General features: G+C 36.8%; 3 protein-coding genes across 3 annotated transcripts; 2 read left to right on the top strand and 1 right to left on the bottom strand.

Annotated features, from left to right (window-relative positions):
• Positions 1 to 3,346: 3,346 nt before the first annotated feature.
• Positions 3,347 to 5,160, top strand: LOC307260840 (beta-1,3-galactosyl-O-glycosyl-glycoprotein beta-1,6-N-acetylglucosaminyltransferase-like; the record flags this gene model as incomplete). Its single annotated transcript, XM_080041186.1, has 4 exons — positions 3,347 to 3,749; positions 3,889 to 3,982; positions 4,136 to 4,537; positions 4,675 to 5,160. The coding sequence occupies exons 1-4, from the start codon at positions 3,448 to 3,450 to the stop codon at positions 5,158 to 5,160; spliced, it is 1,284 nt and encodes a 427-aa protein (XP_079897312.1). The 5' UTR covers positions 3,347 to 3,447.
• A 27,576-nt stretch (positions 5,161 to 32,736) lies between these two features.
• Positions 32,737 to 40,296, bottom strand: LOC307257897 (beta-1,3-galactosyl-O-glycosyl-glycoprotein beta-1,6-N-acetylglucosaminyltransferase-like; the record flags this gene model as incomplete). Its single annotated transcript, XM_080037259.1, has 4 exons — positions 39,813 to 40,296; positions 37,429 to 37,522; positions 36,871 to 37,275; positions 32,737 to 33,219 (listed from the first exon to the last, which is right to left on the bottom strand). The coding sequence occupies exons 1-4, from the start codon at positions 40,112 to 40,114 to the stop codon at positions 32,737 to 32,739; spliced, it is 1,284 nt and encodes a 427-aa protein (XP_079893385.1). The 5' UTR covers positions 40,115 to 40,296.
• A 22,876-nt stretch (positions 40,297 to 63,172) lies between these two features.
• On the top strand, positions 63,173 to 64,843 carry LOC307257193 (natterin-3-like; the record flags this gene model as incomplete). Its single annotated transcript, XM_080036345.1, has 3 exons — positions 63,173 to 63,239; positions 63,534 to 63,623; positions 63,759 to 64,843. The coding sequence occupies 3 exons, from the start codon at positions 63,173 to 63,175 to the stop codon at positions 64,841 to 64,843; spliced, it is 1,242 nt and encodes a 413-aa protein (XP_079892471.1).
• Between the last annotated feature and the right edge of the window lie 7,246 nt (positions 64,844 to 72,089).

Raw genomic sequence — 72,089 nt, 5'->3', positions numbered from 1 at the left:
ATTAATCACAACCACAAAGTGTCACACCATATAACATTTTATGCAGTTTAAAACGTATATATTTTGAACACATGCTTTATAAATTATAAGGGTCTTCATGCTGCAAAAGCAAGACTAATAAATGTCATGTACCTATACAAATGTTTAATGTATTTTATATTTATGAATTACAGTTATTACATCAAAGCACGATAAGTAAACATGTAAAGTAAGAGCTTACCAATAAATCACAAATGTATACAGCTTTTTAAAATATATGTTTGGTTTAACGTATATATGGTCAAAATGGAAGATTAACCAATTTAAAATGAGAATGCACTCATAATAGCATACCTCCCAGTATAGCTGTTTAATCCTCATATTTTATTAAGAGAAAATGTTAAATTTTGTATCTGGCTCTAGATAAAACTACCCCCAATCCTCAGGTGTTTCCAGAACAAGACTTTATTACAAAACACAAAACTAAACAAGTAACCGTATCCTTGGTCTGTGGCTCAATTCTTTACCAAATTTAGTCAAAATCTATCTTAGCTTTTTGAGATGTCTAACAAACAAACATGACTGAGTACGTCACCTATTTGACTGTAATCAACAAGATTATGAATTGAGTACTGATCTGACTTTGTCTAGACTTATAATAATCACTATCTGAAAACGGGAAACCAAATTGTGTGCTTGAGTTGTGTGAAGCTGTGACTGCCAGGCGAGTCCCAGGCTGCTCCATCTTCAGAGATCTTCTCACAGGTTCTGGAAAGGCAGCAGGTGCACGGTGCAGTGAAGAACCAGCTCTGCTCTCTCCTAGAGTCTTTAGTTATGTGGAGTCTGTCCCTCTCAGAGAGTCCCCCAGGGCCAAGGTGCTAGGGGACGGACATTATGTAAGAATCCGTTTAGTGATATTATAGTATAAACATGATGGATAATATTTAGGGACTGACTGAAGCTGCTCACTGTAGCTGCGATGGCTTGACAGGGTGGCATTGTCACATTATAGCTTCCTCTCATCTGCCATAATGTTTGAAATGCAGGACAGCCAAGTTGAGTCTGTGGAAAAGCAAATTGTGTAGATCAGAAGTTGAACATATAAGTTATCCCAGACAAGTACATACAGCATGTAAACATTTTAAACCCTAATTTACTGTGTGAAGTGCTGAGACAACGCTGCCATAATGTGGAAGAAAATTAACATTAGCTAATAAAATGCCAGAGTATGAACATACAATACATGTAGGTTTGGGTTGATTCAGATCACAAAGTTAAACACGAATGCAGTATTATAACAGCCATGTATTTAATTCTCTTCATGGGGGTTATCCTCTTGTTAGTCATTTGAAAACGCTTTGTAGATGTTTTTTCGGGCTCAACGAGCAGATATAAATGATTATTAGGCCTACATGATGGAGCTGCTGCACAATTTAACACATGTTTATAACATAGTTTTCTCATCTGCATCATGGGCAGCTTATCTACGGGTCTGTCTTCAGAAACATGTCAACATGTATGTTGCGTGCAGGGGGAATACGTGCTCACATTTATTTATTTGGATCTTGATTAGCCACTATAAAGGCAGCAAATGCTCTATAGGGTCAACACATGCTAACATTACATCCTGATGTAAAACTAGTATGATATGAAGGTGCTAATGTCCCAGCAAAGTAGACATACAGCCACAGCGTGTCTGATTTTTATTTTAGCATCACGAGTAGCCTATATCAATATATTTTGCTGACTCAATGTCCCCGGCTAGCGCCAGTATTGTTTAAACTGATTAACGGAAGGAGTCATTGGTCAGCCTTCGTATTTGAGGTTAACAGTTAATTATAATCATGTAAAATATTGCATTATGCCTTATAAAATGGCCCATCTTACAAAAAAGGATGCCAACCAACATTAGCCGTTTTGACCTGTTAGCTAGTGGGTTAGCTAGTATGCTGCCTAACAATAAATGACCACACGTTGCTTTTCATCATTGAAATTATTATGCCGACTACATGGGAGTTTAAAAACATTCGCTAACAAGACTTACAGTTCATAGTTTCCGTGGGTTTAAATATTTGACGGCCCCGTGTCCTAGTAGGTCCGTGTCCGTGTCCGTGACCATCGGTCCAGCGTCGGCCGCAGCTCCGGACGATGAAGCAGCTCAGCTGTTTATTAAACCACCGCAGGCCCTGGTGTTGTTATCCTGAACTTTACCGTGTCACCCACACATAAGCCTCCTGTCTAAAATGATCGGGAAACCACCGTGTGTTTCGTGAGGGAGGCGGCGGCGCCAGAGATGTAGTTCCGTCTCTTCACGTGTAAACATACCAAGGCTCAAAGCTAGCTAGCTAGCACCGCTTATTTTCTGTCACAGAAACCGTGGACTACATTTATTCTAAGGCTGGAGTACACTATACTTCTCCTTTACTGTAATGTAAAATACAATGCAATGTAAAACTACAGAAAAAATACGAGCACACTAAGTGACACATCTTCAATTCACTACGACCTACTACTGCCTGCACGTAGATGCATTCCCGTTAGGTCAGCGTCCCCTTGCTACGTAATATGACGCGTTTGACGTAGGGGGTTAAAAAAAAGAACTTTGTAGGAGCTTAGCTCAAAACAGCCACTTTGATCTCGGAATCAACATTCTTATGTTTTGAAAAACAAAAAAAATCCTGCATATTATTTTTCAATGGGGATATCCATAATAGATTATGTATACATCTAGGAATATTTTTAACTTCCAATACGCACTTTAATGTTATTATTAGTCTACTTGCTTGATTTCTTTTACAATAGCCTACAGAGACACTTGGAGACACATGTGGACATTTATTTACTGCAAATTGCGGCTTTTCGCGCGGATATGACCATACACAAGCACACATCGTGCTTGCTAGCTCAACGATAATTCTGTTTAAGCTATAAGGTATCTTTAGTCTCTCTTCACTTCACTGCATTGCTTGAGATCAGACCCTGGTCTTCTTGAAGTGTGAAAGTGGGCAATCGCCTATTTTTAGTAGTTGGACCCGGGATGTCATATTTGTGACTATACCATCTTCATCACTTTTTGAACTGAAGGTCACCATTGAATTGTATATCTGGGAATTGTATGTTTCTTTTAACAATTGCAGTGCCCATTATCACTTCTCTTATCTTGTTTTCAGGGGCAATGATCAGTGGAGTGACGTATCTAACTGGATCCATGATAAGAAGAATTGATCTAAACATCAAACAATTGCCGCTCATTTATTGCCATGCCTGTATGCAGTGAAACCAAATGTTGAAGTTACTGGGCCATCAGACGTCATCAGAACTAATTAATAAACAGCTCAGTAGTGTATACCAAGTTGGCTATATCTATTTCTGACACTTAATGTTTCCTAGAGAGAAACAATAATTGAGTGACTCTTTGAAAGAACTCCCACTGTAAGAGCATTTTAGTTGAGGTGCTCCTATCAAATCATGAGGCCAAGAAGCCCACTGCTCCTGGCACTGAAGCTCAGTGTGGTACTTGGATCACTATGGACACTTTTCCTGCTAAGTGGGCCCACAATAGACTTCAATCCCACATACATTCTCAGGTACAGGTGGTTGGAGTATACAGGTGATGATGGTAGCCCGGAGTCAGTGTGCAACTGCACAGCAATCCAGCAGGGAGACGAGGAGACACTGGAGCAGACCAAAATACTGACTATCACTAAAGACTTCCGAAAAAGTATTCAGATCCCAGACGAATATTATATTAATGCAACCCAAGACTGCAGGTGTGTTGCTTTAAACTATAGTAATTGTACAACTATAAGCCATTGTTTTTAAATGAACCTAATTGAATCATTCTGAGGAAAACAAAAATTAAGCAGCATACATTCCCTGTGGTATTTTCTAAATGTTGTGTATTTACAGGAACTTCAAGTTAAGCAGGAAGTACTTAACTTTCCCGTTAAGCCAAGAAGAAGAGGACTTCCCTCTTGCATACTCTATAGTTGTGCATCAAAAGGTATGAAAATTAGAATTAATTAAATTACCTTTTAAAAAACATACTAGGTCTAAACAATTAACTTAATATTTCCTATATGCAGTATCAATATTCTGGTATGATATAAATATCTTATACAAACGGTATTACATTTTTTCTTTTCATATTTTATAGGTGCAGAACTTTGAACGACTGCTACGAGCCATCTATGCACCCCAAAATATTTATTGCATCCATGTGGACAATAAATCAGAGGGCTCAGTCATCTCTGCCATTGAAGCCATTACTTCCTGTTTCCCAAATGTCTTCTTAGTCAGCAAACGTGTGACAGTGGTCTATGCTGCCTGGTCACGTGTTCAGGCTGACCTTAACTGTATGGCTGATCTCTACAATGCCAGCACAAAATGGAAATACTTCATCAACCTTTGTGGCCAGGATTTTCCTCTTAAAACCAACTTGGAGATTGTAAGGGCGTTGCGTTACCTGAGGGGCGGCAACAGCATGGAGTCTAAAAGAATGCCTGAACATAATTATAGGTTTACAAATTCTTTCGAGGTGGTTAATGGGAATCTTAAGGTAAGGTTAAGAGATAGGTATTATGTATTAAATGGTGATATTTATTATTTGTACAGTTAGTTTGACATGGCAAAACCTTCTATTCAGATTGACCGTGGTCAACATTAATCACTAATTCCATATCTCAACTGTCTTAGGTAACGGGAAAACAAAAGACGCCACCTCCTTTTAACCTGCCGATTTTGTCAGGAGGTGCCTACATTGTGGTTAACCGAGGCTACGTCCGCAGCGTTTTGGAGGACCACAGAATACTGACACTGATCGAATGGTCCAAAGACACCTATAGTCCTGATGAGTTTCTCTGGGCAACCATTCAACGGCTCCCTGGTGTTCCTGGCTCAAATTGGCTCGGCGCCAAGCACGACATGTCAGACATTAATGCAATTGCACGGCTGGTGAAGTGGCATTGGCATGAGGGGTCACGGGGTTCACTGGAGGCGGTGTACCCAAAATGCGAAGGCAACCATGTCAGGGCAATATGTGTGTATGGGGTTGGAGACTTGCAGTGGATGCTTGCACAGCATCACCTCTTTGCAAATAAGTTTGACATATACACAGATCCCGTCGCTATCTACTGCTTGGAGAAGTACCTGAGACAAAAGGCACTGGCTGATTTGCATTAGATTTTTCATAGAATTTAGGTTGTTCTTAGTTTTGACTCCAGTACATTTCCAGGGAGCTTGTGAGTACTTGTTACTTTCAGGCTAAGGCTTACTGTCACCTGGTGATTTTTTTTATTTTGTTAAATGCAATTGGCCACACCCGTAGGAGTACCAATACCCGCACTCAGCTGGTTATCAAGTGAATAGCGATATATCATATTACGCTATTCACTGAAATTAATGAATGAAAGATCATTCTTTGTTGACATATTACAAATACACCCATGGTCATATCTCTAGTTAATGTTCCATAGGTCGGAAATGTGAAATTACAGTTTACGTTTCAAATGCATAGACTAGGTTGCTATGTTGAACGCGAACAAACGACATCTCTGCTTTCAAGAACTCTCAGTCCAACCTGAGAATGCACATTGATGTGTATAAACGTTATTTCCTCTCCAGATATATATATTTTTTTAAAGTTGTCATGACATTCATGAAAGGTTATTAAGATGGCATTTTATAACATTATAATACAAGCTCAAAAGTGGCCGCCCTATTCTACTACCTTTGTCATTGGGAGGCAGGATTAATACAATCAAAATGAATGTGCTACCCAAATTTTTGTATGCATTTCAGTGTATTCCTATATTTATATCTAAATCATATTTTTTGTCAATTGACAAATTGATATCTGCATTTATTTGGAACAAGAAAAACCCTCGAATAAGGAAAAGCATGTTACAACGGCATCGTCAGCAAGGGGGATTATCTCTTCCTAATTTTCAGTTTTATTATTGGGCTGCCAACATTAGGACATTGTTATATTGGAAGCTATCCCCATCTAATGATAATGCCCCTGCGTGGTTACAATTGGAGAACTTATCTTGTTCAACTTCCTTGTACTCCCTGCTCTGTTCAAGACTCCCCCTACCAGATCCTATATCCAGATTTTCCTCAAACCCAATTGTGAAACACTCTTTAAAGATCTGGAAACAGTTTAGGAGATTCTTTTCTCTCAAACACTTCTCGATTTGTGCCCCTATTGCGAGAAATCACCTTTTTGTGCCATCAGTTATAGACGGAGCTTTCCATGAATGGGAGAGAAGAGGAGTAAATACAATAGAGGATCTTTTTGTAGATAATACTTTCATATCCTTTGGTCAGTTAATGCTAAAATATAATATTCCCCGCTCACATTTTTTTAGATTTTTACAGCTCCGTAGCTTCATATCGGCATCATACTCTCTTTTTCCATCACAACCACCCAACTCTCTTTTAGAATCCATTCTGAAACTTGACCCATGTTCCAAAGGGACCATTGGGACAGTTTACTCTTTATTAAACTCACAAAATCTGGAACCCTTGACATCAGTAAGGAATCGGTGGGAGGGAGATTTGGGGACAGTGCTTTCTGATGAAGTTTGGAAGAAGGCCATAGATAGGATACATTCTTCTTCTATTTGTTTACGTCACACAGTCATCCAGTTCAAGGTCTTACATCGCCTTCACTGGTCAAAAGTAAAGCTGGCAAAGTTCACACCTATCGATCCCATATGTGACCGATGCAAGCAAGTGCCGGCTACGCTTTCACACATGTTCTGGTCCTGTCCGAAACTTAATAATTTTTGGCAATTGATATTTAAAACCCTCTCAGATGTTTTAGAAGTACATATAGAACCCTCTGCTATCATCGCAGTATTTGGAGTTACTCCACAGGATATACATCTTACGTCCCAAGCAAGAAAAGTTATAGCTTTTGCATCTCTCTTGGCCAGACGACTTATACTCCTCAAGTGGAAAGAGAAGTTCTCCCCAACCTTTAAAATGTGGATTAAAGATATGATGCATCACTTAGTGTTAGAGAAGATTCGTTACTCCACTAGAGGGTGTGCTCAGAAATTTTATGCTATATGGAAACCTTTTTTGACCTATGTGGAGAGGATAGATTATGCTAGTATGGGAGTTTAGTGCTGCTGACCACATTTCCTTCTCTATTGTAGCTGATTTACTGAGGTGTGATTTTAATTTCAATCTGTATTTATTTTTTGTATTTTCCCCTTAGACTGTTATTTAACCGTTTGCATATTTCTGGTTTTGTTTTGATTTTGTCTTTTTACTTATGTGCATTTCAAATGTGATCCCTGAATGCTATTGTTATAGAATGGTACAGTGTTACTGTTAAAGGGGTGGGGCTCTGTTGGAGCAAGTTGGGGTGGGGGTGGGGGGGGAGGGTTATAATTGTATGAATCTAATTGTATCTGCATTGCATTCTGTAAAACGTCAAAAATACCAATAAATAAACCTTGAGAAAAAAAAAAAAAAAAAAAAAAAAAAAAAAAGTGGCCGCCCTACTTGCCATATGTTTCACTGGCTTTATGACACATGGACTGTTGCCAGACTCTATGTTGGCCGTAACTCTTGTGCCTGTCATTAAGAACAAAGTAGGCAATATTGGGAGCATGGACAATTATAGGCCCATTGCACTGGCAAGTGTGATTTCCAAAGTTCTGGAGAGTATTCTTTTCGATTGGGTGATTATATTAATACCAGAGAGAGACAATCAGTTTGGTTTAAAACCGAAGCATGGCACTTATTTTTTTTGTATTTATATAAAAAGAAATAGCAGAAATGTGTAGAGGCATTTGATAGAGTCAATCACCAGAAGCTATTTACAAAATTAAGTTATAGTGCAGTACGCTACCAGTCATACCTTTGGAGACATTCGTATAGGTGCCTTTTATAAGTGGTCGGAATGTTTTTATTCTAAATGATGTGTGTTGTCTATTTTTTGTATTGTATGTCTTTTAAACCTGCAGTGTGTAGAATTTTGGGTTTTATTTCCTGGCAGATTTTGTAGAAAGTAATTATAATATCCATAAGTACATTTAATTTAGTGCATAATAGCTGAAAAAAAAAATTTGAATTTTTTTTCCCCCTTAGAAAGGGTCTCATATATGTCCATATTTCTGCATATTTTGGACCAAGACCTAGTGCCGCCATCTTGAAAGTGTCATAGTTGGAATGTCATCAGGAGCATTGTTTAAAATTTAGAATTGTTCTTGTCCTTGAAGGCCACTGTAGCTTCTGTTATTATTCTAAAGGGTTGGGGTTACCCAGGGAGCGTTGCATTCTAGAACTTTGTAGAACTTTCTTGATGATGTCATATTACACACTGCACCTTTAAATGGACCTTGAGTCTAATAATAAAACTTGATGATGATGATGATCCCCTTATCTTGTGGAACCCTATGTTAATCATTTTCTTATATCTAGAAAAAAATTACACTTTGCACTTTTGAATACTTAAGTTTTTTTCAAAAGAAAATACTGGTTCTTTGACCCTGACCAAAATTTTGATTGGGCCTTCTAGTTGAGTAATATTTGACCAGGATTATCTAAACTTTGAGTTAAGAACAGGGTTTGAATACTCTGTCCACCACTGCCTTTCATACAAGAAATGCAGCTCAAAGCTTCACATGTAAATAGACATAAAATGAATATAGACATGACAATAACAGTAAAAATAAAACAAAATGGGGGAGAAATAGGAAGTGCTTAGCGCTGCAAAGAACACAAGGCATTTTTTAAGATACCAACTAAATAGAAAAGCATATGTGGATTCATACAGGTACCTGGGCTTTCACATTAGTAATACAATTGACTCTAGTGGGATGATTAGCGCTTTATATAAAAAAAAGGCCAGAGCAGACTTTATCTGCTTAATAGACTCAGGTCTTGAGGACTTTTTATGACTCTGTTGTAGCATCGGCCATATTCTTTGGTGTAGTGTGCTGGAGTAGCAGCATCTCGGCAATTAAAAAATATACTTTGCTTAAAAACAAGCTTATTAAAAAAGCCAGCGCTGTCCTGGGGGAGACAGGGGGGCCATAGCCAAGCAACCTCCATGTTGGACAGCACATCCCAACCCCTTCATGAGTTAGTTTCATCACTGAGTATGACCTTCAGTGACAGACTGACACATCCGCGGTGTGAGAAAAAGACATACCGCAGATCTTTTCTTCCTGCAGCAGTCAGACTGGACAATCAAAAATGTTTAACTGTCTGTCTACTAAGTGTCTTACTGTCACTTGCTTTTTAAATGTTAACTTGGTTATTATTATATTTTGCATCCATGCTGATGCTTTTGATATTATTATTTGCACTATTCGGTTGCTGCTGCAGTCAATAAAAGAAAGATCCATAAAATAATAAATCAGTGAAAAAAATAGTCATTTAAAAACAGCATTTCTGACTGCATGTTCAGCATGCACATTTGACATGGTGCTGCTGTGAAAGGCACGGTTTTCAAGTGGCGTTTAAAAATGCAAACAGAGCCTGCCTCTCTTACAGTATATCTTTGGGAAGACTGTGTTGTTTTATCCTCATTTACTTTAAGAAAGTTGTTATTCATTCAATTATTCATTGCAGAAAGGCAGGCGATGAGGGAGCTCAAAGTATCTACAACATTCAGCTCAATATGTACGCAACAGACTGTCCTGTACATACAGGATTCATTGGTATTAAATTTGACATTATTAGGTGACCATGAGTGAGTTTTTATTTTTTATAAACTTATCTGGGTCAAAACAACTGTGTTGGCGTTGTTCTTTTGATTACAAGTATCCCATGTGAAACATGTGCGTTGTGGTGTATGAAATAGCATACTTTTTGAAAATATTGTTGAGGAGGAACATATCTTTAATGAAGTAAAACTTTTATTTAACAGCAAATGAAAACATTGCAAGCCACAAACAGATGTATACAAATATAAGAAAAAGCAAATAAAAGTGGATATTCCCCAACATGAACAGTAGGCCTGCTCCATACAGTACCTTCCTAACCATTACTCAACATACATAATTTCTTCCTCACTCCCCAATAATATGTCACACACACACACACACACACACACACACACACACACACACACACACAGATCAGAGCAATCTCAAACTGTATCAACTAAAGGCATGCAGGACTTCTTGCAGCTTCTTGGCTGCCTTACTATGATATGATGTTACACATATGTTCACAGTGATGTGCTGTGTTTATAGAACAGCCCACTTCCAGCTTTTTTTACAATGAGGTGTTGAGTGAGATGTGACTTATAGTGTATAAACTCGCTATTACAAGCCAAACAAGCTTGTGCAGTATGATGCTGCTTTGCATGTGGAGGCCAGGGAACACAGATTTGTGAACAGACAGGATATAATACAGTCTTTGTTTGAATTTATTTGGTTATTAGATGAAAGAGTCATGAGCCTTCAGAGAATCCACACTCATTATCATTGGTTAAAAAAGGTAGACATGGCAACTGACAGCATATTAATACATTGATACATGATACAGCAAGATAGTAATTCTTCCAAAGTGAAGTCAAAGAAAACAAAATCCAATAGGGAACACAATCAAGTGCTGTTTAATGTACAGTAGTTCAGGATCAAACATCTTCCCTTCAGCACAATGAAAGTCTCTGCACTGTAAATACAGTATTACAATCAGCGCCCTCAAGTTGGTACTTTCCGCAATGAACAAACTGCCTGATATGAAGTACCACACCTTCCTCTTTGCCAACCCACTGCTAGTTGTTGGTGTAACAACTAAGCGCCGCACACATTATGCTTCAGGCTGGCCTATACTCCGGAATGCTGCTGCATAGTGCAAGGAGAAGCAGTCAGGCATCTTGTAATTGTCTCAAACTATAAGAAGAAAATGGATGAAATGAAGATGGACTACGAAGAGGAGGCCAGAGAAAAAGCCGAAGAATTCAATGACTTCGCAAATACATACAACAAGGACTTCGAAGCGTTGATAGAGAAGCACATGGAGGAAATACATAACTTACAAAGTCTCTCCGAGCAAAATGAAAAAAAAATTTAAAGAAGAAATTGAGAAGATGAAGAAGAAGCACGAACAAGATACAAAGGAACTGGCGGAACTGGAGCACTCGAGGGAAAAGGACAAACAACACACAAAGGAGCTGAAAAAAAAGCATGAAGAACATGTAATGGAATTACAAAAGCTATACAAAGAGAAATGCATCATCCTCTAAATTTCGATCATAATGATGTTAGCAGATGGAACATGATTGGTCTGCTTTGCCTATAATTATATCGCTAGACCATGGAGGTGATGCAGTCAGGAGACTCGATGTTAGTCTCTGACAACTGATATACGATTAAACTGTACATGAGCATGTTCAACAGTGTCTATTGACACCATTAAGAACCATTTAAGATATCTGATCAAATGAATGTCAAAGTCCTTGCCTCACTATATGTCAAGAACAATTTGGAAATTAAGTTAGAAGCTACTTTAAAAACAAACATACTTTCCAATGTTTTAATTTCACTATACAGTATGTATTAATTTATCATACACATTAAGGTTTCATTGTTTGCAATGTGTCAATCGAAACAGGTTACCTCTTTGAGCTGTTTTTATTGATTTAAAGGCCTACTTCACCGGTTTGAATATGAAGGTGTATTGAATTCTGAGATCCTATGTAGTATAAATGTGCGAAAAAAATTTAAATCGGTCCATCCCAGCCTGAGAAAAGGCAGAAAGAGTGTTTATTTTAACCCTACATTTCTCTTTCTCGTGACATCACAGAAAGAGAAATATAGGGTTAAAAAAAACTTACTTTGTAAATATTACTGTGATGTCATAGGATCTCAGAATTCAATACACCTTCATATTCAAACCGGTGAAGTAGGCCTTTAAGGTTCATGTAAAATGACGTAATGATGTATCTTTGTTACCTGATGTGTGTTCATTTAGTAAATTCCAGCTAATCCAGATACTGTTATTGTGTCCATTTCTCTGATAAATTCATGTGTTATTTGTTGTTGGAATTGCCAATTAGAAACTGTCCTGTGTTGAATAACAGATATATTCTTAGAATTACAATATTCAACCACTTTCATAACAGGGCCAGAATGTTGTGTCATTCAGTTGTGTAAAGTGCATAGAGACTTACCCAAGGAGAGACCAAGGTGAAATGTTTCCATAAAGCTTCTACAAAGTTTCTAAATGAGGGTATTAATATGTAAATAAGACTTTTCTGTATATCTTCATTTTTAGAATTTAGCAAATGTTTTTGAAAAATAAATCTATTCTATTCTATTGCTTATTGAAAGTTGATTTATAGGCAAACAAGGCAATTGTATCCATCTTAAATAAGTATGAGTACAACACAATCAAGTGTACAAAAAGTGAAGGGGCCTTCACAGTTGATCTTGGTGTATTTCTTCCTACATGGGAATCCTAATGAAATGCCAGTTATGATAATTGTTTTTTAATAGCACCAGAATTTTGTGTCATCATATTAGATTCCTATTTCTCTAATCATAATTTGTAATTTTTTTTTACTATTATGAGTTAGTATATTGATCAGTGTTTTGAGATTAGTGATTTTCTTTTATTTGTTAGTTATATTAGTGCCCTGCATATTAAAGCTCATGCAGAGATTTTGTACAATATTGTTAATATGCAATGAAACATTTGTTTAACTGTCCACACTCATACACTTCACCTAGAAATACCAAAATACTGGATTGTAAAACTGTGTAACATGTCTATCACCTACAACTTTCGTGAATAAATATTTTGAATATTATACATCAAATATTTGTGCTGACTGACAGCTAACATAACCACACACGGGCACATAGCTGAGATTAATTCATGACCTTGAAAACCTGAGTTGAAAATAATAATAAAAAAAAATGAAGCAAATAAATATTGAAAGGAGCCTTGCCTTCGTAATAAGATAGACCTACAGTCCCCTCCATAAGTATCGGAACAGTGAGGCCAATTCCCTTATTTTTGCTGTAGACTGGAAACATTTGGGTTTGACACCAAAAGATGAATATGAGACAATAGCTCAACATTTCAGCTTTCATTTCCAGGTATCCACATCTGGATCCGATACACAACTGAGAAGATATAATTATTTGTAAAGGAACACCACATTTTTAGGCGAGCAGAAATATTGGAACAGATAGACTTTAAATAAATTAAAGTGAATAAAACTTACTATTTTGTCGCAAAACCTTTGCTTGCAATAACCGCATCAAGCCTGTGACCCATTGACATCACCAAACTTTTGCATTCTTCTTTTGTGATGCTTTTACAGGCTTTCACCGCAGCCTCATTCAGTTGCTGTTTGTGTTAGGGGGTTACTCTCTTAAGTCTCCTCTTTAGCAGGTAAAATGCATGCTCTATAGCGTTTAAGTCTGGAGATTGACTTGGCCAGTCTAAAACCTTCCACTTCTTGCCCCTGATTTGATTTGATTTGATTCAATTTATTTCAGACATATCAAACATACAAAACAAAATGAAAAGCATGGAAATACAATAAACAAATTATGTTTTCACAAAGAAAAAGAAAACAAATTATCTGTATTGCTGAGATATGCCTGAAAAGGAGCAGGAAGAAGTATACACTTATTTAATCCTACCCCTTTTCCATAGTAAAAAAAATTAAAAATAAAATAAAAATATTTATTAAATATTTTTTTTTTAAATATAAAATATTCATTATATTCGCTTCTCTTAATCCATATATTCTCTGTACAATTGGCGATACTATATTATATTTGTCATTTACTAACTATACATACATACATACTACTTAATATACTATGAATGTTTTATATCTTATATATTTATTCATATCATGCATCTATATTTATAAACAATATATCCATATCTATATACATATCAATACAATCAGTAAATATATCCATATAATTATAATTTCCTTCTTACTTCACACCCTCATCCCTGTACCTTTTGAAAATCATTGCTTTGAATCTTATTTTGAACTGGATCATGTTTGGACATTGCTTTAGCTCCATGCTCATCCCATTCCACAGTTTCACACCCCCAATTGAGATGCAATGACATTTTAAAGTCATGCGTACAGCCAGTGTCTTAAAGTTTAACTGTTGCCTCAAATTGTAACCCCCCTCTCGATCAAAAAAAAGTTTTTGTATGTAACCTGGTAGCAGTTTATTTCTAGCTTTGAACATGATTTGTGCAACTTGATATTCAACCAGGTCATTGAACTTTATGATACGGGAATGTAAAAAGAGGAGGTTGGTGTGATCATAATATCCAGCTTCATTGATTAATCTTATGGCTCGTTTTTGTATTGTGACTAAAGGTAGCAGTGAGCTTTTGTAAGTGGTCCCCCAGACCTCCACACAGTAATTTAAATAAGGTAAGATCATTGAGCAGTAACGAATATGCAATGATTTTTGATCCAATATATGCTTTGCTTTACACAGGACTAAGATGCTTCGTGACAATTTAGATTTAACATGTTTAATGTGAGGTTTCCAGCTGAGCTTATGATCTATTGTCACACCAAGGAATTTAGTAACATACACTCTTTCAATATTAACACCGTCAATCTTAACATTTACGTCATTATTTAAATTACAATTTCCAAACCACATGATTTTTGTTTTACTTAGATTCAATGACAATTTATTATTGTCAAACCACTTTTTTAATTTGCTCATTTCAGTTGTAATTAACTCCACAAGCTGCTGCAAGTCCTTTCCCGTACAAAAAATATTGTGTCATCTGCAAATAACACAAATTGTAAAATATTTGATGTTTTACATATGTCATTTATGTAGAGAATAAAAAGAATTGGCCCTAACACTGACCCCTGGGGGACCCCACAAGCAATGTCCAAACAAGCTGACACGTATTCACCCATCTTCACAAACTGTTGCCTGTTCTGTAGATAGCTCCTCAGCCAGTTTAATACAACCCCCCTGATACCATACCGTTCTAATTTATTAATTAGTATATCATGATTTATGGTATCAAATGCTTTTTTGAGATCAATAAAGACACCAGCTGCATATTTCTTTTGGTCCAGGGAATTTGTTATCTTTTTAATTAGCTCAATGACTGCTAATGAAGTGGATCGGTTGGGTCTGAAGCCGTATTGGCTATCAGTTAGTATATTGTGTTTATTGATGAATTTGTTAAGTCTAGCAGCAAATACTTTTTCTAAGATTTTTGAGAATTGAGGAAGCAGTGAAATAGGCCTGTAGTTTGTGAAGTGGTGTTTGTCTCCAGTTTTGTACAGCGGTATGACTTTTGCAATTTTCATTTTTCTTGGGAACTTACCAGTTTTAAATGATAAATTACAGGTGTGCGTTAATGGTTTTGAAATTCCGTGAATTACTTCTTTGACTATTCTCATATCAATGTCACTATAGTCAGTAGAAGTTTTATTTTTGCATTTATGGACAATCTCTATAATTTCACTCTCTTCCACTGCTGTTAGAAACATTGATTTTGGATTAATGTCTATGAAATCATTAATCCTGTCATCAGTGATATCTATGAGAAATTAATGGCTCCATGTTTGACCTCTTATAAACAAACACTTATGACAAATACTCACAGTCTCTATTCAGTTCAGACAGAGGGCACCGCATTAACAATACTGTAAATTTCCCGAAACACAAGAAAGTTTTTAAAGAGATGCTAAATCACACATAAAAAAAAATAGTAAGTAATCAACTGGCAAAGTTTCACGAGTAAAAAATTCACCTTAAATGTTATTTATTATATGTTATTTAGTTTTTATTTATTTAATGTCACTAATCAAGTGGCAAAGTTCCATGATGATATCTATGAGAAATGAATAGCTCTATGTTTGATCTCTTATAAATAAACACTTCTGATAAACACGGAGGTCTCTATTCAGTTCAGACAACAATACAGTCAATGTCAATATTCAGGTGCAAGACTCCAGACGTACTTGAAACTGTTCAATTGTTTACACAATGTCCCATGTTTGAGTTATGACGAAAGGCCTGATTGTCTAATGTAACTGGTATTTATCTGGTGAGGGTGTTTGCCCAACTGAGCTTAATAATACACACTGTTACAAGCTGTTAAACACACTTACAAAGTGCTGAACAAATAAAAGCAAACAGCATAAAACACATGTAATGTACGGACAATAATGAGCCATATGAAAACAAAACAAACAGTATGCTAGTTTAGGCCAAGAAGATTTATTTTCTGAATTTTCAATGCTGCTTTATTTTTATGTTTTAAATTGGGAAATACATTTTCCAAAACGACCAATAACCTCTGTATTTAAAAAGAAATCAAGCAAATAGGCTCAAAATAACCATTAATGAATTATAGGCTATCGCATCACAGTAGGCCTATTGTCCACAATAATCGCACAACAGCCCCCCATCCAAAAAGGAACTTTAAAAAGTTGAATTTGCACTTTGATGTGCATACACATGTTGAGTGTATGGTCCATTATATGTATTTATTGTGTCTGCATGGTATTGCACCAAAACAGTAGAAGTTTTCTTTAATTGTGCTTTGTACTGTCTGCATGTTTGCACAAAATTTGTACCTGCACATAGCAAACAAAATTGCACAACTGTAAGGTCAGTGTCTGTTGTATTTTTGTATTCAAATAAGCAGTTGTTTATTTCTTTACTGTGCATTGGCATCTTTGAGCAAAATACCGCCCAAATTTTCGTCTGCGCGCCTCCCATGACCCTGGGCAGTGACCACCTTGACTAAGACATTTTCTGGGGGAAACACTGCCCTGATTACAAATTGTACCAAGTCAAGTCGAGTGCTGTACAGTACAAAGGGTAAAACTATAGACACAAAGAAGCTGGATTGTCTCTAATGCATTGGGCCTGAAAAAAATCCCATTTGGGTTTCAGAGAGCAAAGTTAATGTGTTATGACACAAGTACTTTTAACCCAATCTTATTCTGCAGTGAGAATGAACTGTTCATTGTTGAGGAGGATTGGAACCAAACACAGCCACACGAGGCAGCAGAGGGGTGCACTAAGAAATAAGATTACAGGGCATTGAAAGTCAAGACCATAGCTGTGTCTCAATTAAGGGGCCGCAGCCTCCGAAGGCTGCATTTGAAGACAGATTGCGTCATAGCGGCGCGTCAAGGCTTGTCCCATTTCGAAGGCTCCTTCATATGCGGCCGAGAAATGCAGCCTTCGTTTCACGGTGTTGAAGGGTCCAACAGATGGATCCTTCGCGGCCCAGCATATCCCAAGATTCATTGCGTTTTTTTCAGAGATGGCATAAAATAAAATAAAAATAACAAAACAGCAACGTGTTGCTCCATCTTCTTAAGTTTTATCTTCCTTGCTTCCTTTCTTGTCTTTTCTTTTGTTTTTCTTGTGCTTCTTTCTTCTTGCACTTTTTTTCCTTTCTTTTTTTCCTCCGTTGATGAGGCTGTCTCCGTTGGCTGCAATCAGGGTTGCTAGGCAGCACAGGAGCGGCGAGTCGTCACGCAAGGTAACGGCTTGTTACGTAAACCGGAAATGCTCGTATACGGAGACCTGCGGAGACCGTCTCATTTAACAACGCTCGGTCGGCCTTCGGTTCAGCCTTAACGGGCTATGGCCTTCATAGACCGCGTCGACCGCGTCCTTAGAAGGATGCAGCCCCTTAATTAAGACACAGCTATTGTCTTTCTGCATTTAAAACAAGGTCGATGAAAGTTACAGCTTCAGGCTATAAATCCAGCTATAGTTCCAGGGGTAACGGACCCACGACAAAGGCATTAAGAAAAACTATTATAAAAATAGCATTATTGGAAGTGATGGTCTCGTTTGCTGTTACATGTCATTTATGATCATCAGAGGAATAATTAGACCGTTTCAGAATGATGTGTTTGTATCGGGCTGCTGTCCGATAAGCCTTGGACAAAGTTGATTGGATCAGGGTGTTGTTGTGCAAACACCATCACTAGATAAATACCTAAGAATTATGTCTATAGAATTAGAATTATGCTAGCTCACTGTGGGTCTGACGTAGTTACACTATCAATGAGAATCTCCCGTCCCCCCGCCACATGTCGAAGTGTCCCTGATCAAGACACTGAACCCTAAATTGCTCCCGATAGTTAGCCTGCTGCTATCGGTGTATGAATGTGTGTGTGAATGGTAACGTGGGAATGGGAACAGGTCTCCCTTGAAAAAGAGTCTCCCGACTCAATGGGATGTACCTGTATAAATAAAAAGGTTACCCCATTGGCTCTGCTGATTAACCTGTTTATTGACTCATGATCAAAAACCTCAATATTTACTTTGAATTTTGTTCAGTATGAGCTTCTCCAACTATCATAATAAACCCAGTTCTTTTTGTCCTTGGTGTGGCAACAGCTGCTCAGTGTGTCCACAGAGAAGGATTCAATCATTCATATGCAATAAAACCTATTAAAAATTTACTTTAATGATTAAAAATAGCTTTTTTCATCAGAAGCAATACTATATAATCTCTCATATCAATACAAACTGCTTTTCTACAATATATACATGTTTTATAAGGTTTCTAACTGGTGGGACACTTTGTGTCACCACCGTCAGACAATCCATTAAAATGTAATAAAAACAGGTAAATAAGGGGCAGCTGTCACTATGAAGTCACATTCTACCTCTGCAAAGTACATTAGAGTCAGACAGGCTCTGATAAGTGTTGTAGTTTTAGAATATTTTACATTCCAAATCTTGAAAGTCCTGCGTCACAACCATGATATGTCAACACGACTTACAATTTCTGGATAAGTTATTTGAAATGGTTCGATTATTTTATTTTCCTGAAGCAGTTCGTACTAGCACCTAACATCAACAGAAAGACCAAATGTAAAGGCAAGCTAAAAAGCCCATTTTGATAAGGAATGGCAAGCTAAAAAGCCCATTTTGATAAGGAATGGCAAGGTAAAAAGCCCATCTTGCTAAAAAGGACAAAAGCTGGGAGCTTGTGTCAAAGCATAGCTCAGTAGCTTAGTATATGTTGGATACATACATGTAATTTAATCTGCCAAACATAGGGTTTGTATTTTTTCAACATTGCACCCTGTGTTGTCCCACTTCTCAAGAATCACGGATGTATGTATTGTCAGTAGGATGTGTGTGTTTGTGCTTTGTCAGTGTGTGCGTGGCATCAGTTCCTGCTCCTGTTAAACTATATAAGAGCTGATCTTTGTCTCCACACACATTCTGAAGCTTTTTGGCTTCATAGGACAGAGAGAAGATCCTTCGGCTGCAGGTTTGCTACTCTTTGATCATCCTCTTTTTAAGACACTGCAGGGGAATAGGGGAATATATTTATAGATATGATATCATCATGCAACCTCGCATTATATTTTGTATTACAATTTGTTCAGACCTTTTTTAATCAATTTTGGCAATATCTAACTAATTATGCGTACAATTGAATCTCTTTATAAACCAAAAATGTAGAGTTAAAATCTTTGTTTAATTCTTTCAACATATTAGTGTCCAAAGTTTTGTATTACAAAAAATTAAGTTTAGTTTATGTCCAATAACGATGGTTGTATAGGAAGAATATAAACAGATACAAACAAACAAGGTTTATAATTGTGATATTCTTAAAATTGACCAGTACTTGGAAAAAAACAGAGTTTTGCTGTATGGACTGAATTATTGCCTAATAAAAAAATGTATGAAAATAAATAATTAAAAAGAACTTAACACTTCTGTCTCTCCTAGTGAAAGGTTTTCAGCATCTCCAACATGAAGATACTGGCTGTGTCTCTCTTTGTGGTCGCCATGGCGGCTCTGACCACAGCTGATGATGGGGGTGAGTATTTATTTGCTATACGTCTAAACTAATGCTCCCCATAACACATTTGAGTGTTAACCACTTCATTTCCTGCATTCTGTTGAGGTTTTATGCACCAATTTGTGTCTTTTCTGTATTAATTTATGGTGGAAATGTCTTTATGTAAAAGTAAGACAACATTATTACCCCTCTTAATTATTCACATTTTTGTGCTGTTTATTCATGTTGTGTCTGATGTGCAAAGGCCTTTAGAGCAGAAGTTAACATCCAGCTGACACCAACTCATTGCTTCTGTGCTTTTCTTTTGTTCAGACTCCATGGAGGACCCAGCTCCAGAGGACATGGTTCCTGAAATCCCCTTGAATGAGACGACCGAACGAGATGGATTCCCTCAGTCTAATGGTGAGAAGGAAGACATGACTCATAGCCTCTTCTGTGCTTGTATTTGTGTTGTGTCTTATGTGCAGAGTCTTTTAGAGCAGAAGTTAACATCCAGCTGCCACCAACTCAATTCTTCTGTTCTTTTCTTTTGTTCAGTGTCCATACTGAACCCAGCTCTAGAGGACAGGGTCCCTGAAATCCCCTTGAATGAGACGACCGAACCAGATGGATTCCTTCAGTCTCCTGTGAGACAGAAGAGACAGACCCAAGACGACACCAACCTGAAATGGGTGACATGGGGGGGCAGTCTCCCTGGTGGAGCTGTGGCGATTTACAACAGTGATGTTAAACGCTACGACTACGTCTGCAAATATGGCTGTCACGCTGGTTTTTACACCCCCGGTAAGGGTTCCTACTGCCACATCCCCTATGGAGACAAAGAGCTCAAACGTAACCAGTTTGAGATCCTAGTTAATGAAGGCAACTTAGAGAACCTAGTGTGGAAAGATGGATCACATGGTTCAGTGCCCCAAAACTCAGTCAGAACCTGTTCCGGGTCTGATATATATGTTGGGAAGAACAAGTATGGTCTTGGAAAGGTACATGTTAGGCATAAGGCCTTCTTCCTTCTCAAGGACGGTAAAGAGTATACTTACAAGTCATACCAGGTCTTGACCTACGACACAGTTATATCCAGCGAGCAAATCTCAAATGTCAGGTACAACACTAAGCAGGCGAAAACCTTAGAATATCCTCCTGAGACCTTGAGCAACTCCTCCACCACCAACCTTGCGTGCAAAACAGTTACGAAAACAGTTATGTTCAAAAGAATGCAGCAAGTGGTGAAAACGTGGGACACCAGCATTGCCACCACGCTTGGTGTCAAAACAACCATGACCGCCAAAATCCCAGTAATCGGCAAGTCGGGTGTTGAGTACGGTTTTGAGATAAATTCCAAAATTAATCTAGATTAATCTAGATTAAAAAAAATTAGAGGTGGGCATAGATTAATTTTTTTAATCTAGATTAATCTAGATTAATTTTGGAATTAATCTAGATTAATCTAGATTAAAATGGCTCATTTGAATTCATTCATAACATGTGTGTGCTCCTAAATAATGACTCAAAGTAAGTCTTTGAGAACGTGTTTCTCAAGCCAGGTGGCGCATCAGACCAGGGGCTCATCTCCTGTTTCCAACATGCATCACAAACTGCTTGAGGAAGCTGTTCTACTATGATAATTGGTGATGAAAATAAATAATGTTCAACAAGATGTTACATAGTAACGCGTTACCGGCATCGGACCTCTTTTTTCAGTAACGAGTAATCTAACGCGTTACTATCTCCAAACCAGTAATCAGATTGAAGTTACTCATCAAAGTCACTGTGCGTTACTTTTTCTGTCATTTTCCTTAGTGAAACATTTTACATAACTGCACAAGTGACTGCGATTGCGATTTTATGTAAATAAATGTGCGCGCATGTGTCTCTAAACTCTCCAACTGCTCCAACCGCTCCTCTCGTCTTTTTGGTAGCGCCCCTCGTCTCTGCCATGCAGCGTGTGTGTGTGCCTGTGTCTGTGTCTGTGTGTGTGTGTGCAGCAGCATTACGGCCGAGTCGAACTGTGGCGCAAAACAAAGTTTTCCCACCGATGAAATATAGCGTCTGCTATGGGGATATTTAGGATTCGGGTACGGTGACGTTGACGTTGAAGAGATAGAAGTGTTTAAAACTTGGAAACTTATAGTCACGTGGCGACCGGTGGCCACACACACCCACCCTGCGTTCCAATACCCGATTGTGTGGGCAAGTGATGGAGAGAGAGAGAGCGGCGGGTGTGTGAGAGAAGCTTCGCCCCTCGTCTCTGACATGCAGCGTGTGTGTCTGTGTGTGTGTGTGTGTGAGTGTGTGTGTGTGTGCGTGTGTGTGTGCGTGTGTGTGTGTGTGTGTGCGTGTGCAGCAGCATTACGGCCGAGTCTAAGCTGAACTGTACAAATGACTGGCTCCCTGAGCCGAACAGGAGGTGGAATAAGAGATTAACGGCGATATTTTTTTTATCGCCGATAAGAGTCTTGCGTTAACGCAGCACGTTAACGCCGATAACGGCCCACCACTAGAAATAAGTTAATATCTAACGAACACAAACACACAATCATAATTTAATTTAAAAGTTGAGGTCCTCAGTGTCATTCACCACGTCATACATGTTATTGACATTTATTATTATATGTTAAAGCTATATTTGTCCTTGACTAACTCGATCACTAATGACATTTTTCTAATGTTTACAGCTGAAACTTAAAGCACAGAACAGGTCTAAAGTTACTGTTGAAACACCTATCGCTGATTAAAGTCATAATGATAAAATCACATTATTAAACTCTGCTGAGTTTTATTTACTGTTTTTATCAATATCTATATATGTTCGCAACGTTTCAAAAAGCATAAACAGGAACTGTAAATAACAGTTCATGAAGAGAGCAACAGACTGGAACAGACTAGTTCAGTAGTTAATGTTAGAGCATCACCTGCTGGACAAAAGCCAGAACACACAAAAGGCTCAAAGTGGATCTCTCCTACAGCAAACCATCCATTATGGTGACTGTGATTATACAGGGGATGGACACAATAACAGTTGTTTGCAACATGATGGAGCTTCTGATGCTCATAATGTTATTATTGAGTGATGCTGCAGGGCTTGTTGATGTGGCTTAATGGTCTTGTTGGAGGCTCCAGTGTGTTGCTTGTTTCACAGTCTAACATATGTTACCAGAAATATAAAAGGACAAGTACACTGTAAAAGTGAGAACAACTTAGGTGTGCCTCAAGGGTCAATATTAGGGCCACTGTTATTTAGTATTTATATAAATGATATGCCAAACATCTGTCCATCTAATGTGCAATGCCAACTGTATGCTGATGACGCAGTTATCCATGTTCATGCAAAAAATACAGAGCAAGCCACTCACAAACTGACAGCTGCAATGGACAGTGTTTCAGAATATCTAGAGCGCTCCCAACTGGTTCTTAACCTAACTAAAACAGTCTGCATGTTTTTCTCAAAGAAGGCCTGTGACAAAAATACAGATTCCATGGTATCAATACAGGGCCAAAAACTTACAGTGGTCCAGGAATTCAAGTATTTAGGTGTTGTTATCGATTCACAATTAAATTTTAAGCAACAAGTAAAAAAAACAGTAAACAGAATGACATTTAATTTATCCAACTTCAGATACATTAGAGAAAATATGCCATTTGATTCAGCAAAACTATATTTTAATTCAATGATTATACCTCATATGACATACTGCATGACAAGCTGGGCATTGGCATGCAAGACCACGTTAACATCTGTGGAAACAGTATACAAACAAGCCATTAAGATTTTAGATTAAAAAAAAAAAAACCTATCACCACTGCAATATCTTAAAGAAGCACGATTTACTGAGTTGGCAAAACATGATCAAGTATGCAGACTGCACCCTGGTTTTTAAAATTCTCAACAGACTCGCCCCAGCGCCATTGCAAATGTTTATACAAAAAAATGAAAGTAGATCCACCAGGGCAAATTCTCGAGGTGACTGTATTGTTCCTTTTAGAAAAAGTGCCTATGGACAGGCTGTATTTTCATACCGTGCAACTCATACCTGGAACACACTACCCGCTGCTCTACGTGAGCTTCCCACTCTTGGCTCTTTTAAAAAACGTCTTAAAGTATGGCTGCTGGAATCTCAAAACTGTTCACACAAACTATCATAGATTTTTATTTTATTATATTTTTTATTTTTTAACATTATTTGAATAATTGTTTTTACTCACTTGTTCTGTCGGTTGCATGTTTATTTTTTATTTTTTAGATTGTCTGTTTTTATTTATGAGTACACGCGTATGTTTGTTTTATGTGATTGGTGTCGACCAATCAAGGGACAAAGGATGCAAATTAGCACTTGCTACAATCCTGTATATTTACATGTAAATGTCTATTAATATGCAATGTCCCTTTTAAATAAATAAACTTAACTTAAGTAAACACTTCAGAACAATAGTTTTTTTTTTAGTCCTGTAAAATTAAATGTAATCTTTGTAAAAAAATACATTTCTCATGCTGTAGTTGTATCAGTAGTGTTAACGATAGAATTAAGACAACATACAAACAAGTTAAGTGTTCATCTCAACAAAAACTGAACATTTAGGACTGTCACAGTGTTTCTATGCTGTGGCAGTTCTACCTTTTCTTAAGTAAAAGTTATTATTCTACTGCCACAGATATACTGTCAAAGAGTATTTGTTTAAAGAGTGTTTTAAGCATTCAAAGACTGACTGTAATATAAATACACATTTCCATATGTTAGCTATCGTTGGAACTACAAGCTTAATATACAGTCCCCTCCATAAGTATCGGAACAGTGAGGCCAATTCCTTTATTTTTTTGCTGTAGACTGGAAACATTTGGGTTTGACACCAAAAGATTAATATGAGACAATAGCTCAACATTTCAGCTTTCATTTCCAGGTATTCACATCTGGATCTGATACACAACTGAGAAGATATAATTTTTTGAAAAAGAACACAACATTTTTAGGCAAGCAAAAGTATTGGAACAGATAGACTTTAAATAAATTAAAGTGAATAAACCGTAATATTTTGTCGCAAATACTTTGCTTGCAATAACTGCATCAAGCCTGTGACCCATTGACATCACAAAACGTTTGCATTCTTCTTTTGTGGTGCTTTTCCAGGCTTTCACCGCAGCCTCATTCAGTTGCTGTTTGTTTTGGGGGGTTACTCCCTTCGGTCTCCTCTTTAGCAGGTAAAATGCATGCTCTATAGCGTTTAAGACTGGAGATTGACTTGGCCAGTCTAAAACCTTCCATGTCCTGCCCCTGATTAACTCCTTTGTTGTTTTTGCAGTTTTTTTGGATCCCTATCTTGCTGCATGATGGAGCATCTTCCAATCAGTTTGGTTGCATCTTTCTTTAAATTGTCAGACCGAATGTTTCTGTCGACTTCTAAGTTCATTTTGCTGTTGCCATCATGTGTTACTGTGTTGTTGTCAAGATGAACCTTTACCAAAGTGATGGAAAGGCTAAAGTTTGGAGAAAGAAAGGATCTACTCATGATCCCAAACATACAGGCTCATCTGTGAAACACGGTGGAGGCAATGTCATGGCTTGGGCTTGCATGGCTTCTTCTGGGACGGGCTCATTATTCTTCATTGATGATGTAACACATGATGGCAACAGCAAAATGAACTCAGAAGTTTACAGAAACATTTTGTCTGACAATTTAAGGAAAGATGCAACCAAACTGATTGGAAGATCCTTCATCATGCAGCAAGATAATGACCCAAAACACAACAAAGGAGTTAATCATGCGGTTTCCGCTTCCTGTCTGTGAGTTTGAATTGTCTGTGAATTGTTTGGTACTTGGCTTTTTGACACTTTTCTGGATTATCGACCACTGATTTTGGATTTTGGACATCGGACTGATTGATACACGGTAAAGACCCCTGCCTGGTTTACGACTCTGATTTGGAACAACGGACTGTGGAAACAGTAACAGAGCTAGCGACGACTAGCATCTGGCTGCTAGGCTACCAGCCGACAGTGCTAACAGCTGGCCGGCTGACAGCTGCCAAAAGCAGGAGAAAGGTCGTAACCGGGAAGAATGGGGCCGAAGAAGGCTTTCACGGCCGAAGAAGGCGAGGACATTAAAAGTTCTCTCGACTTCCTTTCTGAAGAAGTATCCAAGATGAGGAAACAACAACGAGACATCCTAGACCTGGCCGGGGAGATCAAAATGTTGCGGTTGCAGAGTGAAGAAAAGGATAAACGAATTATCCACCTTGAAGGCAGAGTGTCTGACCTGGAACAGTACACGAGGATAAACAACGTCATCGTTACCGGGCTCCACGTTAAAACCCGGTCATACACTTGGGCGGTGAGCGATGACAACGGGGGGGAGCCCGGTGAAAGGGATGGCAGCTCAACGGAGCAACAGGTGGCTGCTTTCCTGCAGACGAAGGGGATTGAGCTACACTGCAGTGACATCGAGGCATGCCACCCACTGCCCAGGAGGAAAACCAGCGATATTCCAGCGGTCATCATCAGGTTTGTTAACCGCAAGCACAAGACCGCACTGCTGAAACAGGGGAGGAAGCTGAAAGGAACAAACGTGTTCCTAAACGAGCATCTGACAAAGCAGAACGCCGACATTGCCAGAATGGCTCGCATCTTAAAAAAGCAGGGAAGAATTCAGAACACTTGGACTGCAAATTGCAAAATCTTCATCAAACTAAATGGTTCACCCGAGGAGGCTAAAGTAATGGTCATCAGAGACATTGCGGAGCTGGACAAGTTCCAATGAGTCCGAACTGGAAACATAGTGAGTAATAAACATACACAATCATGACACACTCTGAAGGAAATAATTCATCTACATCTGGACACATTATTTCTTTAACAGAACTAGAATCCTTTGCATATACAGAGCATAACTCACAAGACATAGAAAATGACATTGATCCGGATAACAACTTACTTAACAACTTCAAAAACAGCTGCTGTTATTACACAGATGAGCAATTTAATATACATTTCCAATCAGTAAACACCATGTCACTTATCCACTTTAATAGCAGAAGTCTATATGCCAACTTCCACAGCATAAAAGAATATATAAAACTATTCAAGATTCCATTTAACATTATTGCAATATCAGAGACTTGGATCAGCACTGAGAAAGGTGTGGACTTTGGGATTGATGGCTATGATCTGAATTATACTAACAGAGGCAAAAAAAGTGGAGGAGGTGTGGCTATCTATGTGGACAAAAGACTGAAATACAAGGTGGTGGAAAACATGACAACAGCGGTTGATGATTTATTGGAATGTGTTACAGTAGAAATATGTATGGAAAAGACCAAGAATGTTATTGTCAGTTGTATATACAGAGCTCCCGGATCGAGCATTGAAATATTTAAAGATTGGATGGAAAATATGTTCACAATATCATTGCAAAATAATATGTTCATTTGTGGGGATTATAATATTGACCTTTTGAATCCATAAAAACATAAAATTACAGAGGAATTTATCAATACTATGTACAGTATGGGTCTATATCCTACAATAACAAGACCTAGTAGAATTACTTCTCATTCGGCAACATTAATAGACAATATATTCACAAATACTATGGATAACAATACAGTAAGCGGACTGCTATACAGTGACATCAGTGACCATTTGCCTGTTTTTGTTGTTTATCACTGTAACTATACGAAACCAAAGAACACCAGTCATTTTAAATACAAAAGACTGAGAACCGAAGAAAACATAAATGCATTAAGGAATGACTTACTGAAACAGAATTGGAGGGTAATATATGAGGTAGATGATACTGACGAAGCATATAATGGATTTCTTAACGTTTTTAAATCACTTTATGACAAACACTGTCCTGTGAAACAATACAGTGATGGACATAAACAGACAACTACACTCAAAAAAGTGAACTCAGTGAGCTGTTGAATTTAATTAATGTTTTTATGTCAAATTTAATTAACATGTCTGTGTTGGCTTTTAAAACGTAACCCACTTCAGTTGGTTTCACTTAAATGTAAGACTTCTTAAAACCAAAGTACGCCAGTTGAGTAAATACAAAGTAACAGTTTTGAGTAAATCGCACAATCAAGACTGAACACACAACAATTGTCCTAGATGTGTTGCCGTAGGCCAGCATTGCGCATGCTCGTGAACGTGGACATCGGGAGCAAGAAATTCAAACGTCGCCATCTTGACTACAGACGCATGGCAAGCACCAAGAGAGTTGTACTGAACAGCCATCTAAAAATCCTCATAAGTTTGAAATTACCTTTAAATGCAACATGTTTTCTTTCTGCAGTTAGGGAAGCAAGGCAGTGTGAAAAAGGATTTACCTTTTCTGTTTTTTGGTAAATAATTCTCATTGCTGGGTCCATAATCTCCAATGTGTTGTGTCTCTTAGCCTGTTATCTTATATATACACTGTGTTGTTATCCAAAGTGTGAAAAACATTGCATCGTATGACATTTTCTTCCATTTCAAACGTTTTGGTCGTAACGTTTGACGGCAGGATATGCCTATTGTATTTGCATTAAACGTTGTAATTCAACTATACTACTTGTTTTGTGTACTCTTGGACCGATATCTTATGCACTATTTAGTAATGTGATTTGAATTAACATAATTATTATATATGTAGAAATTGTTGATAATATATTATCAGGTGAAGTACGTTTTGTCAACCAGTTAAGTAAAACAAAGTACAGTGGTTCCCACACTTACATACACTGTAAACAATTGCTGTAAATTTACAGCAGGATTTCAACAGCATTAACCTGTTATTTATAAAAACAGCATTTAACTGTTAATATAAAAGGCAGTCTGTTAAATGACAGTCCTTTGCTGTTATGTTACGGAATGGTAATGTTTTTCAAAAATACTGAACTTTGCTGTTAATTTACCATCAAACTTAGAAGGGACAACTTGACATGAGCTGCCTGCACATGTGAAGCTTATACAATTTTCTTCATTAATCCTCATCCATCCACATCTTAACTAATAAGTGTTGTTTACTTTATATCCTCTGGTTAAGTTTACTTAAAGTTGAGTTATATTTACTTGGAAATCGAAAGTGCAGTTAACATAATTAAACCAAGTTAGTCTGAAGTTATGTTTACTCAGTAGAATGAAGGAAACGGATTGCCTTCGATAAATCAAGTAAGCACAACAAAGTGTATTGTAGAGACGCCCCCTTTCCCACAATGACTTGCACTGGACTAAACGTTTGGTATGTTGCTATTTGCACCCTCAGTAAAGGGGATGTTTCACTCCATTACGTCACTATGCATTTTGTTTAAATAAAACATTTCTGTGTGAACTAACCGTTATTTTTGGTTATAACAAACGGTTCGTGGAAATCTTAAGCAAGATCCCTAGTTCAACTCAGGAGACAATTTGCAATATAAATTAATCATTCCATTGAACTTGATATATTGTGACAAGTGTCTTGAAGTAACAAACAGAAGCTGCTCTCTGTGTTTAGCATTTGAACAAATAGGGGACATAGTAAACTTACATATGGAATGAAACACATCTGCCCAATGAAATATAACATCCCCTTCACTCACGGTGCAAACAGCAACATAACAAACATTTAGTCCAGATTCATCCCTTTTTTTCATTAACAGTATAATCCTGTCAATTTTAGTGACAGTAAAATAATGTTCATTTAACAGTATTAAAATGGCAACCCTGCTGCCAGTTGATTAATGTTTTTTTCCAGGGAAATTTCTTACAGTGTATGTAAGTTAAGTTGGAACTACAATGTGAGGTTAAGTTAGTCTTGCTTAATAACGTTGAGTCATATTAACGTAAGTGGGTTAAGTCAGTAGAATGATTATCTTTGTTGGTATTACTCAACACAGTTAATTAAGGCAAATGTAGCCATGTTATGTTGAATGTACTTAACCTAGTTAAGTTGGTTGCACACAAGTGAGTTGATTCCATTTTAATCATAATTTTCAAATATATCTAACTTAACTCAGTTGTGTGGAAAACGTTGACATAACTGTATTAAGTAAATTCAACAACTTATTTTTTTGAGTGTAGTCCGTGGATCAATAAGGGTTTGAAAAATGCCTGCAAAAAGAAAAATACACTGTATAGAAAATGTATGAAAAATCCAACTGCAGAAGCAGAAAATAAGTATAAAAAGTATAGAAATAAATTAACCAATATAATGAGGATATGTAAGAAAGAATACTATAATAAAATACTAGAGAATAACAAAAACAACATGAAAGGTTTATGGAATGTGCTAAATAGTATTATTAGAAATGGATCAAAAAATACAGGTTACCCTGAGTATTTTATGGAGAAAGAAAATACAATAGATAATATGGATGATGTGGTTGATGGTTTTAACAAATTCTTCGTAAATGTGGGACCAAATTTGGCAGAAAAAATTAATGACCCAGGATCTGTGAGATCTGAAGACAATAATTATGATTTAATAGACATTAATCCAAAATCAATGTTTCTAAAAGCAGTGGAAGAGAGTGAAATTATAGAGATTGTTCATAATTGTAAAAACAAGACTTCTACCGACTATAATGACATTGACATGAGAATAGTTAAACATGTCATTGAAGGAATCGCAAAACCACTTACGCACATTTGATCAGATATCTTAAATGGTTCTTAATGGTGTCAATAGACTCTGTTGAACATGCTCATGTACAGTTTAATCGTATATCAGTTGTCAGAGACTAACATCGAGTCTCCTGACTGCATCACCTCCATGGTCTAGCGATATAATTATAGGCAAAGCAGACCAATCATGTTCCATCTGCTAACATCATTATGATCGAAATTTAGAGGATGATGCATTTCTCTTTGTATAGCTTTTGTAATTCCATTACATGTTCTTCATGCTTTTTTTTCAGCTCCTTTGTGTGTTGTTTGTCCTTTTCCCTCGAGTGCTCCAGTTCCGCCAGTTCCTTTGTATCTTGTTCGTGCTTCTTCTTCATCTTCTCAATTTCTTCTTTAAATTTTTTTTCATTTTGCTCGGAGAGACTTTGTAAGTTATGTATTTCCTCCATGTGCTTCTCTATCAACGCTTCGAAGTCCTTGTTGTATGTATTTGCGAAGTCATTGAATTCTTCGGCTTTTTCTCTGGCCTCCTCTTCGTAGTCCATCTTCATTTCATCCATTTTCTTCTTATAGTTTGAGACAATTACAAGATGCCTGACTGCTTCTCCTTGCACTATGCAGCAGCATTCCGGAGTATAGGCCAGCCTGAAGCATAATGTGTGCGGCGCTTAGTTGTTACACCAACAACTAGCAGTGGGTTGGCAAAGAGGAAGGTGTGGTACTTCATATCAGGCAGTTTGTTCATTGCGGAAAGTACCAACTTGAGGGCGCTGATTGTAATACTGTATTTACAGTGCAGAGACTTTCATTGTGCTGAAGGGAAGATGTTTGATCCTGAACTACTGTACATTAAACAGCACTTGATTGTGTTCCCTATCGGATAGCTTTTGTTTTCTTTGACTTCACTTTGGAAGAATTACTATCTTGCTGTATCATGTATCAATGTATTAATATGCTGTCAGTTGCCATGTCTACCTTTTTTAACCAATGATAATGAGTGTGGATTCTCTGAAGGCTCATGACTCTTTCATCTAATAACCAAATACATTCAAACAAAGACTGTATTATATCCTGTCTGTTCACAAATCTGTGTTCCCTGGCCTCCACATGCAAAGCAGCATCATACTGCACAAGCTTGTTTGGCTTGTAATAGCGAGTTTATACACTATAAGTCACATCTCACTCAACACCTCATTGTAAAAAAAGCTGGAAGTGGGCTGTTCTATAAACACAGCACATCACTGTGAACATATGTGTAACATCATATCATAGTAAGGCAGCCAAGAAGCTGCAAGAAGTCCTGCATGCCTTTAGTTGATACAGTTTGAGATTGCTCTGATCTGTGTGTGTGTGTGTGTGTGTGTGTGTGTGTGTGTGTGTGTGTGTGTGTGACATATTATTGGGGAGTGAGGAAGAAATTTTGTATGTTGAGTAATGGTTAGGAAGGTACTGTATGGAGCAGGCCTACTGTTCATGTTGGGGAATATCCACTTTTATTTGCTTTTTCTTATATTTGTATACATCTGTTTGTGGCTTGCAATGTTTTCATTTGCTGTTAAATAAAAGTTTTACTTCATTAAAGATATGTTCCTCCTCAACAATCTTTTCAAAAGGTATGCTATTTCATACACCACAACGCACATGTTTCACATTGGATACTTGTAATGAAAAGAACAACGCCAACACAGTTGTTTTGACCCAGATAAGTTTATAAAAAATAAAAACTCACTCATGGTCACCTAATAATGTCAAATTTAATACCAATGAATCCTGTATGTACAGGACAGTCTGTTGTGTACATATTGAGCTGAATGTTGTAGATACTTTGAGCTCCCTCATCGCCTGCCTTTCTGCAATGAATAATTGAATGAATAACAACTTTCTTAAAGTAAATGAGGATAAAACAACACAGTCTTCCCAAAGATATACTGTAAGAGAGGCAGGCTCTGTTTGCATTTTTAAACGCCACTTGAAAACCGTGCCTTTCACAGCAGCACCATGTCAAATGTGCATGCTGAACATGCAGTCAGAAATGCTGTTTTTAAATGACTATTTTTTTCACTGATTTATTATTTTATGGATCTTTCTTTTATTGACTGCAGCAGCAACCGAATAGTGCAAATAATAATATCAAAAGCATCAGCATGGATGCAAAATATAATAATAACCAAGTTAACATTTAAAAAGCAAGTGACAGTAAGACACTTAGTAGACAGACAGTTAAACATTTTTGATTGTCCAGTCTGACTCCTACGGGTGTGGCCAATTGCATTTAACAAAATAAAAAAAATCACCAGGTGACAGTAAGCCTTAGCCTGAAAGTAACAAGTACTCACAAGCTCCCTGGAAATGTACTGGAGTCAAAACTAAGAACAACCTAAATTCTATGAAAAATCTAATGCAAATCAGCCAGTGCCTTTTGTCTCAGGTACTTCTCCAAGCAGTAGATAGCGACGGGATCTGTGTATATGTCAAACTTATTTGCAAAGAGGTGATGCTGTGTAAGCATCCACTGCAAGTCTCCAACCCCATACACACATATTGCCCTGACATGGTTGCCTTCGCATTTTGGGTACACCGCCTCCAGTGAACCCCGTGACCCCTCATGCCAATGCCACTTCACCAGCCGTGCAATTGCATTAACGTCTGACATGTCGTACTTGGCGTTGAGCCAATTTGAGCCAGGAACACCAGGGACCCGTTGAATGGTTGCCCAGAGAAACTCATCAGGACTATAGGTGTCTTTGGACCATTCGATCAGTGTCAGTATTCTGTGGTCCTCCAAAACGCTGCGGATGTAGCCTCGGTTAACCACAATGTAGGCACCTCCTGACATAATCGGCAGGTTAAAAGGAGGTGGCGTCTTTTGTTTTCCCGTCTGTCACTGCAGCTGGCCTACTCCCGCGATCACCGTAAGGATCCATTATATTTTATTAAAATGTTATGGACCGTGTCTTCACCAGTGTCTGGCCAAAAGTTTTCCTTGTCACTCAAGAGTCTCGACCCACAGGTATGAAACTTGTCCTACTCTATGTCCTCTACTGACTTAACTCCTTTAAACGCCGCAACATTCTCTCATGCATTCAACCCATTTGAGCTTAATACGGACAATGATGGAATTTATGAGACTTTTTTTAATCCTGATATGATTTATAATGCCTCAAATACTGCCAAACTGTCGTGTGATTATTTCACCGAATTACAGCTCAATAGTATGTTTCATGAGGGGGACAAATATTTATTTTCTACTCTTCATTTGAATATCCGCAGTCTGTCTAAAAACTATGATTGTTTGAAAGTATATTTATCAACACTGTTACACTCATTTTCTGTTTTAGCTTTTTCTGAAACATGGTTAAACGATGATATTATCAGTCTTTATCCTTTGTTGAACTATAATTCCACTCACTCCTGCAGAAACAACAGAACAGGAGGAGGAGTTTCTTTGTACGTCTCTAATGCTTATAATTTCATCACAAGAAAGGATTTGAGTGTTGAGTTTGATACGACACTTGTGGAAACTGTATTTATTGACATTGCATTAGGTAAAAAAAGCATTATAGTCGGCTGTATTTATAGACCACCTGATTCAGATATAAATACGTTTAATGACGCATTGTATTCTACTTTAGAAATCATTAACAAGGAAAATAAATTATGTGCATTATTGGGTGATTTCAATATTAACTTGCTCAGAGATGATCTGGTATCCACGACAGTCTTTCTGAACACACTTTACTCTGTACATTTCTATCCTTTAATTACCAAGCCATCTCGTATTACTAGATCATCAGAATCTTTAATCGACAACATTCTTTTTAATTCTCTTGATTATGAAATCACTTCGGGTTTATTGATGTGTGATATTTCAGATCATCTTCCTGTATTCCAGATTGTTCATGCTATTGATCCTCCTAACTCTAAAGGTATTGATTCCACTTGTGGCCAATTTAAATTTCGTAAATTCACTAGAAATAATCTGGAATCTTTCAAAACAGCCATCAGGTATGTCTCCTGGGATGAGGTTCTTGGGCTAAATGATGTTGTTGCAGCATACCACCTATTCATAGTACTTATTAATTCTGCTCTAGAATCATCTTTTCCCTTGATCAGCCCTAAATCTAAAACTAATTATTCTAAAGGGAGACCTTGGATTACTGAAGATCTGAAGAAACGCTCCCGTAAAAAAAATAAACTCTATAGGAAAGCTATTACGAACTCCACCCCTTCTAGCATAGAAATGTATAAGAAATATAAAAACAAATTTATAGCTGATATAAGGAAAGCAAAAAAAAATTATTATGCAGTAAAATTCACTCAAGCTTCAAACGATATCAAGTCAACCTGGAACCTCATTAATCATTTGTTGAATCACAAGAAATCAGAAGTAACTGCACCTGTAGAGATGCGTGGGAAAGAGAGAATTCTCTCAAACCCTAACGAAATAGCTGATGGCTTTAATAATTTTTTTGTTAATGTTGGCTGTGATCTGGCATCAAGTATCTTGGGTACAAATGAGAACCCTTGTAACTTGATTAAGGGGCAATATCCTCCTCTCAATACCTTTGTACCTCCAACTACACAGGAAGTCCATAATATCATCATGGAATTAAAGAATTCAGCCCCAGGTCATGATGGCATAAAGAGCATTTTGTTAAAAGAAACCACTGATCATTTAATTCAACCGCTAACCCATATTCTTTCTTTATCACTCCAATCTGGAATTATTCCCCTCCATCTTAAAATTGCTAAAGTTATCCCTATTTTCAAAACAGGTGCTACTGATGATTTCGGGAACTATAGACCTATATCAATCCTGCCTTGCATCTCTAAATTATTGGAGAAATTAGTTTATGCAAGAATATCCAAGCACTTAACTGATAATAGGATCCTATATGCTCACCAGTATGGATTTCGTAAAAAACATTCAACAGAGCATGCATTACTCCAGATAACTAATATAATTTCAACAGCTATGGACAATGGTGAGTTTGCCATTGGGATATTTTTGGATTTAAGTAAAGCGTTCGATACGGTTAACCACAGTATTCTGATAAGCAAATTAAATAGATATGGAGTGGAGGATATTGCCCTGAACTGGTTTAAGAATTACTTAACTAACAGAGAACAGTATGTGTCGCTTAATGGCTATTCTTCTACCAAGTCCAGAATTATACATGGGGTGCCACAGGGCTCAATACTGGGCCCTTTATTATTTTTGATCTATATAAACGATTTAGCCATGTCTTGCAAACATCTTTTTCCTGTATTATTTGCTGATGACACTAATCTCATAGCAACTCATATTGATTTTAATTATTTGATTGACTGTGTGAATGATGAATTATGCTCTATTGCCAAATGGTTTCAAATTAATAAATTAACACTTAATGTGAAGAAATGTAACTTTGTGATCTTTTGCAACATAAACAAGTCTTACCCCAAAGAACAAGCAAAAGTACTTATTAACGGATCTGAAATTATACAAGTAAAGGCTACTAAATTTTTGGGAATTCTAGTTGACGAAAGACTTAATTGGTCAAATCACATAGACCTGGTTTGCAAAAGGTCCACAAAGATGATGGGCATATTAAGGAAAGTTTGTCCTTTAATTCATCCTTCTGCCCATTTAACTTTATATTATAGTTTTTTGTTTCCTTTCCTGAACTACTGTAATCTGGTCTGGGCAGCATCATATCCCAACCATCTCAAAAAATTATGTATTATTCAGAAGCGATTTTTAAGATTCATCTCACATTCAAACAGATATGCTCCGTCAGCACCACTTTTTATTAATTTTTATATATTTCCAATTCACAAATTGAATATCTATCTCATATGTTTATTCATTCACAAGTTTATTTACAGAAACCAAGATCTCCCGGAAAGCTTTCAGACTTTGTTTACTTATTCATTTAACGTACATTCACATCGCACTAGACAGAGCACCAATAACAACTTATCTTTACCCTTTTCCCGCACATCACATCATCAATTTAGTATATATTATAGAGGCCCGGCTTTATGGAATGTCTTACCTCCTCTTTTAAGATCCATATCATCCCACTCACTCTTTAAAAAGCAGCTTAAAAAACATCTTATCTTTTTGTGAATCTTCTAATAACCTCCTGTCTTCTCCTTTGTTTTTTTCTTTTTCTTTCTAATTTTTTCATTATCTTTGACATGTATTTATCAAATTTTTTTTTTCCATCTATTTTTGATTATTTTGAGTATTTATGTACCTTGTCTCCTTAATTTCTAGAGTTTATTTGTTAGCCTGAATATGATTTCATTGTGATTATTGATAGGGGTGGAACTCTGTACAAGCCCATTGGGCTTCGTTCCCTCCTTGCACCATTAATTGTTAATGTGTGCTAAATAAATAAACTAAACTAAAACAGTTGAGATATGGAATTAGTGATTAATGTTGACCACGGTCAATCTGAATAGAAGGTTTTTTCATGTCAAACTAACTGTGCAAATAATAGATATCACCATTTAATACATAATACCTATCTCTTAACCTTACCTCAAGATTCCCATTAACCACCTCGAAAGAATTTGTAAACCTATACTTCTTATTTTCAGGCATTCTTTCAGACTCCATGCTGTTGCCGCCCCTCAGGTAACGCAACGCCCTTACAATCTCCAAGTTGGTTTTAAGAGGAAAATCCTGGCCACAAAGGTTGATGAAGTATTTCCATTTTGTGCTGGCATTGTAGAGATCAGCCATACAGTTAAGGTCAGCCTGAACACGTGGCCAGGCAGCATAGACCACTGTCACACGTTTGCTGACTAAGAAGACATTTGGGAAACAGGAAGTAATGGCTTCAATGGCAGAGATGACTGAGCCCTCTGATTTATTGTCCACATGGATGCAATAAATATTTTGGGGTGCATAGATGGCTCGTAGCAGTCGTTCAAAGTTCTGCACCTATAAAATATGAAAAGAAAAAATGTAATACCGTTTGTATAAGATATTTATATCATACCAGAATATTGATACTGCATATAGGAAATATTAAGTTAATTGTTTAGACCTAGTATGTTTTTTAAAAGGTAATTTAATTAATTCTAATTTTCATACCTTTTGATGCACAACTATAGAGTATGCAAGAGGGAAGTCCTCTTCTTCTTGGCTTAACGGGAAAGTTAAGTACTTCCTGCTTAACTTGAAGTTCCTGTAAATACACAACATTTAGAAAATACCACAGGGAATGTATGCTGCTTAATTTTTGTTTTCCTCAGAATGATTCAATTAAGTTCATTTAAAAACAATGGCTTATAGTTGTACAATTACTATAGTTTAAAGCAGGGTTTCTCAACGGGGGCGGTACCGCCCCCTGGGGGGCGTTCGTACAACCTAGGGGGGCGCTGGGACCAGGCTGGGACACGAGAGCTTTTTTAATAAATATATTTTAAACTTTCTTAAAAATCTTATAAATATTTTGACTGCAAAAATAGGTTACCTGAAATAAACAGCCTATTTTAACTTTTCATGTTTCTAACCCCTCGACCTCTTTTTAACTATTCTCTACAATGTTCTGCGGTCTGCTGACTGTCACAGCCAGTGGTGTAGTCTACGTGATACGCAGGTATACGCAGTATACCCACTAAGAAAGCTCCAGCATTTCCGTATGCCCACTAAGAAATGCGAAATGATACGTAACAATTTCGATAGTGACAGAACTTAACTGTCATACTTTCATTCATAAATTCAACCTGTGCGCTGTGTCCCTGTGGAAGTCGCAACGGACTTATAATAGATAAGCGGGACCAGGCATTACCCCACGGCCCGTTTCATTGCGGAAAGAAAGGGCGATGTCCAACCCGAAAATACTGGCAGCGCGACACAACATTCAGCTCAGTAGTCCCCTCGGGAGACGCGCACGGTGCTGTCGGAGCACACCAAAAGCGCGCAGGGACTTATTTTCTCCCAGTGAGGAAAAAGTAATATTCTCAGTTTGCATAACCCGTTTGAAATTCATATTAACTTTTGCGAGCACTTCAAGATCGGATCATCAGTGCAGTTTATGTCATGAAAGAAAGACGATAAAAACAAACACAACGGTCAATTATCATAGGCTTAGGTGGCTTGATTGATTCACCACGTCAACTCATGCACTGAGTAGGTAACATGAAAGAAAACCAGAGCGAGAGTTTATTTAAAAAAACATTTGGAAATGGGGCTGCCCTCAGTTGCCCATGCACTGTGTATAGTCTATTCAGCCTCATCTGTGGAAAAAAGATATAGCTGGACAACAGAGTTCTTCTGCTTCATTCCTCTGACTGCATTAAATTGCATTCCTTATATTACAGAGAAATATGTCCCATAAAAGAAAAAGAGCACCAAGCCCATCCCAGAGGACCCTGCATAATATTTTATTTTAAATTAATATTGTTATGGAAAATCCATGTCTTTCTTCAAAAGCTTCTTATTCATCCGACCAGTCATTGTCCTCTCAAAGTGCACCAGATTCATGCATTTCACTTTAAATAGGTAAAAAAAATCTCCCTGGAAGAGTCGGGACTTACTGATTTTTGTGTTTTTCTATTGTAGAGTCATCAGAAGGCGGGAAACAATGTATTTTAATATAAAAAAAAATCTGGGGGAGACCCCCATATCCCCCCAATTTTATTTGGGAATAGAAATCCTAAGCTCTGTGTTTCTAAAGGCAGGCTAAGGTGTCAAATGTTTTTGCCTTTGCTGCACCTAATGCAGAAACAACAAAATTGTAAACTAGCCACGGTGTAAGCCATATGTTTAATGTGTAAATGCTATGCTGCATATTCAAGAAGAGGCTAGGAGGGAATCATCACAGTATACCCACTACAAAAAACTAGACTACACCACTAGTCACAGCCTTAGAAAAGAGAAGGCTCTGCAGACAGCCAATCAGAGGTCTTTGAGTCAGAACAACCAGCCAATCAAAGCCTTAGCGGCAGAGGAATCAGCCAATCACAGACTGGTATAATGACGTTTACTGATATTGCTAATGCTAGCGCAGCGAGATTCAAACTTAAACTAACTATTGTCTCTGAGGTGGAGAAAACACAGAGTAATCAGCCAAAGCATGGAGTTAACTAACACACAAGCAGAACCATGTTAAAGACACATGTTTCTATTGATTAAAAAGAAAAAATAGATTACAACCAATGCTGATAGTGTTTTTTCTTTTTATGCAACCAGCCACCTGACAGTGGGTTAAATCTGCCTATCATAGAACAGGCTCATATTGGGAATTTTTTTAAATAATTCTTATAAGAAACCAAAACAGCACAGAAAATATGTTTTATTGTTGATAGAGGATGTAGCCAAAACATATTCTTAATTGTGTGTGTGTGTGTGTGTTTGTGTTTTTTTTTTGTTTTTGTTTTTTTTTGGGGGGGGGGGGGGCTAGAGTATCTCGGTAAGGTTAGGGGGGCGTTTGCTCCAAAAAGGTTGAGAACCACTGGTTTAAAGCAACACACCTGCAGTCTTGGGTTGCATTAATATAATATTCGTCTGGGATCTGGATACTTTTTCGGAAGTCTTTAGTGATAGTCAGTAATTTGGTCTGCTCCAGTGTCTCCTCGTCTCCCTGCTGGATTGCTGTGCAGTTGCACACTGACTCCGGGCTACCATCATCACCTGTATACTCCAACCACCTGTACCTGAGAATGTATGTGGGATTGAAGTCTATTGTGGGCCCACTTAGCAGGAAAAGTGTCCATAGTGATCCAAGTACCACACTGAGCTTCAGTGCCAGGAGCAGTGGGCTTCTTGGCCTCATGATTTGATAGGAGCACCTCAACTAAAATGCTCTTACAGTGGGAGTTCTTTCAAAGAGTCACTCAATTATTGTTTCTCTCTAGGAAACATTAAGTGTCAGAAATAGATATAGCCAACTTGGTATACACTACTGAGCTGTTTATTAATTAGTTCTGATGACGTCTGATGGCCCAGTAACTTCAACATTTGGTTTCACTGCATACAGGCATGGCAATAAATGAGCGGCAATTGTTTGATGTTTAGATCAATTCTTCTTATCATGGATCCAGTTAGATACGTCACTCCACTGATCATTGCCCCTGAAAACAAGATAAGAGAAGTGATAATGGGCACTGCAATTGTTAAAAGAAACATACAATTCCCAGATATACAATTCAATGGTGACCTTCAGTTCAAAAAGTGATGAAGATGGTATAGTCACAAATATGACATCCCGGGTCCAACTACTAAAAACAGGCGATTGCCCACTTTCACACTTCAAGAAGACCAGGGTCTGATCACAAGCAATGCAGTGAAGTGAAGAGAGACTAAAGATACCTTATAGCTTAAACAGAATTATCGTTGAGCTAGCAAGCACGATGTGTGCTTGTGTATGGTCATATCCGCGCGAAAGGCCGCAATTTGCAGTAAATAAATGTCCACATGTGTCTCCAAGTGTCTCTGTAGGCTATTTTAAAAGAAATCAAGCAAGTAGACTAATAATAACATTAATGAATTATTGGTTATCGCATCACAGAAGGCCTGTTGGCCTATAATAATAATAAAAAAACACCACTTTAAAGCTACCCTTACCTTTGTTGCATTTTTTTTGGATTAGGTTAAAATGGTATTAATAAGGTAATTACACTCTAAAATGCAAGACAGACCCACCAGGAGTAAAAACAAACAATGATTTCAATCTCATAATATTTTGTGAAAACTTCAACCAATGATATTATTCGGACCGAACGATTTGATTGGCCGACAGACCTGTCTGTTTGCCGTCTGCTTCTGTATGGCGCATTCGCAACTAGAGGGTTTGTTTTGATTCCACGGCAGACAGTAGCGAGTAGCGACCATTGTAGAAAAGGCCCCAACGTTCATAAGTTACAGTGTTGTTATTTCTTACAGTGTGTTAAGATGTGTTTTGTTCAGTGTGGATAGCAGTCAGTTAGGGCCGTGACGTCAGTCGGCCAGAGAGCCTGTTTAGTAAGTTTCCTTTCTCTTCTCCCTCGGTCAGATGTGTGAGCAAGTCACAGTAAGCGATCATTCCACATGGAAACGTGTTTATCTGAGTTTAAATGAATCACCCGTGTGTGAGTATGTACATGCAGTCCCGATCGCTGTTATAATATAGTTTGCATGTTATTAACGGCTGCGATACTGTCTGTATAGGTCTGGTACTGTGTGTATATTGATTTATTTTTTCATGTCTATGTTACAGTTTTACAAAGAAAAACCTACCAATACAAGGTTCACGAAGAAACAAGAGAAGTCAAGCATTGTGTCTTTTATTCTTTATTGGGCTTTTAAATGTTAGCTGGCTGTCATGCTCCATACTACGCACTGCCAGGGCAGTAAGCCTACACAGTCTCTTTTATTTTATGTATCTTTTATTTACTTCAACCTGATCTAATGTATATTTATGTTATTATTGTGTGTGCTAATAGCTCTATGATTTGCTGATCTGCAATCTGCCTGTTTAAGCACCGTATTCACTTACAAGTTTGCACTAGTTATATGCTGAAGCCAAGGACGAAATTTTGATTTCAGAAGTGGGGGGGACACACATTTTTAATAAAACTCACTGACCCCTGAAAAAATCCACTGACCCCTGGCTGCTGCTGATCCAGCTAAGATAAACATAACAAAAGGTGGAATATCTATGAGCAACTTATAATTTAATTAATTACAATACTGTAGAAAATTATTGCCAAATAAACTAGTTTATGTCACTCCCTCCCTACTGTGAGTTGCTGACCCAGCTCATGAACTCACTACTGAGTCGCTACTATTTCTTACCAATAACATAATACATTTAGACAACTTTTTAGTACGCTGGCCTCAATATAAAACTGTACCTGTCCAGTTTGCTTCTTTCATCTGACAAAATATATAGATGCACGTGTTTGAACTTTGAAAGCTCTGATACAGATTATCGTCACCCTAACATTTGTCACAATGCTTAATCTCATGATTTACATATGTTTATTCTTTCAACCTCACCTGTGAGCCTCCAGCTTCTCCTCCTCTACCTCCTCCTGCCTCTTCTCCTCCTCCTGCCTCTTCTCCTCCATCTCCTCCAGCTTCTCCTCCTCTACCTCCTCCTGCCTCTTCTCCTCCAGCTTCTCCTCCTCTACCTCCTCCAGCTTCTCCTCCTCTACCTCCTCCACCCTCTTGTCTTCCATCTCCTCCAGCCTCTCCTGCTCTCCCTCCTCTAGCCTCTCCTCCTGTATCTCCTTCTGTCACCTGACAAAAATATGTTGATGCATAACATGAACAGTGCGACAATTTGGGGTGCAACAATCATCAATTTTGATGATATGGTTATAGAGGAAAAAACTTCTAATTTCACAATTATCATGAGTTTTGATATATAAAATCACATTTGTAATCTATTTCATTGTAATTTCCCTAATCTTTCATTGTTGGTGTTTTTTCATTTTTGCTGCCTTTCAACATAAAATAGTACATGAACATAAGTGTATCTCTTTGGCATTAAATATAAGCTTTTTAAAATATTTGCATTGTTGGGGCTCTACAGTTAAAATAATAATAATAATGATGATAATAATGCATTTTATTTATCAGCACTTTCAATAAAACTCAAAGACACTTGACAAGGTTATTGAGATCTTTGTAGCTAATTGATGAGGAGGATCTTGAAGTGGATATGCTGCTTTATTGGGAGCCAGTGAAGGTGTTGCAGGATGGGTGTAATTACTATCTATGGGTGTAATGCATTTATTTGAGTAACTTACACTTTGACTTCTAAAGAAGTCTCTTATATCCACTTTTCTTCTTTTAGACATGTCGGCGCCTAATTACCAAACACATACACACAAACGCACGCACGCGCGCACACACGCACGCACATGGACACGATTCAAACATTAATGTAAATGAAACCTGATATTCATATCATGGGGTAAGAGCTATACACTGAGAGCAGCGGAAAATACTGATAAACCTTTCGTGATACTGAAAATGCTGGCTTTAGACTCACTCAACAGACCTCGCTCAGCCCTTAATCTCGCTTCGTAGTATACCCCTCTGGACAACTAGCAGACTGGTGTACTCATCATGGATGTATTGGGTGTACTGAGTGTGCGCGCAAGATGGAGTGACAGCGGGGACGGCCAATCACACAAGAAACGGCAGAGCCAATCGAGGAGCTTGTGGGCGGTCTAAACTCAGGGAAACAGGCTTCAGCTTGAGCGGTTTTCCTCTTGGTCCTAGTGCTTGACATGTCTCTGTTTACTATAGCGCAACATTATTTTTGGACGGTAAAAAGTGCAGGGGACCAAAACGGCCTTTTGAAAAAGTGCAGGGGACATGTCCCCTGTGTCCCCCCCCCCAAATTACGTCCGTGGCTGAAGCTAACATGCCTACAATGTTTAAAAGCTGAGTGCCATTTGCCCTCCTTTTGTGTTTAAGCTGATCTCTTCCTGGTGATTTTTAGCAGCCATTATAACATATATTATATAACATACAATCTCTGGATTGTTAATTTAAGGACTGGAAAGTGCATTTGATTTTAAAGTAGTTCTTATTTCTGTTTTAAGTGTATGTATATATTTTTTGTTTAATGTCTCAATGCAAATACAACAGACTGTCTTGACTTATATTGCTTTTGTTAAGGTATTTTCCACATGTAATACTGATATGCTTCATGTTACATCTATAAAGGGGATACTACTGCAGTTAACACTGTTGTGTGTATAATTAAGTGTAATAATATTTACTGAAAAGTCCAAATTGTTTCACTTTGAGGTAAAGTCAATACTTCATGACAGTATAATAAAGGTTTCATGACAGTCAATGTCAAAATTAGACAGTGTAATAACACTTAATGACATGTTAATGAAATGTACAAATTGTTTCACTTTACCTGAGGCCAAAATAATCATTCATGAGCATGTTATAAAGGCATTAGACAGTGTAATAACGCTTCATGACATGTTAATGAACTGTCCAAATTGTTTCACTTTACCTGAGGTCAAAATAATCATTCATGAGCCTGTTATAAAGGCATTAGACTGTGTAATAACGCTTCATGACATGTTAACGAACTGTCCAAATTGTTTCACTTTACTTCAGGCCAACAGAAACATTCATGACAGTATAATAAAGGTCTCATGACAGTCAATATCAAAACCTTCCACATATGACAGTTTAATGTAATCTTACAACATAAATCAAAATAGTTTTTTTACATTTGATTATTAAGCCTACTATTACATGTTTATGACAGGTCATGTTATTGGTTAATGTCAAGTCGACATAACCAAGATATTTTGTCTTCATTAATGTCAGGTTGTCATTACAAAGACACGGACAAGTTATTTTGTCTTAGCTTATGTCAGGTTGTCATTACCAAGTTATTTTGTCTTAGCTTATGTCAGGTTGTCATTACCAAGTTATTTTGTCTTAGCTTATGTCAGGTTGTCATTACCAAGACATCGACAAGTTATTTTGTCTTAGCTTATGTCAGGTTGTCATAAAAAAGACATCTCATTCAATGTCAATGTGTCATTAAACGTGACATAATTTACCGAATGACACTTTATGACAACAGTCATAACCATTCATAATGTTCATGACATGTGTCATGACAGTGTAATGACAGTCTTATGACAGTCTTATGACAGCGTTATGTATACGCCTTCAAATAAAGTGTTACCAAATAAAGATTTATTTTTATTTTAGGAGATATCTAAATACAGAATGCCAGAGAGGCGTACTGCATTATGTTCGCGTCAGCTGGTACCTGAATGTTGTCTTTTCTTTCATAACATTTCCACCATGAATTAGCACAGGAAATAAACAAATTGGTGCATACAAATTCACCAGAAATTAAGCAGGAAATGAAGTGGATAAGTGAAGTAAATACTCACTGTCAGCTGTGGTCAGAGCTGTTATGGTGAACACAGAGAGCCACAGCCAGTATCTTTATGGTGGAGAAGATGCTGAAAACCTTTCATTAGGAGAGAAATACATTTTGTTAATTTTAATTTGATTCAGAATAAAAAATAAAAATAAAAATCTTTATAGACAAATAAAATAAAAACTAAAATACTTTTATATAAAAGTATTTTAGTTTTTATTTTATTTTATTACCACTTATACATTTTTTACTTCGTTATTATAAATTCAAAATATACATATGTAATCACAAAAAAAAATTTAAAACTAAAAAACTAAAATAAATAAAAAATGTAAAGTCATACCTCTGCAGGAAGATAACGACTGCCAGGAATTTCTCAGAGAATTCGTAGCAAACTTGCAGCAGAATGATCTTCTGAAGTGAGTGACTGAGGAGACAAAGATCAGTTCTTATATATTCTCACAAGAGCAGAAACTGAGGCCTCCGCCCCCTTTCCGTGAGAACACAAGAGCCTCGTTTGAGATGATGTGTATGGGATGCTTCGGGCAAATAAGCATGAAGGTATGAAGACATATTAGGTTATTTTCTGCTGTGTCTGTGCATTATTGATTTAGTGGGTGGCTAATTAACAATGTAGCCTATGCCTGCTTTTTTTTCTTCTGTTGTGTGTGTGTGTGTGTGTGTGTGTGTGTGTGTGTGTCTGTGTGTGTGTGTGTGTGTGTGTTTCAATAGTTTTGGCTATGAGTAGGACTAGGCCTACTGTAGGCCAAGCCCCTCAATCAAGCTGGCGTTTTTTCTATTCGATGGTGAATGAGTCGGCCCAGGCTATGTGCACCTGTGGCGATATTCAGGCCTGCCCATACAAATGGCTGGGCCCCTGAAAACCTCCAGTCAATGGGCCCCCCTTACCCATTACTCCTATCAACAATGAGTGTGAGTGCGCTCATCCCTCAATAAACACATAAGTGTATTTGTAGAGAGACTAACTATTTTATCAACCAGGGAATTGCAAGGACAGTTGGGAGAGCAAGGGCTCATTATTATTTTAAAACAATAGCACATTTCTGACTTAGCCCAGCATACCTACCAATTTATTCTGATTCCCTGACACTCACACAATGTTTAACAGATCAACAGATCTCTAGAAAATAATCAGTTCACACAGACACATTGTTCTTCTTTAGTATTCACTAAAGCAATTTGCACATTTTCTATGCTACTAGTTTCTGGTAAGATACAACATTTACACTAATTGACTGCACCAAATATTGCACTTTTTTGTATTTCTGCACATGACATTAAATAATTTGAAATCTTTTGAAGGTATTGTTGAAATAAAAAACAACATCAACAACAAAGTCTTCACACACAAATGAAAAAAGGCGGTTCTCTACATGAATAACCAAACCAACCTACCCTCAAAACTATAAAGTTAGGCTTAGTTTATTCTGCTCTCATCACTGCTCAATCACTGACATCATTACAAAAAAGTTCTTAATCTTTGAACTCATATCCATTCCTTCAATTATTTCCAACTTCTTTGTGCCTTGTGTCTTTCCTTGCATGAAGAACTTTTTTAGGTCTATTTTTATTTTTAGAAACAATACAGAAAGCAGGACCTTGGTGGTTAAGGCAACAATTAAAACAGGATGGTGCTGCTCGTCAGCTTCCTTGTGGTAGGACCCGCCTGGTTGGTCAATTGGCCAGGTTTCTGAAAAACTGGTCAGATCTGGCTGAAAAATTATTTTTCACAAAAATGTACGTTATGGGGAGAGATCATTTAAACCTGTTTGTAGACCCAGGATAATTACAGAGTAACTAGCCTGTGCTCTTTATAAGAATGTAGAACAACTACAAAAGGTACCCAACCTGTTTTTTCATGGGGTCCAAATACTTTTCACAGCCACACCCAGACACAAGTAGCAGGTACATATGTTTTCCGTGAGCAGGAACTAGGGCTGCAACTAACGATTATTTTAATAATCGATTAATCGATCGATTATTTTTTCGATTAATCGATGAATCAGATAAAAAAAAAACATTTGTAAATGCCGCATCTTTATTCAAAAACTGAACATTACTTCAAATTCACAGTGCAGACTGAAGTGTCAAAACACCAGGTTATTACTCCAACGTCCCGGAACTATTAAAAGTAATATTAAATGATAAATAAAAAATAAACTTAACTGGGGTAACACAAAAAAAACATGCAATATATGATAAACATTTATACAGTATAAGGGATGTCCATGGTAAACCAGTCAACCGATAAGATTTTTAACCGGTAAATACTAACGGTTAAAAAAATTTAATCATCTTAATTTCTCTCAGACGACAGGAGATGGTTAATATTTTTTATTGATATTGATACCATTTTCGAGACTCCTTAACAATCCAGGTCTTTATTGATATCACTATTGATACTTTTCTATTATTTTGTTGAAACAGAACTTGTATTATTGCTTTAATTGCTGATATGACCATAGCTCAAGATAGGACGTTAAAAAGGTCATAATTCCATCTTTACTATCTATTTTATATTGCTGGGAAAACAAGTTTTCGCCAAAATCTCAAATTTCTTTTTTTTTTGTGTTGCATTTGGACACATCAATCATATTACTGAGCCGGCCTGAACACATCACATTTGACATGTTTGCTACTTTTTTTTAAGCTAGCTAGCTCTATATCCTTCCGATTTTAACATGGATTTAAAAACTGGATTACTATTTTTAGCTGACGGGACTTTCTACACCGTTCGGTTGTGTGAATACTGCCGCTGCTTTGAATGACTGTTGATGCGCCGATGCCGACTCTCCGAGCCTGTCTGCACACCGTCTGCAGCAGCAGCAGCTGACAGTTTTTTTCGACTAGACGGATACTGATTTGAAGGAGTTTTTTTTAACCCAAAGACAGCAAAGGTACAACACTTTTATATAGGCCTACAGTCCAGTGTTAGATATGACCAAAATACAAGCTGTGGCCGCTCACACTATAGCTTTCTCGTACCGCTTTTATCGATTCGTTGTTGCAGCCCTAGCAGGAACAACTCATGAAATATAATCCAGCCAAAACTGTTTAATATCAAAACCCAATCTTGTCACCATTTAAATGTGTATAAAAAAGTTATTGCAGCAAATCTGCTACAGTTTTCTCCTACATCCGGATTATCAAATACACAAATTCTCAGAGATATAATGAAACTCAATCCTCGCAACTTTCAAACTATAAGAGGTTGATAAAAACGACATAAGAGGACATTAAGGCAGCACAGAGAAGCAAATCTTACCTTCAAGTAGAAAGCCAGTGGTAATAAAAGCACTGTACCGCAGACCTTTATCTTTCCAGTATGCTGTAGTTTCCGCACTGTCGCATGAGCTATAAACCTTCCCGCTCCCTTTGTCACTGCCCCTTTTGAACCAAAGGTCTTAGGCTCGTTCGACCTGTCGCCGTCTTGCTAAGACCTGCGCAATTATGACGCTCGTCTTGCTGAGCGCACTGCATTATGGTTAGACTTTTTGTCCCACTTGCACCCGCGGCTGGCTGCGGCTCGGCTGCTTGAGACTTTGAAGTCCCGCGGTATCAAGACGGACACAGACACTGGAGCAAGTCGCTGCAGTTGCTCCCCACGGGCTGCGGGAGCGAAATGTCTGATGGGAAACGTCTTGCTGACAGGCGGAGCTGAGCGCTAATTGGGAGTTTAAACCTCGTGCCTTTGATGCGTTTCCCCAATTGGTTAGGCAAAAGTCTGACATCACCGCTCAAAATTAAATTACGATCCATTCTTTTTGATTTTAATTTATGTTTAATCATTAGGCCGCCACAATATGCATTTAAGCAGAAATGTAGGCCTACTTAATCAGAGTTAAACCTCCACTGATCTGAACCCTTGACATAGAAATAATTTGGATGTGTAACTCTCCTGTATAGATATATTTAAAAGTGAACACAAACTTGAGTCACATAAGATCTTGGTGAAGTGATTTTTATACCATTAAGATTAAATCATAGGCTTATTTCAAGTGATCTAAATGGTCTGGGAATTGTATTTTACATGTAGTGTCGCAAAGCCAGACCACAACTACAACAAGTAGTTGTTTGTTACACATCATAATACAGTTCATCATATCCATCTCTACAATAATAATAATAAGGGATCTTTTCTTAGACATTCTTTAACTTTATTTAGGCCGATCATCTTCGTTATGTGAAGGGAGAAATACTAAACCTCCTTTATTTGGATTTGTAAATTATTCTTTATCACTTAAAATTAGGTTTTCTAGTAAAGTAACAAGAAAGATAAAGATGTGTGGGGAATGGGGATATTATATCTCGTTTCTTGTTTTGAAAATGCCCCTCGCTTTTAAAGTGTTTACTCGTCTTTGTGTTGTGTTCTGCTTTTAATCGGTTGTAGCATGTGTGACTCTCCTGCGAATATGTTTCTAATAAGCCTTCAAAATAAAACTAGAAAACGAACTGCATCCGCAACAAGGACGCTACTTCCGACTCGGAGCTGTCCGGCTTCAGTCAGGCTTTTTCGTCACTCCCCCGACTGCACTCGGCTACTCTCGTCTACTTTCCAGACGAGCTGAAAGTTAGGTCGAACGAGCCTCTTGTGTTGACAGTAGGCTCGTTCGACCTGTCGCCGTCTTGCTAAGACCTGCGCAATTATGACGCTCGTCTTGCTGAGCGCACTGCATTATGGTTAGACTTTTTGTCCCACTTGCACCCGTGGCTGGCTGCGGCTCGGCTGCTTGAGACTTTGAAGTCCCGCGGTATCAAGACGGACACAGACACTGGAGCAAGTCGCTGCAGTTGCTCCCCACGGGCTGCGGGAGCGAAATGTCTGATGGGAAACGTCTTGCTGACAGGCGGAGCTGAGCGCTAATTGGGAGTTTAAACCTCGTGCCTTTGATGCGTTTCCCCAATTGGTTAGGCAAAAGTCTGACATCACCGCTCAAAATTAAATTACGATCCATTCTTTTTGATTTTAATTTATGTTTAATCATTAGGCCGCCACAATATGCATTTAAGCAGAAATGTACTTAATCAGAGTTAAACCTCTGAACCCTTGACATAGAAATAATTTGGATGTGTAACTCTCCTGTATAGATATATTTAAAAGTGAACACAAACTTGAGTCACATAAGATCTTGGTGAAGTGATTTTTATACCATTAAGATTAAATCATAGGCTTATTTCAAGTGATCTAAATGGTCTGGGAATTGTATTTTACATGTAGTGTCGCAAAGCCAGACCAAAACTACAACAAGTAGTTTGTTTGTTACACATCATAATACAGTTCATCATATCCATCTCTACAATAATAATAAGGGATCTTTTCTTAGACCTTCTTTATTTAGGCCGATCATATTCGTTATGTGAAGGGAGAAATACTAAACCTCCTTTATTTGGATTTGTAAATTATTCTTGTAAATTATTCTTTATCACTTAAAAGTAGGTGTTCTAGTAAAGTAACAAGAAAGATAAAGATGTGTGGGGAATGGGGATATTAGCTTATATCTCGTTTCTTGTTTTGAAAATGCCCCTCGCTTTTAAAGTGTTTACTCGTCTTTGTGTTGTGTTCTGCTTCTAATCGGTTGTAGCATGTGTGACTCTCCTGCGAATATGTTTCTAATAGGCCTTCAAAATAAAACTAGAAAACGAACTGCATCCGCAACAAGGACGCTACTTCCGACTCGGAGCTGTCCGGCTTCAGTCAGGCATTTTCGTCACTCCCCCGACTGCACTCGGCTACTCTCGTCTACTTTCCAGACGAGCTGAAAGTTAGGTCGAACGAGCCTACTGACTCACCCTTGGGAGGAGGAACCAGAGACCTCATGGTTATTGGGCGGAGGAACCAAGAGACCTCATGGTTACTGGTCGGCCACTCTTTCCTAGTCTAGGCCATCCTACCACCCCAGAATATGTGGTACACTAATGTTCATATCATGCTATTGTCTGATTGTAAGCAAATGTGTTGTCAATGGGGCAATTCATTTTATCAGCAGTAATGCAATCCAAAATCCAAATTGTGAAACTTTTTTTCATCTTTTCGGGCACTCACTGCCATGTTAATAACAAGGAGACCTGGGGAAGATTTCACATGGTATTTTATCAGACACTTTTTATAGATGGGTTGATCCCGTTACCAGACCATAAAAAGGACATCTAAAGTAATACATCGTTATCAGCACATAGCATAGCAATATGCCCACACAAATGGCTGGGACCCTGAAAACCTCCAGTCAATGGGCCCCCTTTCCCCATTACTCCTATCAACAGTGAGTGTGAGTGCGCTCATCCCTCATTAAACACATATATGTATTTGTAGATAGACTAACTATTTTATCAACCAGGGACTTGCAGGGACAGTTGGGAGAGCAAGGGCTCATTATTATTTTAAAATAGTAGCACATTTCTGACTTAGCCCAGCATACCTACCAATTTATTTTCCCTTACACTCACACAATTGTTTAAGAGATCAACAGATCTCTACAAAATAATCAGTACACACAGAGACATTGTTCTTCCTTAGTATTCACTAAAGCAAACCATTTTTTCACAATTTTCACGTTTTCTATGCTACTAGTTTCTGGTAAGATACATTTATATTGCCCTTTTTTGTATTTCTGCACATGACATTAAATCATTTGAAATCTTTTGGTGGTATTGTTGAATTGAATAACACTTAAAAAACAACATCAACTATAAATTCTTCTCAAACAAATGAAAAAAGGCGGTTCTCTACATGAATAACCAAACCAACCTACCCTCAAAACTATAAAGTTGTTTGGTTGCAACATTTAGGCTTAGTTCATTCTGCTCTCATCACTGCAAAAGCACTGACATCATTACAAAAAAGTTCTTAATATTTGAATTCAAATATGTTCCTTAAATTATTTCCAACTTCTTTGTGTCTTTCTTTGCATTAAGAACTTTTTTAGGTCTATTTTTATATTTTTAGAAACAATACAGAAAGCAGGACCTTGGTGCTTAAAGGCCTACTTCACCGGTTTGAATATGAAGGTGTATTGAATTCTGAGATCCTATGTAGTATAAATGTGACATCACAGAAAGAGAAATATAGGGTTAAAAAAAAACTTACTTTGTAAATATTACTGTGATGTCTTTTACTGTGACAACACTCTTTCTGCCTTTTCTCAGGCTAGGATGAACCGATTTCAATTTTTCTTGCACATTTATACTACATAGGATCTCAGAATTCAATACACCTTCATATTCAAACCGGTGAAGTAGGCCTTTAAGGCAAAACAATGAAAACAGGATGATGCTGCTCGTCAGCTTCATTGTGGTAGGACCCGTCTGGTTTGTCAATTGGCCAGGTTTCTGAAAAACTGGTCAGACCTGGCTGGCCGTGTCATCCTGAAGACTTATGTCAAAGCTTTTAGAAGTTATTGTCCCCAAAGGGAAATTCTTTTTCACAAAAATGTACAGGTACATATGTTTTCCATGAGCAGGAACGACTCAGGAAATATAATCCAGCCAAAACTTTTTGATATCAAAAAACCCAATCTTGTCACCATTTGGCACACAAAGGGTTTATAGGATGGATTATGTTTGAAACAGTTACACTCCGTTGTGTGCTCAATCTGAAACATTTTGAACATTTCTGCTTTTCTACTGCTTTTAAAATGGCCGTAAGCGGAGCTGCGGCTCTGTGTAAACACCCAACTTTGAATAGATATTGACATAAATATCTAAAAATCTAAAAATAAAGTTTAGCTTAGTTAGGTTCTTGGCTTCCAAATACCATGGGCTCCCCAAGTGGCTGGGCCCTAGAAAGCCTTCCCACTTTCTACCCCTTATGCACTCTAAAAAGTATATTTTTGAAAAGTTGAAGTAACGCACTTTTTTGAATAAGTCTGACTCAGTTTTCTGCTTTAGCGGTAGCAATGTACTTTTGTGGATTACATCAAATTGAAATTGTACTTTACTACATTGACCTGACATTGACTTGATTTTCTTATGCAAATTAAAGCGATTCAATTAGGTTTTCCTGTCTAACGCCCCCTTTCCCACAATGACGTATACTGGTCTAAACCTTTGTTATGTTGCTATTTGCACCCTCAGTGAAGGGGATGTTTCATTCCATTACCTCACTATGCATTTTGTTTTAATAAAATATCTCTTTGTGAACTAACCGTGATTTTGTTGGTTATAACAGAACGGTTTGAGGAACTCTTAAGCCAGATCCCTAGTTCAACTCAGGAGACAAATTACAAAAGAAATTAATCATTCCATTGAACTTGATATATTGTAACAAGTGTGTTGAAGTAACAAACAGAAGCTGCTGTCTATGTTTAGAATTTTAACAAATAGGGGACATAGTAAACTTATATATAGGGTTGAAACACATCTGCCCAATGAAATATAACATCCCCTTCGCTCACGGTGCAAACAGCAACATAACAAACATTTAGTCCAGGTTGCCTTAATTCAATTAAGTTGGTGCAACTATTTTCTTTTAGGTTCTACGGAAGCAATATTTTACTTTAGGATTAAACAAGAAATTGATTCAGAAAACACTGAGATTTTAAGTTGTCGTCCCTTAATTATAAGTTGGATTAATGCAAACTTTTGATTTGAAAACAAACAAACTATTAAGTTGATCTGACTTGAAACAATTGTGTAAGTGTAACTTACATTCTTTATTTCAATAAACTTAATTCAATTGTGTGTTACCGGTTGCCCTAATTCAATTAAGTTGGTTCAACTATTTTCTTTTTAGAGTGTAGTATAAATCAAAGGTCCAAATATACATCTAGGTGTTCATTTGACTAAATCTTGTCAGTTTGCATCTGTATATTTCTCCTATACGACCACCGAAAATTAAAACATTATCTCATCACAACTTAACTTTCCATAATCATACTTACATAATCATACAGAATGATTTGTTCATATGTTGTTACTTGTCTGATTTATGATACATTTTGTTCTTAAAAACATGCCGCAAATGCATCTTTTTTAAAAGAACTGTACAAAGTATTTTTTGATTCATCAAATGAAAAAAATCTGTATCCTAAGTCTGTTCTGTAAAATACCTTGGACACTTATATTTTGTACAAATTAAATAAAGATTTTAACTCTGGCATCATCCAACCTCTAGATGTTTGGTTTTTGTTTATTTAATGAAATTATATCATACTGTGGACTTACTATTCCAAAGCTCATGAGACAGTTTTCCATTACATTTTATTTAACAAATCAATGTTTTAGCTCAGAAGTGTTTAACACCTTTTAACACCCCAGAATGTACCAGAAGGTTCTGTTATGTGTCTATTATTTTTGGCAATTCACATAACACTAATAATAGACACATTTTAGGTTTTATTTCTCAGCCACTTTTGACAGAAAGACATCACCAACAAAGCGTTTTCTCTTCTCACATTGCTACGGATAAGTTTAAGTACCTTTCTTTAAAGGTGCACTATGCAGTTTCAGAGGAGGGGGATTTGTTTACAATAGCAGAGCCTGCAGTTAGTTTACTAAACATAGTTTCTCTACAGGCAATTCTTAGTATTGAATAATTCTATCATAAATAAAAACTAAATTATTCTGAGGAACCTGGAAGCAAACGTAAGACTAGAATATGTTTGTAAACCAAACTGTGGGCCCTGCTGCTGTAAATAACAACAGTGAAACAGCAACTTTTCAGGAAGCTTTCTAACTTCAAACAGTGTTCCAGGGATTTTCCTGAGGAAAGTTTATTCATTCAGTTATGAGAATATATCTTAGAAAATGTTCACTTCTCTGACACACCCAAAGTTACACACTGCACCTTTAATAAACCTTTTATAACCTGGTGACAGTCTCAGAAGTGGCCACTAGATGGCGACATACACACTTGAAAAATGATCTTATGAGTTTAAACTACAACGCTGCCATCTGAAAAGGCTGTGAGAGTTATGTAACTGTGTGTGATGTCATATCTCCCCTAATACTGAGTCTAAAGTTTACATATACAGGTGAAACTCAAAAAATTAGAATATTGTGCAAAAGTTAATTTACTTCAGTAATTAAACTTAAAAGGTGAAAATAATATATTATATAGCCTCATTACATGCAACGTGAGATACTTCAAGCCTTTATTTGTTATAATTAGGATGATTATGGCTTACAGCTTATGAAAACCCCAAATTCAAAATCTCAGAAAATATTATTAATACATAAATAAAAATAAAAAAGGGGATTTTAAATACAGAAATGTCGGCCCTCATAACATATAATCATGCGTATGTACTCAGTACTTGGTGTGGGCCCTTTTTGCATGAATTCTTGCCTCAATTCCAATTCATTTTCCATGATATTCTAATAATATGAGTATCACCTGTACTATACAAACACAATAAAGTAAGGCAAGGCAAGGCAAGGCAAGTTTATTTATATAGCACAATTCAGACACAAGGCCACTCAAAGTGCTTTACAGGGGCAAGATTAGAATACATAAAACACATTAAAAAACATTTTAAAGCGAATAAAATAAGCAAATAAAATGAAAACTCGATTTAAAAATATTTAAAAGCGAATAAAAGAAGCAAATAAAATGAAAATTGCAGGTTAAAATGGAAACAAAAAAGTCTTCAGACTCGATTTAAAAGAACTGAGAGTTGCAGCAGACCTAATGAAAAGTACAACTAATGGAAACCAAACTGTTGTTGCAGCTGCTGTAAACAACCACAGTGAAACAGCAACTTTTCAGGAAGCTTTTAACTTCAAACATTGTCTCAGAGATCATACTTTACTGTGAGGAAAGTTTGTTTATTCAGTTGTAAGAATATGTCTTAGAAAAAGTTCACTTCTCTGACCCACCCAAAGTTACATTTTATAAAACTTTATAAAACGGTGACAGTCTCAGAAGTGGCAACTAGATGGCGACAGAAGAGCTTGAAAATGTATCTTATGAATGATGCTGCCATTTGAAAATGCTGTATACTATACATACACAATAAAGTACAACTAGTGACAAAGTATAGGCCTTTATTAGAGTAGAATTAGGATTTTATTTTTTATTTTTTTTAAATCAGTTAAAGGAAAATATAAGATTTTTCATTGGTTTTACTCTGCTCCCCATGGTAAACAAACATGTAATTTAAGTTTTAAATTAATTTACAAAAATTATTATATTTTTTGAAAAAAAAAATCAATAGTCCATTTTAGCTCATATTTATATAGATTCATGAAGACAGACAGTTAACAAATATTGAAAGTTAAACCTGCAGTGTGTAGAATTTTGGGTTTTATTTCCTAGCAGATTTTGTAGAAAGTAATTATAATATCCATAAATACATTTAATTTAGTGCATAATAGCTGAACATTTTTTTTTTAATTATTATTTTTTCCCTTAGAAAGGGTCTCATATATGTCCATATTTCTGCATATTTTGGACCAAGGCCTAGTGTCGCCATCTTGAAAGTGTCATAGTTGGAATGTCATCAGGTGCATTGTTTAAAATTTGGAATTGTTCTTGTCCTTGAAGGCCACTGTAGCTTCTGTTATTATTCGAAAGGGTTGGGGTTACCCAGGGAGTGTTGCATTCTAGAACTTTGTAGAACTTTCTTGATGATGTCATATTACACACTGCCCCTTTAAATGTAGAATTTATTTTTTATAAATTTGAATTCTGTAAAATTACGAATATATAAACTATACTTCTACTAGCCTAGTGCTTCTAGTAATAGTCTCATGGTGAAACTAATAATAAATTGTTTTCCCTTTCACATTTTTGTTATTAACTTAATCCGAACCTATAGTTGTCCAAAGTTAACTGGAAGGAGAAAGTTTGATTTTAATAATTTAAACTTTAATTCAATACAATAAATAAATGAAATTAAATAAAAATATAAATTATTTTAAAAAAGTATTATTTTCTTAGCCAATTAATTTATTTAAACAAATTATTTCTGGCCAGATGTCCCTAACATGGAATAGGCCTAGTATATTAGTTCAGGGAATTTGTTATCTTTTCAATTAGCTCAATGACTGCTAATGAAGTGGATCGGTTGGGTCTGAAGCCGTATTGGCTATCAGTTAGTATATTGTGTTTATTGATGAATTTGTTAAGTCTAGCAGCAAATACTTTTTCTAAGATTTTTGAGAATTGAGGAAGCAGTGAAACAGGCCTGTAGTTTGTGAAGTGGTGTTTGTCTCCAGTTTTGTACAGCGGTATGACTTTTGCAATTTTCATTTTTCTTGGGAATTTACCAGTTTTAAATGATTAATTACAGGTGTGCGTTAATGGTTTCGAAATTCCGTGAATTACCTCTTTGACTATTCTCATATCAATGTCACTATAGTCAGTAGAAGTTTTATTTTTGCATTTATGGACAATCTCTATAATTTCACTCTCTTCCACTGCTGTTAGAAACATTGATTTTGGATTAATGTCTATGAAATCATTAATCCTGTCATCAGATCTCACAGGAACAGGTATTTTTTCAGCCAGTATTGGTCCAACATTTACAAAATATTGGTTGAAGCCATTTACTGCATCATCCATATTATCAATAGTGATATCATTTTCAATAAACTCATGTGGATAATTAACTTGTCTAGAACCATTTCCAATAACATTATTCAGTATATTCCATAGACCTTTAATATTGTTTTTATTATTATCTAATAATTTTCTATAATATTCTTTCTTACTAATTCTCATAATGTTAGTTAGTTTATTTTTATATTTCTTATATTTATGTTCTGCGTCTTTGGTTCTAAGCTTTATAAATTCTTTATATAGTGTATTTTTCTTTTTGTAGGCATTTTGTAATCCCTTAATTATCCATGGGCTATCTGAATATTTAAATTTTATTTTAATTTCTTTTATTGGGCAATATTTATCATACAACAATTTAAATATCCCTAAGAATATTTCATAACCTTTATCAATATTTTCTTCTTTATATAATAGTTCCCAATTTTGATTTAATAATTCATTTTTTTAAGTGTTTATTTCCTCTTCTGTCCGTACTCTTCTGTACTTGAATGTACTCTCCCGTTTTTCCCTCTTGTAGTTGTTATTGTACACAAGAAATACTGGCAGATGGTCACTGATGTCATTGATCATTAATCCACTTATTGTATTATTGTCTATAACGTTTGTAAATATGTTGTCTATCAATGTGGCACAGTGAGATGTGATCCTGCTTGGTCTGGTGATTTTTGGATAGAGACACAGACTGTACATTGTATTGATAAAGTCATCAGTTGGTTTGTGATTATTGGGATTAAGAAGATCTATATTAAAATCCCCACAGAAAAATATGACCTTTTGCTTTGACAATGTGTAAATTTTTTCCATCCATTCCTTAAATATGTCAATATCGGAACCCGGTGCTCTATAAATACAACTAACAATCACATTATTCTTATTTTCCATGCAGATTTCAACAGTTAGACATTCTAATACATTTCCGATTGCAGTTGTCATTTCATCAACCACCTTGATATTTAAATAATGCACACACACACACATACACACACACACACACACACACACACACACACACAAAACATAATCTGTAGAAACTTTGGACACTAATATGTTGTAAAAAAAATTAAATAAAGATTTTTACTTTATCCAACATATATATTTTTTAATTTTAAAGATATACATAATTAGCTAAATATTGCCAAATTTGCATATTTGTTCAAACATTTCTGAAAAAAAGTGTTATTCAAAAAAAAGTATTTAATGTCACTAATCAAATGGCAAAGTTTCATGGTGATATCTATGAGAAATTAATGGCTCCATGTTTGACCTCTTATAAACAAACACTTATGACAAATACTCACAGTCTCTATTCAGTTCAGACAGAGGGCACCGCATTAACAATACTGTAAATTTCCCGAAACACAAGAAAGTTTTTAAAGAGATGCTAAATCACACATAAAAAAAAATAGTAAGTAATCAACTGGCAAAGTTTCACGAGTAAAAAATTCACATTAAATGTTATTTATTATATGTTATTTAGTTTTTATTTATTTAATGTCACTAATCAAGTGGCAAAGTTCCATGATGATATCTATGAGAAATTAATAGCTCTATGTTTGATCTCTTATAAACAAACACTTCTGATAAACACGGAGGTCTCTATTCAGTTCAGACAACAATACAGTCAATGTCAATATTCAGGTGCAAGACTCCAGACGTACTTGAAACTGTTCAATTATTTACACAATGTCCCATGTTTGAGTTATGACGAAAGGCCTGATTGTCTAATGTAACTGGTATTTATCTGGTGAGGGTGTTTGCCCAACTGAGCTTAATAATACACACTGTTACAAGCTGTTAAACACACTTACAAAGTGCTGAACAAATAAAAGCAAACAGCATAAAACACATGTAATGTACGGACAATAATGAGCCATATGAAAACAAAACAAACAGTATGCTAGTTTAGGCCAAGAAGATTTATTTTCTGAATTTTCAATGCTGCTTTATTTTTATGTTTTAAATTGGGAAATACATTTTCCAAAACGACCAATAACCTCTGTATTTAAAAAGAAATCAAGCAAATAGGCTCAAAATAACCATTAATGAATTATAGGCTATCGCATCACAGTAGGCCTATTGTCCACAATAATCGCACAACAGCCCCCCATCCAAAAAGGAACTTTAAAAAGTTGAATTTGCACTTTGATGTGCATACACATGTTGAGTGTATGGTCCATTATATGTATTTATTGTGTCTGCATGGTATTGCACCAAAACAGTAGAAGTTTTCTTTAATTGTGCTTTGTACTGTCTGCATGTTTGCACAAAATTTGTACCTGCACATAGCAAACAAAATTGCACAACTGTAAGGTCAATGTCTGTTGTATTTTTGTATTCAAATAAGCAGTTGTTTATTTCTTTACTGTGCATTGGCATCTTTGAGCAAAATACCGCCCAAATTTTCGTCTGCGCGCCTCCCATGACCCTGGGCAGTGACCACCTTGACTAAGACATTTTCTGGGGGAAATACTGCCCTGATTACAAATTGTACCAAGTCAAGTCGAGTGCTGTACAGTACAAAGGGTAAAACTATAGACACAAAGAAGCTGGATTGTCTCTAATGCATTGGGCCTGAAAAAAATCCCATTTGGGTTTCAGAGAGCAAAGTTAATGTGTTATGACACAAGTACTTTTAACCCAATCTTATTCTGCAGTGAGAATGAACTGTTCATTGTTGAGGAGGATTGGAACCAAACACAGCCACACGAGGCAGCATAGGGGTGCACTAAAAAATAAGATTACAGGGCATTGAAAGTCAAGACCATAGCTGTGTCTCAATTAAGGGGCCGCAGCCTCCGAAGGCTGCATTTGAAGACAGATTGCGTCATAGCGGCGCGTCAAGGCTTGTCCCATTTCGAAGGCTCCTTCATATGCGGCCGAGAAATGCAGCCTTCGTTTCACGGTGTTGAAGGGTCCAACAGATGGATCCTTCGCGGCCCAGCATATCCCAAGATTCATTGCGTTTTTTTCAGAGATGGCATAAAATAAAATAAAAATAACAAAACAGCAACGTGTTGCTCCATCTTCTTAAGTTTTATCTTCCTTGCTTCCTTTCTTGTCTTTTCTTTTGTTTTTCTTGTCCTTCTTTCTTCTTGCACTTTTTTTCCTTTCTTTTTTTCCTCCGTTGATGAGGCTGTCTCCGTTGGCTGCAATCAGGGTTGCTAGGCAGCACAGGAGCGGCGAGTCGTCACGCAAGGTAACGGCTTGTTACGTAAACCGGAAATGCTCGTATACGGAGACCTGCGGAGACCGTCTCATTTAACAACGCTCGGTCGGCCTTCGGTTCAGCCTTAACGGGCTATGGCCTTCATAGACCGCGTCGACCGCGTCCTTAGAAGGATGCAGCCCCTTAATTGAGACACAGCTATTGTCTTTCTGCATTTAAAACAAGGTCGATGAAAGTTACAGCTTCAGGCTATAAATCCAGCTATAGTTCCAGGGGTAACGGACCCACGACAAAGGCATTAAGAAAAACTATTATAAAAATAGCATTATTGGAAGTGATGGTCTCGTTTGCTGTTACATGTCATTTATGATCATCAGAGGAATAATTAGACCGTTTCAGAATGATGTGTTTGTATCGGGCTGCTGTCCGATAAGCCTTGGACAAAGTTGATTGGATCAGGGTGTTGTTGTGCAAACACCATCACTAGATAAATCCCTAAGAATTATGTCTATAGAATTAGAATTATGCTAGCTCACTGTGGGTCTGACGTAATTACACTATCAATGAGAATCTCCCGTCCCCCCGCCACATGTCGAAGTGTCCCTGATCAAGACACTGAACCCTAAATTGCTCCCGATAGTTAGCCTGCTGCTATCGGTGTATGAATGTGTGTGTGAATGGTAACGTGGGAATGGGAACAGGTCTCCCTTGAAAAAGAGTCTCCCGACTCAATGGGATGTACCTGTATAAATAAAAAGGTTACCCCATTGGCTCTGCTGATTAACCTGTTTATTGACTCATGATCAAAAACCTCAATATTTACTTTGAATTTTGTTCAGTATGAGCTTCTCCAACTATCATAATAAACCCAGTTCTTTTTGTCCTTGGTGTGGCAACAGCTGCTCAGTGTGTCCACAGAGAAGGATTCAATCATTCATATGCAATAAAACCTATTAAAAATGTACTTTAATGATTAAAAATAGCTTTTTTCATCAGAAGCAATACTATATAATCTCTCATATCAATACAAACTGCTTTTCTACAATATATACATGTTTTATAAGGTTTCTAACTGGTGGGACACTTTGTGTCACCACCGTCAGACAATCCATTAAAATGTAATAAAAACAGGTAAATAAGGGGCAGCTGTCACTATGAAGTCACATTCTACCTCTGCAAAGTACATTAGAGTCAGACAGGCTCTGATAAGTGTTGTAGTTTTAGAATATTTTACATTCCAAATCTTGAAAGTCCTGCGTCACAACCATGATATGTCAACACGACTTACAATTTCTGGATAAGTTATTTGAAATGGTTCGATTATTTTATTTTCCTGAAGCAGTTCATAGTAGCACCTAACATCAACAGAAAGACCAAATGTAAAGGCAAGCTAAAAAGCCCATTTTGATAAGGAATGGCAAGCTAAAAAGCCCATTTTGATAAGGAATGGCAAGGTAAAAAGCCCATCTTGCTAAAAAGGACAAAAGCTGGGAGCTTGTGTCAAAGCATAGCTCAGTAGCTTAGTATATGTTGGATACATACATGTAATTTAATCTGCCAAACATAGGGTTTGTATTTTTTCAACATTGCACCCTGTGTTGTCCCACTTCTCAAGAATCACGGATGTATGTATTGTCAGTAGGATGTGTGTGTTTGTGCTTTGTCAGTGTGTGCGTGGCATCAGTTCCTGCTCCTGTTAAACTATATAAGAGCTGATCTTTGTCTCAACACACATTCTGAAGCTTTTTGGCTTCATAGGACGGAGAGAAGATCCTTCAGCTGCAGGTTTGCTACTCTTTGATCATCCTCTTTTTAAGACACTGCAGGGGAATAGGGGAATATATTTATAGATATGATATCATCATGCAACCTCGCATTATATTTTGTATTACAATTTGTTCAGACCTTTTTTAATCAATTTTGGCAATATCTAACTAATTATGCGTACAATTGAATCTCTTTATAAACCAAAAATGTAGATGTTGGATGAAGCCAGAGTTAAAATCTTTGTTTAATTATTTCAACATATTAGTGTCCAAAGGTTTGTATTAAAAAAAATTAAGTTTAGTTTATGTCCAATAACGATGGTTGTATAGGAAGAATATAAACAGATACAAACAAACAAGGTTTATAATTGTGATATTCTTAAAATTGACCAGTACTTGGAAAAAAACAGAGTTTTGCTGTATGGACTGAATTATTGCCTAATAAAAAAATGTATGAAAATAAATAATTAAAAAGAACTTAACACTTCTGTCTCTCCTAGTGAAAGGTTTTTAGCATCTCCAACATGAAGATACTGGCTGTGTCTCTCTTTGTGGTCGCCATGGCGGCTCTGACCACAGCTGATGATGGGGGTGAGTATTTATTTGCTATACGTCTAAACTAATGCTCCCCATAACACATTTGAGTGTTAACCACTTCATTTCCTGCATTCTGTTGAGGTTTTATGCACCAATTTGTGTCTTTTCTGTATTAATTTATGGTGGAAATGTCTTTATGTAAAAGTAAGACAACATTATTACCCCTCTTAATTATTCACATTTTTGTGCTGTTTATTCATGTTGTGTCTGATGTGCAAAGGCCTTTAGAGCAGAAGTTAACATCCAGCTGACACCAACTCATTGCTTCTGTGCTTTTCTTTTGTTCAGACTCCATGGAGGACCCAGCTCCAGAGGACATGGTTCCTGAAATCCCCTTGAATGAGACGACCGAACGAGATGGATTCCCTCAGTCTAATGGTGAGAAGGAAGACATGACTCATAGCCTCTTCTGTGCTTGTATTTGTGTTGTGTCTTATGTGCAGAGTCTTTTAGAGCAGAAGTTAACATCCAGCTGCCACCAACTCAATTCTTCTGTTCTTTTCTTTTGTTCAGTGTCCATACTGAACCCAGCTCTAGAGGGCAGGGTCCCTGAAATCCCCTTGAATGAGACGACCGAACCAGATGGATTCCTTCAGTCTCCTGTGAGACAGAAGAGACAGACCCAAGACGACACCAACCTGAAATGGGTGACATGGGGGGGCAATCTCCCTGGTGGAGCTGTGGCGATTTACAACAGTGATGTTAAACGCTACGACTACGTCTGCAAATATGGCTGTCACGCTGGTTTTTACACCCCCGGTAAGGGTTCCTACTGCCACATCCCCTATGGAGACAAAGAGCTCAAACGTAACCAGTTTGAGATCCTAGTTAATGAAGGCAACTTAGAGAACCTAGTGTGGAAAGATGGATCACATGGTTCAGTGCCCCAAAACTCAGTCAGAACCTGTTCCGGGTCTGATATATATGTTGGGAAGAACAAGTATGGTCTTGGAAAGGTACATGTTAGGCATGAGGCCTTCTTCCTTCTCAAGGACGGTAAAGAGTATACTTACAAGTCATACCAGGTCTTGACCTACGACACAGTTATATCCAGCGAGCAAATCTCAAATGTCAGGTACAACACTAAGCAGGCGAAAACCTTAGAATATCCTCCTGAGACCTTGAGCAACTCCTCCACCACCAACCTTGCGTGCAAAACAGTTACGAAAACAGTTATGTTCAAAAGAATGCAGCAAGTGGTGAAAACGTGGGACACCAGCATTGCCACCACGCTTGGTGTCAAAACAACCATGACCGCCAAAATCCCAGTAATCGGCAAGTCGGGTGTTGAGTACGGTTTTGAGATAAGAGTGGATTTCGCCTGGGGAACAACTGTGGTGAACAGAACGTCTTACTCTTCATCTGTGCAGGTCACTGTCCCACCAAACCACTCGTGTTCTGTCAGTATGGTTGGATATAGGTATAGTGCAGATATCCCTTTCACGGCTCTTCTCACCCGCAAGTTTCGCAGCGGAAAGCCAAGATCTTGGTACATCACTGGTATGTACAAAGGTGTTGACACATACAAAGTCCGTACTGTTGTTGAGCGCTGTACACCAATACCCAATGCTCGTCATTGCCCCAAAATTAAAAATTGACGAGGCATCTAAAGTTACCTGACCAAATGCAGGTCAAATCTGGGTGAAATTCTAATAATTGTTTTTCGTGATGTGTCTTATTAAGGCGAGACACTGCAGGAAAGAGATTTCTCTCTATTCTGCTTCAATAATATCTGTCTTTCATACTAGTATAAATCAAAGGTCCAAATATACATTTAGGTGTTTAATTGACTAAACCTTGTCAGTTTGCATCTGTATATTTCTCCTATACAACCACCGGAAATTTAAACATTATCTCATCACAACTTAACTTTCCATAATCATACTTACATAATCATACAGAATGATTTGTTCATATGTTGTTTCTTGTCTGATTTATGATACATTTTGTTCTTAAAAATGTGCCGCAAATGCATTTTTTAAAAAGAACTGTACAAAGTATTTTTTGATTCATCAAATGAAAAAAATGCTGTATCCTAGGTCTGTTCTGTAAAACACTTTGGACACTTTTATTTTGTGAAAATTAAATAAAGATTTTAACTCTGGCATCATTCAACCTCTCGATGTTTGGTTTTTGTTTATTTAATGAAATTATATCATACTGTGGGCTTACTATTCCAAAGCTCATGAGACAGTTTGCCATTACATTTTATTTAACAAATGAATGTTTTAGCTCAGAAGTGTTTAACACACCGTTTAACACCCCAGAATGTACCAGAAGGTTCTGTTATGTGTCTATTATTTTTGGCAATTCACATAACACTAATAATAGACACATTTTAGGTTTTATTTCTCAGCCACTTTTGACATCACCAACAAAGCGCTTTCTCTTCTCACATTGCTACGGTTAAGTTTAAGTACCTTTCTTTAAAGGTGCACTATGCAGTTTCAGAGGAGGGGGATTTGTTTACAATAGCAGAGCCTGCAGTTAGTTTACTAAACATAGTTTCTCTACAGGCAATTCTTAGTATTGAATAATTCTATCATCATAAATAAAAACTAAATTATTCTGAGGAACCTGGAAGCAAACGTAAGACTAGAATATGTTTGTAAACCAAACTGTGGGCCCTGCTGCTGTAAACAACAACAGTGAAACAGTAACTTTTTAGGAAGCTTTCTAACTTCAAACAGTGTTCCAGGGATAACATTTTCCTGAGGAAAGTTTATTTATTCAGTTATGAGAATATATCTTAGAAAATGTTCACTTCTCTGACACACCCAAAGTTGCATAGTGCACCTTTAATAAACCTTTTATAACCTGGTAACAGTCTCTGAAGTGGCCACTGGATGGCGACATACACGCTTGAAAAATTATCTTATGAGTTTAAAACACAACGCTGCCGTTTCAAAAGGCTGTAAGAGTTATGTAACTGTGTGTGATGTCATATCTCCCCTAACACCGAGTCTAAAGTTTACATATACAGGTGAAACTCAAAAAATTAGAATATCGTGCAAAAGTTAATTTACTTCAGTAATTAAACTTAAAAGGTGAAAATAATATATTATATAGCCTCATTACATGCAACGTGAGATACTTCAAGCCTTTATTTGTTATAATTAGGATGATTATGGCTTACAGCTTATGAAAACCCCAAATTCAAAATCTCAGAAAATATTATTAATACATAAATAAAAATAAAAAAGGGGATTTTAAATACAGAAATGTCGGCCCTCATAACATATAATCATGCGTATGTACTCAGTACTTGGTGTGGGCCCTTTTTGCATGAATTCTTGCCTCAATTCCAATTCATTTTCCATGATATTCTAATAATATGAGTATCACCTGTACTATACAAACACAATAAAGTAAGGCAAGGCAAGGCAAGGCAAGTTTATTTATATAGCACAATTCAGACACAAGGCCACTCAAAGTGCTTTACAGGGGCAAGATTAGAATACATAAAACACATTAAAAAACATTTTAAAGCGAATAAAATAAGCAATTAAAATGAAAACTCGATTTAAAAATATTTAAAAGCGAATAAAAGAAGCAAATAAAATGAAAATTGCAGGTTAAAATGGAAACAAAAAAGTCTTCAGACTCGATTTAAAAGAACTGAGAGTTGCAGCAGACCTAATGAAAAGTACAACTAATGAAAACCAAACTGTTGTTGCAGCTGCTGTAAACAACCACAGTGAAACAGCAACTTTTCAGGAAGCTTTCTAACTTCAAACATTGTCTCAGAGATCATACTTTACTGTGAGGAAAGTTTGTTTATTCAGTTGTAAGAATATGTCTTAGAAAAAGTTCACTTCTCTGACACACCCAAAGTTACATTTTATAAAACTTTATAAAACGGTGACAGTCTCAGAAGTGGCAACTAGATGGCGACAGAAGAGCTTGAAAATGTATCTTATGAATGATGCTGCCATTTGAAAATGCTGTATACTATACATACACAATAAAGTACAACTAGTGAAAAAGTATAGGCCTTTATTAGAGTAGAATTAGGATTTTATTTTTTATTTTTTTTAAATCAGTTGAAGGAAAATATAAGATTTTTCATTGGTTTTACTCTGCTCCCCATGGTAAACAAACATGTAATTTAAGTTTTAAATTAATTTACAAAAATTATTATATTTTTTGAAAAAAAAAATCAATAGTCCATTTTAGCTCATATTTATATAGATTCATGAAGACAGACAGTTAACAAATATTGAAAGTTAAACCTGCAGTGTGTAGAATTTTGGGTTTTATTTCCTAGCAGATTTTGTAGAAAGTAATTATAATATCCATAAATACATTTAATTTAGTGCATAATAGCTGAACATTTTTATTTTAATTATTATTTTTTCCCTTAGAAAGGGTCTCATATATGTCCATATTTCTGCATATTTTGGACCAAGGCCTAGTGTCGCCATCTTGAAAGTGTCATAGTTGGAATGTCATCAGGTGCATTGTTTAAAATTTGGAATTGTTCTTGTCCTTGAAGGCCACTGTAGCTTCTGTTATTATTCGAAAGGGTTGGGGTTACCCAGGGAGTGTTGCTTTCTAGAACTTTGTAGAACTTTCTTGATGATGTCATATTACGCACTGCCCCTTTAAATGTAGAATTTATTTTTTATAAATTTGAATTCTGTAAAATTACGAATATATAAACTATACTTCTACTAGCCTAGTGCTACTAGTAATAGTCTCATGGTGAAACTAATAGTAAATTGTTTTCCCTTTCACATTTTTGTTATTAACTTAATCCGAACCTATAGTTGTCCAAAGTTAACTGGAAGGAGAAAGTTTGATTTTAATAATTTAAACTTTAATTCAATACAATAAATAAATGAAATTAAATAAAAATATAAATTATTTTAAAAAAGTATTATTTTCTTAGCCAATTAATTTATTTAAACAAATTATTTCTGGCCAGATGTCCCTAACATGGAATAGGCCTAGTATATTAGTTCAGGGAATTTGTTATCTTTTCAATTAGCTCAATGACTGCTAATGAAGTGGATCGGTTGGGTCTGAAGCCGTATTGGCTATCAGTTAGTATATTGTGTTTATTGATGAATTTGTTAAGTCTAGCAGCAAATACTTTTTCTAAGATTTTTGAGAATTGAGGAAGCAGTGAAATAGGCCTGTAGTTTGTGAAGTGGTGTTTGTCTCCAGTTTTGTACAGCGGTATGACTTTTGCAATTTTCATTTTTCTTGGGAATTTACCAGTTTTAAATGATAAATTACAGGTGTGCGTTAATAGTTTCGAAATTCCGTGAATTACCTCTTTGACTATTCTCATATCAATGTCACTATAGTCAGTAGAAGTTTTATTTTTGCATTTATGGACAATCTCTATAATTTCACTCTCTTCCACTGCTGTTAGAAACATTGATTTTGGATTAATGTCTATGAAATCATTAATCCTGTCATCAGATCTCACAGGAACAGGTATTTTTTCAGCCAGTATTGGTCCAACATTTACAAAATATTGGTTGAAGCCATTTACTGCATCATCCATATTATCAATAGTCATATCATTTTCAATAAACTCATGTGGATAATTAACTTGTCTAGAACCATTTCCAATAACATTATTCAGTATATTCCATAGACCTTTAATATTGTTTTTATTATTATCTAATAATTTTCTATAATATTCTTTCTTACTAATTCTCATAATGTTAGTTAGTTTATTTTTATATTTCTTATATTTATGTTCTGCGTCTTTGGTTCTAAGCTTTATAAATTCTTTATATAGTGTATTTTTCTTTTTGCAGGCATTTTGTAATCCCTTAGTTATCCATGGGCTATCTGAATATTTAAATTTCATTTTAATTTCTTTTATTGGGCAATATTTATCATACAACAATTTAAATATCCCTAAGAATATTTTTCATAACCTTTATCAATATTTTCTTCTTTATATAATAGTTCCCAATTTTGATTTAATAATTCATTTTTTTAAGTGTTTATTTCCTCTTCTGTCCGTACTCTTCTGTACTTGAATGTACTCTCCCGTTTTTCCCTCTTGTAGTTGTTATTGTACACAAGAAATACTGGCAGATGGTCACTGATGTCATTGATCATTAATCCACTTATTGTATTATTGTCTATAACGTTTGTAAATATGTTGTCTATCAATGTGGCACAGTGAGATGTGATCGTGCTTGGTCTGGTGATTTTTGGATAGAGACACAGACTGTACATTGTATTGATAAAGTCATCAGTTGGTTTGTGATGATTGGGATTAAGAAGATCTATATTAAAATCCCCACAGATAAATATGACCTTTTGCTTTGACAATGTGTAAATTTTTTCCATCCATTCCTTAAATATGTCAATATCGGAACCCGGTGCTCTATAAATACAACTAACAATCACATTCTTCTTATTTTCCATGCAGATTTCAACAGTTAGACATTCTAATACATTTCCGATTGCAGTTGTCATTTCATCAACCACCTTGATATTTAAATAATGCACACACACACACACACACACACACACACACACAAAACATAATCTGTAGAAACTTTGGACACTAATATGTTGTAAAAAAAATAAAATAAAGATTTTTACTTCATCCAACATATATATTTTTTAATTTTAAAGATATACATAATTAGCTAAATTTTGCCAAATTTGCATATTTGTTCAAACATTTCTGAAAAAAAGTGTTATACAAAAAAAAGTATTTAATGTCACTAATCAAGTGGCAAAGTTTCATGGTGATATCTATGAGAAATTAATGGCTCCATGTTTGACCTCTTATAAACAAATACTCACAGTCTCTATTCAGTTCAGACAGAGGGCACCGCATTAACAATACTGTAAATTTCCCGAAACACAAGAAAGTTTTTAAAGAGATGCTAAATCACACATAAAAAAAAATAGTAAGTAATCAACTGGCAAAGTTTCACGAGTAAAAAATTCACCTTAAATGTTATTTATTATATGTTATTTAGTTTTTATTTATTTAATGTCACTAATCAAGTGGCAAAGTTCCATGATGATATCTATGAGAAATTAATAGCTCTATGTTTGATCTCTTATAAACAAACACTTCTGACAAACACGGAGGTCTCTATTCAGTTCAGACAACAATACAGTCAATGTCAATATTCAGGTGCAAGACTCCAGACATACTTGAAACTGTTCAATTGTTTACACAATGTCCCATGTTTGAGTTATGACGAAAGGCCTGATTGTCTAATGTAACTGGTATTTATCTGGTGAGGGTGTTTGCCCAACTGAGCTTAATAATACACACTGTTACAAGCTGTTAAACACACTTACAAAGTGCTGAACAAATAAAAGCAAACAGCATAAAACACATGTAATGTACGGACAATAATGAGCCATATGAAAACAAAACAAACAGTATGCTAGTTTAGGCCAAGAAGATTTATTTTCTGAATTTTCAATGCTGCTTTATTTTTATGTTTTAAATTGGGAAATACATTTTCCAAAACGACCAATAACCTCTGTATTTAAAAAGAAATCAAGCAAATAGGCTCAAAATAACCATTAATGAATTATAGGCTATCGCATCACAGTAGGCCTATTGTCCACAATAATCGCACAACAGCCCCCCATCCAAAAAGGAACTTTAAAAAGTTGAATTTGCACTTTGATGTGCATACACATGTTGAGTGTATGGTCCATTATATGTATTTATTGTGTCTGCATGGTATTGCACCAAAACAGTAGAAGTTTTCTTTAATTGTGCTTTGTACTGTCTGCATGTTTGCACAAAATTTGTACCTGCACATAGCAAACAAAATTACACAACTGTAAGGTCAGTGTCTGTTGTATTTTTGTATTCAAATAAGCAGTTGTTTATTTCTTTACTGTGCATTGGCATCTTTGAGCAAAATACCGCCCAAATTTTCGTCGGCGCGCCTCCCTTGACCCTGGGCAGTGACCACCTTGACTAAGACATTTTCTGGGGGAAACACTGCCCTGATTACAAATTGTACCAAGTCAAGTCGAGTGCTGTACAGTACAAAGGGTAAAACTATAGACACAAAGAAGCTGGATTGTCTCTAATGCATTGGGCCTGAAAAAAAATCCCATTTGGGTTTCAGAGAGCAAAGTTAATGTGTTATGACACAAGTACTTTTAACCCAGTCTCATTCTGCAGTGAGAATGAACTGTTCATTGTTGAGGAGGATTGGAACCAAACACAGCCACACGAGGCAGCAGAGGGGTGCACTAAGAAATAAGATTACAGGGCATTGAAAGTCAAGACCATAGCTGTGTCTCAATTAAGGGGCCGCAGCCTCCGAAGGCTGCATTTGAAGACAGATTGCGTCATAGCGGCGCGTCAAGGCTTGTCCCATTTCGAAGGCTCCTTCATATGCGGCCGAGAAATGCAGCCTTCGTTTCACGGTGTTGAAGGGTCCAACAGATGGATCCTTCGCGGCCCATTATATCCCAAGATTCATTGCGTTTTTTTCAGAGATGGCATAAAATAAAATAAAAATAACAAAACAGCAACGTGTTGCTCCATCTTCTTAAGTTTTATCTTCCTTGCTTCCTTTCTTGTCTTTTCTTTTGTTTTTCTTGTCCTTCTTTCTTCTTGCACTTTTTTTTCTTATCGTCTGCTAGGCAACTTCTTTTTCTTTTTTCCTCCGTTGATGAGGCTGTCTCCGTTGGCTGCAATCAGGGTTGCTAGGCAGCACAGGAGCGGCGAGTCGTCACGCAAGGTAACGGCTTGTTACGTAAACCGGAAATGCTCGTATACGGAGACCTGCGGAGACCGTCTCATTTAACAACGCTCGGTCGGCCTTCGGTTCGTCCTTCACGGGCTATGGCCTTCATAGACCGCATCGACCGCGTCCTTAG

Source organism: Ammodytes marinus (genome assembly GCF_949987685.1).
Source record: "Ammodytes marinus genome assembly, chromosome: 2".
NCBI lineage: Eukaryota > Metazoa > Chordata > Actinopteri > Uranoscopiformes > Ammodytidae > Ammodytes > Ammodytes marinus.
This window is presented reverse-complemented; position numbering and strand designations above follow the sequence as displayed.